The sequence below is a fragment of the Thamnophis elegans genome, chromosome 12, assembly GCF_009769535.1.
Source record: "Thamnophis elegans isolate rThaEle1 chromosome 12, rThaEle1.pri, whole genome shotgun sequence".
NCBI classification, from domain to species: domain Eukaryota; kingdom Metazoa; phylum Chordata; class Lepidosauria; order Squamata; family Colubridae; genus Thamnophis; species Thamnophis elegans.
In genome coordinates this window covers 7,902,722-7,974,387 of record NC_045552.1, presented here as the reverse complement: position 1 = coordinate 7,974,387, position 71,666 = coordinate 7,902,722, and the positions used below count along the sequence as shown (strand labels likewise).

Below are 71,666 nucleotides of genomic sequence, written 5' to 3'. Positions count from 1 at the left end.
TGGGGGGAGATTGCACAGTTCAGCAACCAAGCCCTGAGATGCTTGTACATCAGTAAATGCCTATGGAGATTCTCAGTCATCCAGGTAATGGCTGTCCCAAAGGTGCTTTTCAGAGGCAACTGGACTTTCTGGTTTTTCTTTGAAGGTTTTTTGCTCCAAGAAGCTTCTTTAGCTCTTGGAGAAGCTTCAGCTTCTTCATCCAAGATGCTTCTTGGATGGGAAGAGAAAAGTCTTCAAAGAAAACCAGAAAATTCGGTTGCCTCTTGAAAAAGCACCTTTGGGACTTCTACACCAGTGTTTCTCACCCTTGGCAACTAGAAGATGCATGGGCTTAACTCCCAGAATTCTGTCCACACATCCTCAAGTTGCCAAGGTTGAGAAATACCATTCTACATTGTCCAATCCAAGCTGATCACAGATTCCTACCACTCTGCTGTTTGTGAGGCCTGGTTGGTGCTTAGGAGTAGAGCAAAATGAGTTGCATGGACAAAGCCCATGTCTCCGAGCAGTTCTGAGTAGGATTGGAGGAAAATATCTGCCTAAATAATTGTTTTAATATTGATTTGTATACACTCTCTCTGTGAGGGAGATGGGTGGTTTTAAAATTGGATGGATGGGTGGATGGATGGATGGATGGATGGATGATACAGAGTAGAGTAGAGTAGAGTAGAGTAGAGTAGAGTAGAGTAGAGTAGAGTAGAGTAGAGTAGAGTAGAGTAGAGTAGAGTAGAATAGAATAGAATAGAATAGAATAGCAGAGTTGGAAGGGACCTTGGAGGTCTTCTAATCCAACTCCTGCTTAGGCAGGAAACCCTACACCCCTTCTGACAAATGGCTATCTGATATCTTCTTTAAAACTTCCAGTGTTGGAAGCATTCACAACTTCTGGAGGTAAATTGTTCCGCTGATTAATTGTTCTACCTGTCATGAAATTTCTCCTCAGTTCTAAGTTGCTTCTCTCCTTGATTAGTTTCCACCCATTGCTTCTTGTCCTGCCCTCAGGTGCTTTGGAGAATAGTTTGTCTCCCTCTTCTTTGTGGCAGCCCCTGAGATAGATAGATGATAGATAGAGTAGATGATAGATATATAGATGGATGGATGGATGGATGGATGGATGGATGGATGGATAGGCAGGCAGGCAGGCAGGCAGGCAGGCAGGCAGGCAGGCAGGCAGGCAGGCAGGCAGGCAGGCAGGCAGGCAGGCAGGCATCTCTGCATGGAAGGATTCTCCTTCAAAATTAAGCTGCCCCTTCCACCCATGGCACATTCTCCCACGCTCCCATGATAGATAGATAGATAGATAGATAGATAGATAGATAGATAGATAGATAGATAGATAGATAGAGAGAGAGATAGAGAGAGAGAGAGAGAGAGAGAGAGATGATAGACAGACAGACATCTCTGCATGGAAGGATTCTCCTTCAAAATTAAGCTGCCCCCCCCCCATGGCAGGTTCTCCCATGCTGTCATGATAGATAGATAGATAGATAGATAGATAGATTAGATAGATAGTAGATAGATATAGATAGAGAGATAGAGATAGAGATAGAGAGAGAGAGAGAGAGAGGAGAGAGAGAGATGATAGACAGACATATCTGCATGGAAGGATTCTCCTTCAAAATTAAGCTGCCCCCCCCCCCATGGCAGGTTCTCCCATGCTGTCATGATAGATAGATAGATAGATAGATAGATAGATGATAGATAGATAGATAGATAGATAGGTAGGTAGTAGGTAGTAGGCAGGCAGGCAGGCAGGCAGGCAGGCAGGCAGGCAGCAGGCAGGCAGGCAGGCAGGCAGGCAGGCAGGCAGGCAGGCAGGCAGGCAGGCAGGCAGGCAGGCAGCAGGCAGGCAGGCACATCTCTGCATGGAAGGATTCTCCTTCAAAATTAAGCTGCCCCCCCCCCATGGCAGGTTCTCCGATGCTGCCATGATAGATAGATAGATATGATAGATAGATGATAGATGATAGATGATAGATGATAGATGATAGATAGATAGATAGATAGATAGATAGATAGATAGATAGATAGATAGACAGACAGACAGACAGACAGACAGACAGACAGACAGACATCTCTGCATGGAAGGATTCTCCTTCAAAATTAAGCTCCCCCCCCCCCTGGCAGGTTCTCCCATGCTGCAGCTGAATGAAGGGTCAATGTAACACGAAATCTCTTAAAATCTCTTAACATTTGCCCATCCGGCTGCTTGTCTCTGAGGACAATCTCTAGTTTAGTCTTGTACGAGAAGCCCGTCAAATTTGCACTGGGGCTGCAGTTTCCCCTTGAGGCTAATTCTGGGGACTGCACCAAGGGCTAATAAATTTGCCGACGACGTGCTTTTGATTTTGTTTGGGCGAGGCAGGGATCCCGAGCGAGCCGTTCATCAGCTTTAATGCCTTCTGAATAAAGGATCAAATTAGGGTGGGGGGGAAAGCGGAGAAGGGAGCATGAGTAGAACTTAGTAGCCATCAGATCAAACTGTTTCCCCTTTTCCCCCAGGGGCAAAGATCCCTCCAGAGGAGCTACAGAATAAAATCATGGATACCCAAAGGATAGAACACAAGTGCTGGTCTCGTCTGATTCCCTTACGAGGAAGGAGGAGAAATTTGCAACCCAGAGATTGGGCTAGGAGATGACATATATCATCCCACAACACTCCTGACCCCGAGCTTCACGCAAGGACTCTTGCGTTTCCTGGGAGCCAGGGGGACAGAAGATACTGATCGGGGTCTCCACTTAGGATTGCAAGCCATGTTTTGTAACTCTGGGTTCGCTTTTTGGCATCTGCCACATTCGTCAGAAGCAGGTGTGGAGGTGAGTTGAGTGGGGAACTTTGAGAACCGAAATGAGACAGGAGTTTGTGCCATCTGCACATCTGAAAGAAAATGCTGCGTTGGCGCAGTGGTTGGAATGCAGTACTGCAGGATAATTCTGCTGACTCCCAGCAATTTGGTAGTTCAATTCTCACTGGTTCAAGGTTGACTCAGCCTTCCATCTTTCCCAAGGTCAGTAAAATGAAGGCCCAGATTGTTGGGGACAATAGGCTGACTCTGTAAACCGCTTAGAGGGGGCCGTAAAAACATTGTGAAGCAGTATATAAGTTTATGTGCTATTGCAATGTTTCATTTAGCAATTGCTTTGGCTTGGTCCCCAAAGTCAACGGCGAATTCTGTACTCGGAACATCTCCGGAGCTTCTCTGATGGGCCATGAAATGGGACCCATGCATGGAAGAAGCAGGATTTCTTTTCCTCCTTCCTGAGGACTTGTGCCTTAGGACAACTTGGGAAAACTTGGAGGTAACTTTTATCTACCTAAGTTATATCGCTGCCTGTAGTTTATATTTTTATATGCACATAAATTCTGCTTGGGTAGCTTGATGGATATTGTATCAAAAGATATAAGCTTCTTCAGATGATCATTACTGTATTTTTGAAGTATAAGATGCACCTTTTCCCCCCAAAAAAAGAAGGTGAAAATCTGGGTGCATCTTATACACTGAATACAGCATTTTTGGCCTACCGAAAACCCACCCCCTTTGCAAAAATGGACATGCAGAGGGTTTGGGAGACTTGCAAACTGCTCCTGAGGGCTGACGACGGCAAAAATGAGCAAAAAATGGGCCATTTTGCCCCCCCAAACCCCCCCAGGATCACGCTACAAGCCTCCCAAAGCTCTGCATGCTCTTTTCATTTTGCAAAAAAATGGCCCATTTTTGCAAAGAACGAACATTTTTTGCTCATTTTGGGAGGGAGGCAAGAGCATTATACAACCCTCCAAAGCCTTTGCATGTCTTCCCCCCTTTTTGCAAAATATGAGGCAGACAGAGGGTTTGGGAGGCCTGCAGAGTGCAAAAGCTTTTTTTTTAAAAAAAAATTACCTCTTCAAAATCATGGTGCGTCTTATACTCCGGTGCATCTTATAGTCCGAAAAGTACTGTATTTTTTTAAAGCTCCTGTATGCCTGATATCTGGGCTTCAACGCAAGGAATGAGCACTAGATGGCAACAAAGAGATGCTGAATAGAAAGCTGCCTTTGCTGTGCTCAGATCTTTATCCAGATCTTTACAGCCTGTGTTATAATTGGAGATTTGATAAGCAAGAGCGCTTATGGAGAGAGGCTTCCGCATTTTAAAATTGCCCTTTTCCTGGTGCTTTGAACTAGAGTTGCAAATGCAAGCTAATATGCTAAAGCCTCCGGGAAAGACTTCAGGGGATTAATTTGTTCGTGCCAAATCAACCTTAAAGGCCCAGGATTGTAGGCTAGCCCTGCAACATTAATTACAGAGGCACCATTTATGATGGATTCATCCCGTGCAAACATTCGGGGGCATTTCTGATGAATACTTTATGTAACTTAATAAAAGCTGAGCTCCGGAATTCCAAGCAAGTTTGAAAAGTTTCGTTCGCATTAAAAGACCAGCATGGAGGTTTAAAACGCTTTTGGCCTCCACGTTAATTTTACATTTTAAAAAAAAGAGGGGGAAGAAAATGAACACTCAGACAAAAGTCGTAGCCCGGGGCCCACTCGGTGCCTAGATCTTCAGGCACTCCACACGCTCCTATCAAATGCTTTCTAACACGCTCTTTGTATGAAACATTTATAGATTGGCAAACCCGCTTCAGGCACGCACAGAGGGGAGCAAAGTGGGAAGGGAATGGGGGGGGGGGGAATGTAGCTACTATAGTTGTGCGCTGAGGATTTCATCCACTTGTGTAGATCGCCATCTGCTGGAAGGTTTTCTGCTTTGAATTCTTAGAAGGGATTCCCAACTGTGCTTTTTCAACTGGGCTTTCTGGTTTTTCCTTGAATGCCCAGTTCCCTCTTGAAAAAGCATATTTGGGGATGATTGAACATCTCCATTGATGCTTAGATGGGATTAAAGTTTGTCAAACTTGCCCTATAGATCCCTCTATTTTAGCCCAACTGCCATATCTATATCAACTAGGTATCTATCTATCTATCTATCTATCTATCTATCTATCTATCTATCTACTATCTATCTATCTATCTATCTATCTATCTATCTATCTATCACATCTATCTATCTATCTATCTATCTATCTATCTATCTATCTATCTATCTATCTATCTATCTATCTATCATCTATCTCTACCTACCTACACCTCTCTCCTCTCTCTGTCTCTCTCTATCTCTATACCTACCTGTTCTGTCCCCCCTTCTCCGCTCGTTAACAGACGACAGGCAGACAAACGTAAAAGGAACTCACTTTATCAGTTCTCGGCTCAGACTGGCTGCGAGCCCAAAAATAAATATAAATAAAGTCTCTAACGAGATAACAGAATACCAAACAAAAACTCTTACAAAGCAATGCACTTCTCCAAGTGTCTCCTTGAATCAGGGTTACAGAAAGCAAATCACTTCTCCAAGTGTATCTCAAATAAACCACGACCAATGATCAATAAATGGCATGAATGAACGTTGACTCCTGCAACCAGGGCGTGGCACCATCCGTCCTTTTATCCCCAGAAGATGCCCCTAACAAGCCCCACCTGCATAGTTAATCTGCATCCCCAAAAGACTCACAGAAGACTGCTGCTGAGTCACAATACCTACCTACTTACCTCTATCTATCTATCTATCTATCTATCTATCTATCTATCTATCTATCTATTTATCTATCTCTACCTACCTACCTACCTCTATCTCTCTATCTCTCTATCTCTCTTTCTATCTATCTATCTATCTATCTATCTATCTATCTATCTATCTATCCCTATCTATCTATCTATCTATCTATCTATCTATCTCTATCTATCTATCTATCTATCTATCTATCTCTATCTATCTATCTATCTATCTATCTATCTATCTCTCTATCTATCATCTAACATCTATCAATGATTTGGGAATTCTGAAACTTATAAAGATCACCGTAAATCTTTTTTTTCAAGTATTGTTAGAACTTTGAACCATCGCTGAAGAACCATTGTTGTTCACTGCGAAGTCGTGTCCGGCCATCGCGACTCCATGGACAACATTCCTCCAGGCCTTCCTCTCCTCTACACACACACCCAGAGTCTATTTAAACTCACACCAACTGCTTCAGTGACTCCATCCAGCCACCTCATTCTCTGTCGTCCCCTTCTTCTTTTGCCCTCCATCTTTCCCAGGATGAGGCTCTTCTCTAGTGAGTCCTTCCTTCTCATAGGGGGCCAAAGTGTTTGAGTTTCTTCTTCGGGATCTGGTCCTTCTAAGAGCAGTCAGGATTGATCTCCTCTAGGATTGACTGGCTTGATCACCTTGCAGTCCAAGGGACTCGCAGGAGGACAACCTGTATGTTAAAACTTGGAATAAAAGTTAAATAGACAGATGAAGATGGGAGGAAATCACAGTTGTCATTGATGGGAGGAATTTACGTGGTAAAAATGAATATTCATACCTAAAATGATGGTGTGGGGGGAGTTTAAATTTCAACAATATCTTTTGTTTTAAAGCCCTTCATGGTATTGGACCTGGGTACTTGACAGACCGCCTGCTGCCAATTACCTCCCATAGACCCGTTAGATCACACAGGGTCAGCCTCCTCCAGGTTCCATCTACCAGCCAATGCCATCTGGCTATCACCTGGGGGAGGGCCTCTTCTGTAGCAGCTCCGGCCCTTTGGAATGAACTCCCGGCGGAGATTCGGACCCTCACCTCTCTCCAGGCCTTCCAGAAAGCCGTTAAAAACCTGGCTGTGCCGGCAGCCCTGGGTTATGAGTATTCCCCTCCCCTCTCGACTTGTATGGCTGTATGACTCTTGTGTATTTTAATTACGTGTATTGTGTTTGTATCCCCTTTTCCCCTTTTGAGTTGTTCGCCACCCTGAGTCCCTCCGGAGAAGGGCGGCATACAAATAAACTAAATCTTAAATCTTAATCTTTTTTGACAACTGGCAGTGGGTAGAAGGATACAAGATCAACTTCAGACCAACAATCAAGTAAGCAATATCTAATCAAGAAACTACCAAAAAGCCAGCAGTAAATAGCGCAGCCAAAGAATCTCTAAGACCGCCCCCACCTACACAGACAGAATATAACTGAATAGTAAACAGCACTCCTTACTAGAACTGATGATGTTACCTAGTTAGAGTAATGAAATGTCTGCAAGAAAACAAGCAAGCTCAGAGAGTACCAAGGACCTCTCATTTCAGCCCTCAGCTACAAATATTCTCCTTATTGGAACAGCAATAGCACTTAGCACTTAAACTTATATACCACTTCACAGTGCTTTATAGGCCTCTCTAAGCGGTTTACCAGAGTCAGCCTCTTTGCCCCCAACATTCTGGGTCTTCATTTTACCCACCTTGGAAGGATGGAAGGATGAGTCTACCTTGAGCCTGGTGAGATTCAATCTGCCAAATTGTAGGCAGCCAGCAATCAGCAGAATAGCCTGCAGTACTGCACTCTCACCACTGCGCCACCACAGCTCTAAAATGTTTTAGGAATTTAGAATGCATCTAAATTTGTGTGGCGGTGGGGTGGGGAGTTAAATATAGGGCATTACAAGACACAAAGAGAAGGATTGTATCTCCCTGATTTGAAATAGCATTTTGCAGCCTGCTGTTTAGTTTGGATGAAAGAAAGGGTGCTGCTAAGAAACAGAAGATTCTTGGCAATTGGAAGGACATGATCTGAGATTTGGGTGGCATGGATATTTCAGTACAATAAAGTTCAACTTAATGTGGATTTTAAAAAATCATCATGCTAGATGTGCCATATTGTGAATATGGAAGATTCAAATCCACATTGTGATTGTGAGAGACAGAGAGACAGAGAGAGACAGAGAGAGACAGAGACAGAGACAGAACAGGAAGTCTTTGATTTGTTCAGTGCCTGAAGTTACAACAGAACTGAAGAAAGTAACGGAACATATTGTTCCTATGTTCTTTTTAAGTCATGTGTTTGTTTCTGTGGTGCTTATGTGTTAAAATAAAAATTTATTACAGCCAAAAAAAAAAAGTTACTTACGACCATTTTTCACACTTACAACCATCGCAGCATCCCCGTGGTCACATGAGCAAAATTCAGATGCTTGGCCACTGGTTCATATTTATGACCGTTGCAGTGTCCCCCGGAGGGGTGTGTGTCACTTTTGAGACCTTCTGACAAGCACAATCAAAGTGGAAGCCAAATTCACTTAACAACTCTGTTACTAGCTTAACAACGGCGCTGATTCACTTAACAACTGTGGCAAGAAAGGTTGTAAAACGGGCCAAAAATGTCTCACTTTGCAATAGAAAATTTGACCCCTCCATTGTGGACGTAAGTTCAAGACTACTAGCAGTTACGAGGGGTGGAGATGACCAACTAGAATGCTCTCTGAATCTCTCCCCTCCTTCATTCTCCATCTCCACCCACTTCCATATTTTCTATTATTCCATGGCTTGAGTTAGATTTGCTCATCATGTTGGAGAGCTAAAAATGAAATGAAAAATAAACATATTACAGGCACGATGAGAAAGTTCTGGTTTACCGATTGCAATTTTCAGATGGCAGGCAGGAAGGAACAGGAGAGCTGCAGAGCCACCCGATCTATCATTAGCCTGCAAAAAATAAGTGTGCAGTGGAGATTACTTCCAGGTAAGAAGGCCTAAATTGCCCTGTTTTCGGTTAGGGCACATTTGATGCCAACAAACAAACGAACAATCCCTGAAACAAGCCCAGGTTTGTCTTCCCTGCTTACAAGGAGAAGGGAGTAGAGATGCCCGCATCTATTTCCTTAAAAGCTGGTGAAATTGAACACTCTCTGCAGCATTATTGATAATAACAGCAGGTTGCATAATCACCAGGGCTGCTTTTCAACCTCGCATGTTACATATGTTTCATCTGCAATCCGTTACTTAAAAACATGCGCCGAGGGAAGAAATATCTGGCAAAAAGGTTCACAAAGACATTGTGTGTGTGTAGAGGGAAATCATCTTTCTGGGACAGGAACGTCAAACTCAAGGCCCCGGGGGCCGGAACCTGTAATGCCAAAATTCTCGGCTGCGGTGACAGCTGATCCTGCAAAACAGGATCCTCGCGTAGTGCTTCGAAGAGTTTTAATGAGTCTAAAATGAAAATAGGCATTTACCCAAGAAAGAACCGCAAATCTTCCTGTCTACCGATGGGAAACCCCAAACTCAGGATCTGGTTTCCCCAGTTTGAACAAAAGATAGGAGCTAGGGTGAGTTTAGCTCAGCGTAAACAGCCATCGAGGAAAACGATGGCTCCGTGGCTAAGACGCTGAGCTGATCAATCAGAAGGTCAGCAGTTCAGCAATTTGAATCCCTAGTGCCGCCTAACGGAGTGAGCTCCCATTACTTGTCCCAGCTTCTGCCAACCTAGCAGTTCGAAAGCATGTAATAATGCAAGTAGAAAAATAGGGCCACCTTTGGTGGAAGGTAACAACGTTCCGTGCATCTTCAGCATTGAGTCATGCCAGCCACATGACCACAGAGAGGTCTTCGGACAGCGCTGGCTCTTCGGCTTTGAAACAGAGATGAGCATCATCCCTAGCTGAAAGGATTAGCACACATGTTGGAGGAAACTTTACCTTTACTTTTAAACAGCCACCAGATTTGCTTGATTTCACTCAATTGCACCAATTCTAAGAAAAACGCCTTTCCTTCCTTGCCTCAACCAGCTGATGTCACTGCCTCTGTTTGCCCCCACCCCCACCTGATTGTCCCAGTCGAAAGAAGCACCTTGCTGTGATACTTGGCCTTGTGCATCCGTTGTGCCATGTCATAAGCACATGGCCTAGAAGGTAGGCACAATTTGATGGATCAACAGGATTGGCCAACACCCTAGAAGATAGGCTCAAAAACCAGATGGATCTCGACAGACTTGAACACTGGGCCTTGTCTAACAAAATGAAATTCAATGTAGAGAAAAGTAAAGTCTTACACTTAGGGCAAGAAAAACCAAAAATATACCTATAGAGTCAATGAAACAGGCTTAATATCAGTAACTGTGAGAGGGATCTTGGGGTGTACAACCAGCTAAATATGAGACAGCAGTGTGCAATGGCAGCCAAAAAAGCCAATGCAATCCTAAGTTGTATTAACAGAGGGATGCAATCAAGATCAAGTGAGGTGCTAATACCACTCTATAAAGCCTTAGTAAGATCACACCTAGAATCCTGCATCTGGTTTTGGTCACCCCACTATAAGAAAGATGTTGAGACTCTAGAAAGAGCGCAGAGAAGAGCAACCAGGATGATTAGGGGACTGGAGGCTAAAACATATGAAAAAACGGTTGCATGAACCGGACATGACTCATCTAGTAATGAGAAGGACCAGGGGAGACATGATAGCAGTCTTCCAATATCTGAAGGGCTGCCACAGAGAGGAGGGGTCAAGCTATTTTCCAAAGCACTTGAAGGCCAGACAAGGAATAATGGATGGAAGCTGATCAAGGAGAGATTCAACCTGGAAATAAGGAGAAATTTTCTGACAGTGAGAACAATCAACCAATGGAACAGAAGTTGCCTTCAGAAGTTGTGGGAGCTTCATCACTGGAAGTTTTCAAAAAGAGTCTGGGCTGCCATCTGTCCAAAATGGTATAGGGTCTGCTTTTATGTGGGGTGGGGTGGGGCTAGATGATATACAAGATCCCTTCCATCTCTGCTAATCTGTATCTAACAGCGAGCGGCTGTTATTTTCAGGAAGAGGCGAGAACTTCTTCTTCAGACATTGGGAAATGTCTGGGGTGGGGGTGGTGTTTGCTCTGGGAGGTTTCACATTGAGTGTGGTTCATAGAAATTTGGGGCAAAGAAACGCATCATCATGAGACTTCTGCTGCCCAAGGAGGAAGTGGTGTGTAGAAGCATTTCTGCTATCCTTCTCTTCCCTGTTACCCATTACCGCAGTGCATTGAGTACTTCAGGGAAGTTTAACCCTGTATACCAGGGTTTCCCAACCTTGGTGATTTGGGCTGGGGAATTCTGGGAGTTGAAGTTCCACGGGTCTTGAAATGGTTCTTGTTTGGAAAACTCTTAGCTATAGATGCGTGAGCCTCGACTTTTAACAGAAACCATCTTCAGTTTGCCGTTTCTGCTACAAGGCTTGAAATTTTGGCCTTTGAACAACCTAGAACTACACCGCCTATGCTTGGACTTAACGATAGTACACAAAATTATCTGCTACAATGTCCTACCTGTCAATGACTACTTCAGCTTCAACCGCAATAATACACAGGCACACAATAGATACAAACTTAATGCAAACTTCTCCAAACTCGATTGCAGACAATAAGACTTCAGCAACAGAGCAGTCAACTCCTGGAATGCTCTACCTGACTCCGTTGTTACTTCCTCTAACCCCCATAGCTTTAACCTTAAACTGTCCACTGTGGACCTCACCCCATTCCTAAGAGGCCTGTAAAGGGGGCTTGCATAAGCTCACCAGTGTGCCTAAAGTCCTGTCCGACTGTCCCATTTATTCGTACCCATTTCCTGTGCTCTTATTTCTGTTTATTCTTATTCCTGTTATCTTGTACATGAATGACAAACTAAATAAATGAAATGAAACAAAATAAGTCACAGACCGGATCTAGTCTCCTGATGTTCAATAGGCATCATTGGTATGATTTCTTTATTTATTAAATTTGCTCCCCCCATTTTGCAGCTCAAAGTGCCTCTTACATATTTTTCCTTTAAGACTGGATTCATTCTTACCTATTATCCTTTAAGGTTGGATTCAATTTTTAAAAGGGGCTTCGGAGGGCACAGAAATGGGAACGTAGCTCTTTAAAGCAGCTGCTTCTCTTCCCGGGAACACCCGGGCTCTTTTAAAGAGGGTAGGAGGCCACTGACTCTCAAATGGGCCAAATCATGTGAAACCGTTAGATTGCAATCCTTTGATAAGAGAACGTCACTGTAGCCCGGAAAGAGGGGGAGTATTTCAAAACCAGAAACAAAAGGCAGATGGGTATCTGAGTGCCAAGCTACTCTGGTGGGGGGAAAGCATTTACCTTTCAATTTTGCATTGTTGGGTTGGGAGGGGTCTAAAGAACCCACAAAGACCCCATTCAGAGGTGGTATTCAGCCGGTTCGGAGCAGTTCACCAGAACCGGTAGCGGAAATCGTGGGTGTGCCTACTCACACACACACACACACCCTCGACTCTATGCTGTCTTCTTTAGGCACATTTTTGAGGCCGGGCATATGTGCAGAAGGCACACCTGTGAGCAAAGCACATGCATGGAAGGCTGGGCACATATGTGGAAGAGGCACGTGTGCCTGTGAAGCGGGGGCATGCATGCATGGCAAACCGGTGATAACAAGATGTGAAACCCACCACTGACCCCCCCCCCATTCATAAATATGGAATAGTTTTGTGCATTTGGTTTCCAAAAGTCTATATCGCAGCCCTTTACTTCTTGATATTAAAGTTGATTGATGGAATTCTAAGGGAGTTTTGCTTCCCTCGTCCTGCTGTGCTGTTCGGGGCTTAACAGCTGGATAGGCAGCTCCTATCTCCAAAGAGGATACAGAACAGAGTCAAGGCGCAATGTAAACAGGAACTGGCAAACTTCTGAGGACTGCTAATCAGAAGAGAGGAATTCCCTTAAAAACCTTCACGCTTCTTTTCCCTGAGAATTGGAAGGACAGATTTCAGCATAATCCGTTTGGATGTCTTCTGCAGCTGTATCTGGATTAGGATTTGGCACATTGAATCTAAGAGTCGCGTAATGGATTTCTTCAGGGTCTCCATCCACAGATTCGTGGGGGCTTCTTGATTTGGAGGCAACGCCGTTCACTTCCTGAGCAGCGAGGTCCAAAGTGCTGGGTTTCTGTTTGAAGAGAGGGGTTGAGTGAAAGGAGAATCTGCCACCATTAACACACAATTTAAGATTTGGGCTAATTCTACAGCCTACCACAAACCAGGCTGCAGTTGCTGTACTACTATTGTTATTTTAAGAATAAGCAGAAGCAAAATAAGAAGAATCAGCAGAAACAGACAACCCTCAGGAAACCAGTTTTGCAAAGTGCAAAATAAAAAATAAATAAAGATTGCTTAAGCTTGTTTGGAGATAAGATTTCATATTAAAAATAAATCGGTTTAAACTTGGATGGACTAAACGTTTCATTTCCCTCCTCCCAAAATTCAATTTTTGGGATTTATGATCCAGAACTTTAAAAAATAAAATGCCCTGCATATTGAGATTATAGCATTTTACTGAGGCACTTAAATGTAATCATACTTCTTCATAAATAGTTGTGATAGACTTCAAAAATAGTTCTCCAGATGTTTCTAAGCTACAGCTTACAGCCACTCTTACTAATGGCTGGAGAGGAGGGAGGAATGTTGGAGAGATCCTTTAGCAGTGTCTTAATCTTTTTAGGAAATAATAATACAGGAATATGGGAATCTATCACTATATTGGAGTCTACCACTATAGTTCATTCCGTAGTGTTTCTCAGCCCAACTTTAAGATGTGTGGACTTCAACTCCCAGAATTCCCCAAGCCAGCTTGCTTGGGGAAACACAGTAGGCATAAGCATTCTCCAAAGCATCTATACATTTGGAGGGAACAGTATAGCTTTGACTATCCCATCAGTGGTGGGATCCTACCGGTTTAACAACCAGTTCGGTGATTGAGCGCTTTGCCCCTGATCCGCAACTGGACTCTCTTTGTTTTTGCTTGAACAAGTCTCGCTTCTCACCCAAGGAGCTTCTTCAGTTTGGCGTGAACGTGGGAGAATTGCTGAAAGCGCTGTGTTGCAAAGCAGAGATAGGTGGTGTCATAACCCTCCCCTTACAAACGCCACCATCTCCTGTTTACAACACAATCCTTTCAGCAAATTCCGAAAAGGATCCACACCCATTTGCACTGTTCAGGTGACCCTAAAGGGCACAGATAAACTTCCAAGTTGCCTCAATGACTCTCAGAAGGAGTGCTGGGTGAAGCAAAAAGTTGAGATTGGAGTGTTTTTACCTTGTACTGTGCTAAGAAGAGTTGGAAGTCAGTGCCCTCCCTCTCTCTCTCTCCCTCTTCCTCTCCCTAGCAATAGCAGTTAGACTTATATACCGCTTCATAGGGCTTTCAGCCCTCTCTAAGCGGTTTACAGAGTCAGCATATCACCCCCAACAACAATCCGGGTCCTCATTTTACCCACCTCGGAAGGATGGAAGGCTGAGTCAACCTTGAGCCGGTGAGATTTGAACAGCCGAACTGCTGAACTGCAGTCAGCTGAAGTAGCCTGCAGTGCTGCACTCTAACCACTGCGCCACCTCGGCTCTCCTCGGCTCTCCCTCCCTCCCTCTCTCTCTCTCCTCTATCCCACACCCTTTCCCATGCTCCCCTTCCTCCTCAGAATTTCCTCTTTTTTTCTTCTCTTCTTTGCATGTTATATAATAAAACAAAACCTTAATAAAAAGGTAACGTTAAAAAAAAAAGAAAGAAAGAAAGAGTGCTAAGGACCAGAGGACTGCAAGGAGTATAGAGCCTTCCATTCCCCACCCCTTCAACCAGAACTGAAGAAGCTTCTTGGATGGAAGAGGAAATATCTTCGAGGATAAACAAAGGAAGTCCAGTTGCCTCTTGAAAAAGTACCTTTGGGACAACCAGATGACTGAGAATCTCCATAGACAACGGGGCCAATAATAAAGACCTTTTCCCTTCTGATGCCCCTTGCAACTCAGGGCTGGTCTCATCGTGCAAAATCAAGTTCATCTCAACCAAAAAGGTGAATTTTGAGATGGGTCAGGTCCAGAGGTGGGTTCCTACCGGTTCGCACCGGTTCGCTAGAACCGGTTCGTCAAATCTACCTAACCGGTTAGAAGAGGTTCCACCAGTGGACCCGAAAAGCAGGCCACCCTTACAGAAGAGGTTCCAAAAATTTTTGAAACCACCACTGGTCAGGTCCAAATGGAAGCCAAAAACCAAAGGCGATATGTTAACTCTGTGAGAAACACAATGTCCCCAACTTGTGGGAGAAATCACACTCATCTCAAGACTTCCTAATAGACGGTCAGAAAGAGGTGAGACTGTCGCTTTGGCTAAAGGGAAGTGCAGCTGAAGTCCACAGCTTGCTATGTGGTCTAGTGCATGGGTCTCCAACCTTGGCAACTTTAAGCCTGCTAGACTTCAACTCCCAGAATTCCCCAGCCAGCATTCTGGGAGTCGAAGTCCACCAGGCTTAAAGTTGCCAAGATTGGAGACCAATGGTCTAGTGGACCTCAAAGCTGAATCTACCATTTTTGGACAACTCCCGCCAAGTAATTGAGTTGCAGAGATGAGTGAAAGAAAAGAAACAGTGGGCTATTTAGTCCCACCTGTCCCCCATTGGACATGCTCTGTTTTGGTTGCACGATACCAAAATGTCCCTGTTTCGAATTGCAGTAGAAAAAGGAGACGTTACAAACCTTGACATTCGTTAAGGTATTTACTGCTTTTGAGTCTGTAATCGTTTTTCTCTTCCTCTGGTATCTGCAAAAACAAACAAATAATAAATAATCACATCTTTTACATGCTGAATGCCTGGGCTCGGTTAAAGTTCCTTATTATGAGAAATAAACATTGGCAAATATCCTTTTCCTCCACGTATAGTTATCACTAGCAAGAATGTTGATTCACAGGACTGGAATTATGAAGAGGATGTGTACGAAGGAAGCTCAACCATTACCCAAAGAGGGGAAGTGCTTGCTTTCCCAGAGAATCAGGATTTCTCCAGTAGATAATTATATTCCTATCCTAATTCTAGAAATGAGACACAATATTCTCATTGTCATATATGAAAACATAACAATAACAGAATAACAGAGGTGGAAGAGAGCTTGGAAGTCTTCTAATCCAACCCCCTGCTCAAGCAGGAAACCCTATATCATTTCAGACAAATTGCTGTCCAATCTCTTCTTGAAAATCTCCAGTGTTGGAGAACCCACAACTTCTGGAGGCAAGTTGTTCCACTGATTAATTGTTCTAATTGTTGGGAAATTTCTCCTTGGTTCCAGGTTGCTTTTCTCCTTGATTAGCTTCCATCCATTGCTTCTTGTCCTGCCTTCTGGTGCTTTGGAGAATAGGCTGATTTCATATTCTTTGTGGCAGCCCCTGAGATATTGGAATACTGCTATCAAACCACCCCTGGTCCTCCTTTTCATTAAACTTTTGTTGTGATTGTTAGTCACGAAGTCGTGTCCAATGCATCGCAACCACATGGACAACGTTCCACCAGGCCTTCCTGTCCTCTACCATCCCTCCATTTAAGCTGACACCTACTGCTTTGGTGACTCCATCCAACCACCTTGCTGAAGGAATGCATGCCATTGAGGACTTTATTGTTGTTTGTTGTTCATTGCAAAGTCGTGTCCGACCATCGCAACTCCATGGACAATGTTCCTCCAGGCCTTCCTGTCCTCTACCATCCTCTGCAGTCCATTTAAGCTCATGCTGACTGCTTCAGAGACTCCATCCAGCCACCTCATTCTCTGTCGTCCCCTTCTTCTTTTGCCCTCCATCTTTCCCAGCATGAGGCTCTTCTCCAGTGAGACCTTCCTTCTCATTAGGTGGCCAAAAGTATTTGAGTTTCTTCTTCGGGATCTGGCCTTCTAAAGAGCAGTCAGGATTGATCTCCTCTAGGATTGACTGGCTTGATCACCTTGCAGTCCAAGGGACTCTCAGGAGTCTTCTCCAGCATCATCATTAGTTCAAAGGCCTCAATTCCTTCGCACCCAGTCTTTCTTTCTTTCTTTCTTTCTTTCTTTCTTTCTTTCTTTCTTTCTTTCTTTCTTTCTTTTTATAAAGTTTTATTCGTGCTCAGTCTTTCTTATGGTTTTTCATTAAACTAGACATACCCAATTCCTGCAACTGTTCTTCATATGTTTTAGCTTCCAGTCTCCTACTCATTTTTTTAATAATAGACATGAAAAACTCAATGGCAAGAATGGAAACAACAACATTAATGTATTACATGGTTATAAAAAAAATAAAAATAAGAAAAAGTAGGCTAAAGGATAAGGAGACAGAATTTCCATCCCAGTCAGGAATTCAAAAGGGATTAAAATTGAGTTGAAAAGAGTGATGGTATTCACTGCATACCACTTTAGGTGTGTGCCAAGCAAATTCTGAGAATTAATAGAAAAAGAAGAAGAAAGTAGATGGGAAAAAATGGCAAAGCACCCACAGTCACTTTTCCTGAGATGGGTGAGCATATAAATTGGATAAATAAATAAGTTAATACCAAACCAAGGGATCCAAATTAAGGTTTAGTGTCTTGTGTGAAAACTCAGGCTGGGAGAAGAGTTTTGCTAGGCCTTCTCTCCCCTTTGAAAGTTCCTTAGTATAATTTGATCCGAACATAGCATATTTAATGTGTTCAGTTATAAATAAAAGCAACTTTGCCGGAGAAAATTAAATAATTGTTATTGTCAGAAAAGAAAGGTTGTGTGCTTTATGAACAGAGATTATTCAGTAATACTCCAGATAATAATCAACTAAGTATGTGGGGAACTAGATTTCTTGGTGTCTGAATGAAAGAAGAACAACCAGAGAAAGAAATATATTAGCGGCAATAAAACACTGACAATGGTACATAAACTCATAGGAACAAAATAAAAAATTTAAGATGCTTCTAAAACATAATAGGACATTTATATATGTCTTGTAAGTCAACTTTTGAGAGAGAGAGAGAAGGAGAGAGGGAGTTAATCTTTATAGTCAGTTCTTATTTTAATGGCATAGGGCGATGGCGAAGGAATTACCAATGCATAGAGTAATAATATCACACAAGATTGCTGAGGCTATAAAAGTTGGCAGGAGGTCTCAAACCGAGGCTCCCAGCTGTTGAGTTTCGTGCTACCAATATCTGGATGCCTCTGATCAAAGCACTGATGCTAAATGAACTAGATGAACCCATTCATTTGGAGGAAAAAAGTGTCTGGAAAGTTCCGGTAAATAATGTATGCCAATTTGCAAATGTTTCTGTAAAAGCAGAAATTTTCCTAAGGGAGCTGAAAAACAAAGAGTCAGTCAGTCAGTCAGTCAGTCTGTCTGTCTGTCTGTCTTTCTGCCTGCCTGCCTACCTGCGCATCCCTCCCTCCGTGTGTGTGTGTGTGTCTTGTCTCTCTGTCTGACTCTCTGTCCATCCATCCATCCAACATTGATTATGTTATCTAATTAGGGTAAAGAAATGTCTGCAAGAAAACAAGCAAGTTCAGAGAGCACTAAGGACTGCTTATCCATCCATCCATCCATCCATCCATCCATCCATCCATCCATCCATCCATATCTATCTATCTATCTATCTATCTATCTATCTATCTATCTATCTATCTATCTATCATCTACCTATCTATCTATCTCTACCTGTCTATCACATCTATCTATCTATCCATCCACCCACCCACCCATCTATCTATCTATCTATCTATCTATCTATCTATCTATCATCTATCTATCTATCTATCTATCTATCTATCTATCTATCTATCTCTACCTCTGTCTATCACATCTATCTATCTATCTATCTATCTATCTCTATCTATCTATCTATCTATCTATCTATCTATCTATCTATCTATCTATCTATCTATCTATATATCCCTCTGTCTATCACATCTATCTATCCATCCATCCATCCATCCATCCATCTAGCTATCCATCTATCTATCTATTTATCTATCTATCTATCTCTATCCATCCATCCATCCATCCATCCATCCATCTATCTATCTCTACCTCTGTCTATCACATCTATCTACCTATCTACCTATCTACCTATCTACCTATCTACCTATCTACCTATCTACCTACCTACCTACCTACCTACCTACCTACCTACCTACCTATCTATCTATCTATCTATCTATCTATCTATCTATCTATCTATCTATCTATCTATCTATCTATCATCTATCTATCTATCTATCTGTCCATCCCTCTGTCTATCACATCTATCTATCTATCTATCTATCTATCTATCTATCTATCTATCTTATCCATCTTATCCATCCATCTATCTATCTATCTATCTATCTATCTATCTATCTATCATCTATCTATCTATCTGTCCATCCCTCTGTCTATCACATCTATCTATCTATCTATCTATCTATCTATCTATCTATCTATCTATCTATCTATCTATCTATCTATCTATCTACCTACCTACCTACCTACCTACCTACCTACCTACCTATCATTCTATCATTTCTAACTCTGTCTATCACCTATATCTATCTATCTGTCTGTCTGCATGTTTATCTATCTATTGAATCAATTTTACAAAGTTTCTATGTTCCCCTGTCATGTCTGAATCCGTTCAGTTTAAAACCTCCAAATCAATAGTAAACTTGAAATGAAACTCACCAATAAACAGTGTAAACACAATAACTATTCACAAATGCTTAGGAGCAACCATAGCTTATAGGTTTTTTTTTATTTATTTACTCATTTATATCCCACCTTTATTCTTTTTACAAAAAGACGGTAAGCGTGCAAGAATATCCTGAAATTCAGAAGAGGACATTATCTTCCAAAATATATTTTCAACCTCATTGTTCATCACTCAGTCCAGAAACAAATTCCTACAATTACCTACCTTTTAGAAGCAAGGATGATTCCAGGGATTAGCACAACGAGACCGAGCACGATGAGGACACCAGTCACAATGAAAATCAGGGTTGTATTTTGCTCTTTGGACAGATAGAAGAATAGACAAGAGTTCAAGAGTTCATTGTTTTTCTAATCCAGTTTGGATTTAAATACAGAGACAGTGTGCTCTAGTGATTAAAGCATCGATCTAGAAACGAGGAGTTCTAGAAACGTCCTTAACCATGAAAACCACCTAGCTAAGCTTGGGATGGTCAACAGGAGGTGATGAGTTCTAATCCTGTCATCAGCATGAAAGGCAATTGACTTTGAGCCAATCACCAAGAGATAGTGAGTTCTAGTCCCCACCTAGGTATGAAAACCAGCTGGGTGATTTGGAGTCAATCAACAGGAGATAGAGAGTTCTAGTCCACACTTAGGTATGAAAGCCAACTGGGAGGCCTTGGGTCATTCACTCCCTCTTAGCCCAACCCTCCTCACAGGGTCGTTGTTGTTGTTGTGGAGAAAATAGGATGAAGAAAGAACATTAGATATGTTTGCCACCTTGAGTTGCTTATAAAAACAATAAAGGCATGCTATAAATGTATAAAATAAATGAAAGAAAAATAACCCTGCTCCAGAATTCCCAAAATGCCACCCCCTCTCTGCTACCTTGCATTCAGAAAGTATTCAGACCCCCTTCACTTTTGTCAATTTTGTTATGCTCCAGCCTGATGCTACAGTTGTTGAAATTCATTTCCCCCACCCACCTCATTCATCTACATTTAGTACTGCATAAAGACAAAGCAAAAACAGAATTTTCGAACGGTCTGTTAATTTCATTTTTAAAAGGAGGGGCAAACCCTGAAATATCACCTTGGCATAAGTATTCAGGCCAGTGGTGGGTTTCAAAAAATGTTCGAACCTACTCTGTGGGTGTGGCCACCTTTGTGGGAGTGGCTTGCCGCCCATGTGACCGGATGGGAGCGGCTTGCCACCCATGTGACTGGATATGAAGATGCCGACGACACTTGTCAGAACCACCTTAAATTACCTCACACACAGCCCTGGCATGCATAAGAATAGGATGTAAACTTGTTTTTTAAAAGGCATCTTTGGTTTGCGTTAAAACAACTTCAACACACGCAATGTTCTGATTGCACCACAAACGCAGTAGTCATCCCTACCTTTCACAGAGGCACTGAGTTTTATAAATAGGAGCATGATAGTGTAGAATAATCATATCCAAGGACCAGTGGTGGGTTTCAAAAAAGTTTGGAACCTCTTCTGTAGGTGTGGCCTGCTTTCCAGGTCCACTGGTGAAATCTCTTCTAACCGGTTCGATAGATTTGACGAAGCGGTTCTACCGAATAGGTGCGAACTGGTAGGAACCCACCTCTGATTCAGGCCCTTCTCTCAATAGTTTGCTGAAGCACCTTTGGCAGCAATTATATCGTGGAGTCTTTTGGGGTGTGACGCTTTGCACACCTGGATTGGGGGAATTTTCTGCTATTCTTCCTTGCAAAATGCAAATCATGTAAAGCGAAGGGAGTCTGAATACTTTCTGAATGCACTGCATAAGGGTTCATTCTAGGACTACCCCTAATTCCAGGTTTTTCATCCCTCTGAGTAAATTTTGTATGCCAAAGATTTGGCAGACAAAACCTTTCCCAGGCCACTTCTCAAATACAGCTCGTCTGCCTGGAATCCACACTGTGCATTGGACATTAATACAATTGAACAGATCCAGAGGTATTTCACGAGAAGAGTTCTCCATTCCTCTGCTCACAATAGAATCCCTTATGCCACCAGGCTCAAAATTTTGGGCTTGGGCAACATGGAACTATGCCACCTGCGATCTGACCTAAGCATAGTACACAAAATTGTCTGCTACAACATCCTACCTGTCAACAACTACTTCAGCTTCAGGCACAATAGATACAAACAGTGGTGGGTTTCAAATTTTCTTAGAACTTCTTCCCTAGGTGTGGCCTGCTTTGTGGGAGTGGCTTGCCGGTCATGTGACCAGGTGGGAGTGGCTTGCCGGCCATGTGACTGGGTGGGCATGGCCAACTTGTAAAATGTGGTGGAACTCACTTAACAACGCTCTTGCTTAGCAACCAAAATGTTGGCTCAGAAACTCTGGCATTTGAAGCACGCAAGTTTTAAAGCTGTCAAGTTACAAGACCCTTGCACCCCTAACCCTTTAGAAAAAAAACTTGACAGATTTCAAACTTGACAGATTTAAGACTTGTGGACTTCAACTCCCAGAATTCCTCCTCTCGCTCTTCATCTTGATGATGTACGGACGGGCGGGGGGAGGGAGCTGGAACCAGTTCTAAATGGCACTGTAGATTTGTGGAACCTCTTCTATAGAAGAGGTGAGAACTGGCAGGAACCCACCCCTGATACAAACCAGGGGTGGGTTTCTCGCCCCGTTCCAACTGGTTTGGTTGGAAGGGGGCCGGCAGCGTCCTCGTGCACGCGTGCAGCGCACGCATGCGTACTAACGTCTGTGCAATGCTCCAGCTGCTCCTGGAGGATCACGCAGGCGCTGTATGCATCCTGCGCATGCGTGGAAGCGCAGAACTCATCAAAACCGGGTAAGGAACACGGGCGGGCGGGGGGGCCCTTCGCCGTTCCCGGAAGTTACTTACTTCCGGGTTCGCCGACCAACCGGTTCACGGGGACCGCCGCGAACCGGTTGAAACCCACCCCTGATACAAATTCAAGGTAAACCGCTCCAAATTCGATTGCAGAAAATATGACTTCAGCAACAGAGTGGTCAACATCCCTACCTGACTCCATGGTTACATCCTCAAACAGCCTCAACCTTCAACTGTCTACCATGGACCTCACCCCATTCCTAAGAGGGGTGTGCATAAGCGCACCAGCGTGCCTTCCGTCCCTGTCCTACTGTCCCCATTTATTTGTACTCATTTCCCTTGTTCATGGCCATGTTTATACTTACAGTATACTTGCTACCTTGTACATGTTTGACAAATTAAATAAAAAAAATTCAAAATTGCCTCACATACCTTTTACGGAGAGTTCAAACGATGTTTTATGAACGCCTAGTTTATTGGTTGCCTGAAATGTGTACGTCCCAGAATCCTCCACCTTAAGATCATCAAGCTTCAGGACATTCGGGGGTTGTTGCTGGAAGTCTTTGCTTCCCTTAACCCAAGTCATGTTGGGCGAAGGATAGCCTATTACCTTGCAGCGTACCTCGATGGAATCCCCTTTTTGTACGTTGAGCTGAGAAAAGTTCGTGAAGTTCTGCTGACCTGCAAGATCCGAGAGAGACACTGAGAAGACAAGGCCTAGAAATCTCAACATTTACTCGGAGGGTTTTACCAACAGGCATCGATTTCAACAATAGGTAGAAGTGTCTTGGTTTGCAATTTGGAGGAGAAACTGATGCCATGTCATGACATTTGTTCATGACTTCCTCCTAAACATGAGTTCTGAACTACCAAATAATTAGAGTAGGAAAAGTAAGATTTGGGGCCAGTCCCTCTTTCACAGCCCAACTCACCTCACAAGGTTATTGTTGTTGTGGGGAAAATTGGAGGAAGAAGGAATATTATCTATGTCCACCATCTTGAGTTATTGTGGGTGGGTGGATAGATGGATAGATGATGGATAGATGGATAGATGGATAGATGGATAGATGGATAGATGGATAGATGGATAGATGGATAGATGGATAGATGGATAGATGGATAGATGGATAGATGGATAGATGGATAGATGGATAGATGGATAGATGGATAGATGGATAGATGGATAGATGGATAGATGGATAGTAGGTAGGGATAGAGATAGAGATAGATGGATGGATGGATGGATGGATGGATGGATGGATAGATAGATAGATGGATAGATGGATAGATGGATAGATGGATAGATGGATAGATGGATAGTAGGTAGGGATAGAGATAGAGATAGATGGATGGATGGATGGATGGATAGATGGATAGATGGATAGATGGATAGATGGATAGATGGATAGATGGATAGATGGATAGATGGATAGATGGATAGATGGATAGATGGATAGATGGATAGATGGATAGATGGATAGATGGATAGTAGGTAGGGATAGAGATAGAGATAGATGGATGGATGGATGGATGGATGGATGGATGGATGGATGGATGGATAGATAGATAGATAGATAGATAGATAGATAGATAGATAGATAGATGGATGGATGGATGGATGGATGGATGGATGGATGGATGGATGGATGGATGGAAGGTAGGTAGGTAGGTAGGTAGGTAGGTAGGTAGGGATAGAGATGGAGATGGAGATGGAGATGGAGATGGAGATGGAGATAGAGATAGAGATAGAGATAGAGATAGAGATAGAGATAGAGATAGAGATAGAGATAGAGATAGAGATAGATAGAGATAGGTGGGTGGGTGGGTGGGTAGGTAGGTAGGTAGGTAGGTGGGTGGGGGCTTTTTCTGTGGAAGATTACCCGTGTAATCTTACATGGGAAAAGACCCGAATACAACAAGACCACACATGAAAATCTACGAACACACACACACACACACAAATACGCACACACTCACACACACACACACACAAAACAATGCAAAAACATTTCAGTTATTTGAAATGGGCAACAGTTTAAATCCCTTCTTACTTTTATGGCAATTCTGAACAATACCAGGTTAGGACAATTGGCACCAGAATTTGCATTGTTAAGCTACATGATTTTTAAATGAATCACACCTGATTTTGTGCCCTTTTTAAAAATGACAAATCACTGCAGTTATTAAGTCAATCATCTTATCATTGCAAATGAGGATCCCCTGACCCTGGGGCACTATAATCATCAAAAATATGTGCCAGGTGGTCAGCAAAGATATTCTCTCCAGTATTCTCTTCTACCTCCTGCCTGAGCAGAAGAAGGCTGCTGGGAGAATCACGCAACTTACTTATATTGGAGCGAAAATGAAAACCCTTGCACCATTTCATCTGCGGTTTGACTGTAAGAGAAAAACAAATCCGTCAATTCAGAAATCCTTTCCAATAGAGATGTGGAGGCAATCAGATCCCAAATTACTTATGTTGATTTCTTGGAGCTGGTGTCCCAACCTCTTCTCTTCCACACTCCCCCTTTTGTAGTTATAGGATGCTAAGAATTGGCCGCCATTTTGACAGGATAGCTATAGCACTTCGACTTATTTATCGCTTCACAGTGCTTTTACAGCCCTCTCTAAGCGGTTTACAGAGTCAGCATATTGCCCCTGACAATCTGGGTCCTCATTTTACCCATCTTGGAAGGATGGAAGCTGAGCCAACCTTGAGCCTGGTGAGATTCGAACTGCCAAATTGTAGGCAGCCGGCAGTCAGCAGAAGTAGCCTGCAGCACTGCACTCTAACCACTGCGCCACCATGGATAATGTCCACATGGGTGTTTCTCAACCTTAGCAATTTTAAGGCATGTGAAGGCATGTTGACTGCGGAATTCTGGGAATTGAAGTCCGCACGTCTTAAAGTTGAGAAGGCTGGGAAACCCCACCCTAGAGAGTCTCTGATTGTCCCCGTCTCCCCACAAGCTAGTGAAGAAAACCACCTGTCAAAGGGAACCAAGCTGAGTGAAAGAGAGAACAATAGCAATAGCAATAGCAGTTAGACTTATATACCGCTTCATAGGGCTTTCAGCCCTCTCTAAGCGGTTTACAGAGTCAGCATATTGCCCCCAACAACAATCTGGGTCCTCATTTTACCCACCTCGGAAGGATGGAAGGCTGAGTCAACCCTGAGCCGGTGAGATTTGAACAGCCGAACTGCAGAACTGCAGTCAGCTGAAGTAGCCTGCAGTGCTGCATTTAACCACTGCGCCACCTCGGCAAACTGTGCCGCTTTGCTCTCTGATTCAAAGGACCAATGACTAAGCTCCATTCTTCAAACCAGAAGTGAATTGAAACTGCCTTGTGATTCAGGGCTTGAACCCCTGCAGACTTAGAAAAGATCACTCACACATGACTTTTAGTTGGACAGTATCCTGCCTGGGAACAGGTTTAGTCTCATTTATGTAATTGACCGTGCAGGTGATCTTCCGCTTGTGGTCTTCAGGAGAAGGTGAGAAATCCACCACTGAGGTGTAAACCTGGGTCTCATTCAAGTGCACATGAGGTTTGATGGGCTTGGGAAAGCCAACCCAGGTGATATTTGGAGGCATCCGACTACAGCCTCCTAAGGTTGCACAGGTGATATTTGTAGGCATTCCTGCTTTCATGGTATCCATTGTTATTTTTGGAGACTGAGTTTCTAAGAAGAGAAGAGAGGAATCAGAAGAAAGTTATTCCAGGACTACGTTCTTACCCATCCACTGATCTTGATCATCAGGCACCTTCCCAAATGAGTCTCGGGTGAGATAGACCCATTGAGATTGTTATCCTCTCTTGAAGTACAAGAGTTTATGCAACACAGAACTTCTATATTTCAAACTTTTATGAAGGTTCTCAGTGATCCAGGCCATAGGTGTATCGAAAGTGGTTTTTTATTTTGAAAAGGCAACTGGACTGGGGTCTCTACTTCCAGCATCTTCTCAGGCATCTGAAGATGCTTCTCGGATGAGAAGAGAAACATTTTCAAAGAAAAAAACCCAGGTCCAGTTGCCTTTTCTTTAAAAAAAAAAAAAAAGCATGTTTGGGACATGCACAAATCCATGTTTGTCAGCATCTCATGAATCTATCACACCTATGAAGGCCTCTTCCAACTTTGAGAACTTTGTTGTGTCCAACTATAAGGGCAAAGTTACAGATCCAGCAGCCGAGGAAATGCAAAACGAGGGCAGGAAACACATCACAAAACAACTCTTCCCTCAGGAGGACCTTCACCGCAGGACTGTTAATCAAAAGTAATTAAAAGCGCTTCTTCTCCTCTTTTGACAATTTCTACCATCAGGCCAAGACACAATTGCTTTTGACCATGGTTTATTAGAAAATCCACAATTGGCTTTTCATACATGGCAAATTTATACACAGTATAAATTACATAAAATGTGTTTACACCAGTGGTGGAATTCAATTTTTTTTTTTTACTACCTGTTCCGTGGACGTGGCTTTGTGGGTGGGCAGGGGAAAGATACTGCAAAATCTCCATTCCCTCCCCACCCTTCTAACCTGCTTTCCAGCTCTGTTCTCCTGATCAGGGCAACAAAAGAAGATCAGCTGGGAGGCTGGGAGGCAGGGAGGCAGGGGCAGAACCTGTCAGAACCGGCTGAATCCCATCTCTGGGTTACATATCCCACTAGCATAAATATTCTTAAAATGTAGAATATGTCATGTAAAAGGATATAAAAGCAATCATAGTCAAATGAAGGTTGAGGTGCAATAATAGTAATATATATAAATATATTTAATTTAAAAATATGCGATTTGATATGAACTGTAAGTGATGACTATGGGAGGGATGCATAGAAATTTTGTAACCAAGAAACACTTTCTATAATTTGTAATGGAAGACGGTTTTAATGTTTTTGGTTTTTGTTTTTTGTTTGGTCCCTTTTGTGCTTGTTCAAAAATAAAAAAACAAAATAATAATAATAAAAAAATAAAATAATAATAAAATAAATAAAAAATAAATAAAATAAAACAATAAAATAAAAAATAAAAAATAAAAATAAATTATAATAATAAAATATAAAATAATAAAATAATAAAATAATAAAATAATAAAATAATAAAATAATAAAATAATAAAATAATAAAATAATAAAATAATAAAATAATAAAATAATAAAATAATAAAATAATAAAATAATAAAATAATAAAATAATAAAATAATAAAATAATAAAATAATAATAATGAAACAATGAAACAATGAAACAATGAAACAATGAAACAATAAAACAATAAAACAATAAACAATAAAACAATAAAACAATAAAACAATAAAACAATAAAACAATAAAACAATAAAACAATAAAACAATAAAACAATAAAACAATAAAACAATAAAACAATAAAACAATAAAACAATAAAACAATAAAACAATAAAACAATAAAACAATAAAACAATAAAACAAATAATAAAACAATAAAACAATAAAACAATAAAACAATAAAACAATAAAACAATAAAACAATAAAACAATAAAACAATAAAACAATAAAACAATAAAACAATAAAACAATAAAATAATAAAATAATAAAATAATAAAATAATAAAATAATAAAATATAATAAAATAATAAATAAAATAAAATAATAAAATAATTAATAAAATAAAATATTGCTTGAAACCTTATCTCTGGGTTGATGTCTATGAGTGAAAGAGGGAGGAAGAAAGACAAAGGGAGGGGCTTGCATCTGGCAGTGGCTTTACTCCTGCATGCCACCGTTGTTATCTGCAGCGTCAACCCAACCCTATTTATTTGTGTATTAATCAAATTTAGATGGCCAGATAGTAACTCTGGACAGCATACAGCAATCCAAGAATTCAATCACCATATAAAAGAATTATTACTTCATCCCATCATATAACTATTTTAAAAGCATTATCAAAACAGAACTAAAACCAGAACGACAACAACAAAAAATAACAGAGGGAGGGGGGTGTTAGTAATAACATTTTACAATGGCTGGTGAAAACTGGAGCTTCCAACGAACATTTTTCCAGGTACTTACCTGTCACCTCCAGGGATATGGTACCTTTGTGAAAGCTATAATGTGCCCTAGGGTTTTTTTGCATTCTGAAATAGTATGACCCCGTGTCATCTTTTTGGGGGTTCCAGATGAGGAGAGAACAGTTTCCTGCTGTTAGATTCCCAATGATTTGGAAGGTATGACTGTCATCTTTTGGACAATCTGTTTTTTTTGTTTCTTTCTTCCAACATCCCCTCAATGTTTCCTTCAGGTCGGCATCACCTTCGTTATAAGTGAAAGTGCAGGGAACCGTGGCACAGAGCCCTTCCTCTACCAACACACGGGATACAGAAATATTAACGCTATACCCTTCTGCAGGCATCACACCTGCAAAGAATGGAAAACAAGAAGCTCAGCTACCCAGTTAACGGACCCCCTGTCCCACTTCCACCATAGGAGAGGAGAAGTAATTCAAGGCTGCGCTCAAAGAGTCGGCCTCTCCCCTTCCCATCAGCTCTTACCTTTCCAAAGCAACTGTGTTGAGATTAGCCCAAGGAAGAAGGCCTCAAGGGGACAAGCCATGTTCTCATCCCTGAAACTCCAGCCTCTTGGGAAGGTTGCAGTCAGCGGTAGGACCCTTAGAAGCCCAAGGAGCCAAACCTAGGTACAGAAACTGTGAGAATGAGTTTTTTCCTTGGGAGAATATTGAAGCCAGGTTGGTCTCAGATGATGGATACTCAAAAACAAAATCTATCCTTGCTTGTAACAACTAGTGACAATCTAGTTGCAACTAGTTGTAACAACTTGTTAACAAAAGAAGAGGGACTCAAGCTATTCTCCAGTGCTCCTGATGGCAGGACTAAAAGCAATGGGTGGAAACTAATCAAGGAGAGAAGCAACTTAGAACAAAGGAGGAATTTCCTGACAGTTAGAACAATTAATCAGTGGTACGACGAGCCTCCAGAAGTTGTGAATTCTCCAACACTGGAAGTTTTTAAGAAGAGATTGGATAACCATTTGTCTGAAGTGGTGTAGGGCTTCCTGTCTAGGCAGGGGGTTGGACTAGAAGACCTCCAAGGTCCCTTCCAACTCTATTCTAAGTGTTTCATCTCTACTCAGACAAATATCGGTAGTCTTCAACTTACAACTTTTGTTCGTGACCGTTCAAAGCTACAATGGCAATATAAAAAAGTGATTTACAACCCTTGCGCTTATGACTGTTGCAGTATCTGAGAGCCGAGGTGGCGCAGTGGTTAGGGTGCCGTACTGCAGGCCACTTCAGCTGACTGTTATCTGCAGTTCAGCGGTTCTAATCTCACCGGCTCAAGGTTGACTCAGCCTTCCATCCTTCCGAGGTGGGTGAAATGAGGACCCAGACTGTTGGGGGCGATATGCTGACTCTGTAAACCGCTTAGAGATGGCTGAAAGCCCTATGAAGCGGTATATAAGTCTAACTGCTATTGCTCTTGCTATCCCTACTGTCACTGCATGGTGGTACAGTGGTTAGAATGCAGTATTGCAGGCAAATTCCACTGCCAGCAGTTCGATCCTGACCAGCTCAAGATTGACTCAGCCTTCCATCTTTCTGAGGTCGGCGAAAAGAGGACCCGGATTTGTTGAGGACAATTATGCTGACTCTGTAAACTGCTTAGAGAAGGCTGTAAAGCACTGTGAAACAGCAGATAAGTCTAAGTGCTATTGCTGTCAACAGTCAGGCTTGTATTTATGATGGTTACAGTGTCCCAGGGTTATGTGATCCTCATGGGCAACTTTCCCAGCTGGCTTCTAAACAAACAAAATCAATGGGGGAAGCCAGTGCCTGGTTCATGACTGCCTGGTTCACTTAACAACTGCAATGATTCATAGGAAAATGGTTACTAAATCAAACACAGCTCAGTTAACAACAGCTCAGAAGTGGGTTCCTGCCAGTTCTAAACTCTTCTATAGAAGAGGTTCCACAAATCTACAGTGCCGTTTAGAACCGGTTCCAGCTCCTTCCCCCCCCCCCGCCCGTCCGCACATCATCAAGATAAAGAGCAAGAGGAGGAATTCTGGGAGTTGAAGTCCACAAGTCTTAAAGCTGTCAAGTTTGAACACTCCTGGGGGTTTTTTTCTAAAGGGTTAGGGGTGCAAGGGTCTTGTAACTTGACAGCTTTAAGACTTGCACACTTCAATGCCAGAGTTCCTGAGCCAACATTTTGGTTGCTAAGCAAGAACGTTGTTAAGTGAGTTTCACCACATTTTACAAGTTGGTCATGCCCACCCAGTCACATGACTGGCAAGCCACTCCCACCTGGTCACATGGCCGGGAAGCCATTCCCACAAAGCAGGCCATACCTACAGAAGAGGTTCTAAAAAAATTTGAAACCCACCACTGCAACAGCTGTACTTAGCAACAGAAAATCTGGTCCCAATCATGTCAAGGATGACTTGTAGTTTTCCTAGAGGTTGGAAGAAAATGACATTTAAGCCCATCGGCTTGAGCACAGATTAGGCTAAAAATCTTTGGAGTTTTTGTTCATGTATTTTTTTTTTCAAACAAAATAAATCAGAACAGATATCAACTACAATGCACAGAGACATTCTGGATCATTCTTGGATGGTAGAATATTCTTGAACAGGAATAGCTCTTAATATCTGGAATGGCCACCAAAATACCACCATAAGGAGGCTGAAGGTTCTTAGAGATCAGGTGATCTTGTTTTAGTATTGTCAGATATTTTGTAAGCATCCAAGTGTTTTTCTACGAAGTTTGTGAATTGGATCAGGAGTTTATTTCTTGGCATGATTATCACGCCAATGTTTTTATCTGGGCCACCTTCCCACCTTCAACCAATTCCTTCTGCCAATACAGGGGTTGATTTAAGGGTGCCAAATTAAACAGTCTTCTTGCGTAAGAACTTTTGGAGAAGTGGAACTAATATCATATGTAAAACCTTACTCTGCTTTTACTATCCAGACTGCAGATTCTATTTTTATGCAACCAAAACGTGTGCTCGCCACAAGAGGAGAGGAATATGACTTCAAGGGGATTTCCATAGTCATTTGAGACAGACTACTCACAAGGTGGGTGAAAGAAAGAAGGAATAGTCAACTGGACAGAATAGATTTCTGAACACCGACTGTCCAATATTAGACCTTTGCTCCCAAATCCCACCACTTTAAGGTAGATCTGAGACAGTTCCATTCTTCTGTCCCTCTTGCCCCCTTTATGTGATAGGAACTGTTCAGAGGTGGGTTCCTACAAGTTCGCACCTATTCGGTAGAAACGGTTCATCAAATCTACCGAACTGGTTAGAAGAGGTTCTACCAGTGGACCCGGAAAGCAGGCCACACCTACAGAAGAGGTTCCAAATTTTTTTAGAAACCCACCACTGGTCCTTGGATATGATTATTCTACACTATCATGCTCATATATATATAACTCAGTGCCTCTGTGAAAGGTAAGGATGACTACTGCGTTTGTGGTGCAATCAGAACATTGCGTGTGTTGAAGTTGTTTTAACGCAAACCACAGATGCCTTTTAAAAAACAAGTTTACATCCTATTCTTATGCATGCCAGGGCTGTGTGTGAGGTAATTTAAGGTGGTTCTGACAAGTGTCGTCGGCATCTTTATAGCTGGTCACATGGGTGGCAAGCCACTCCCACAAAGGAGGCCACACCCACAGTGTGGGTTCGAACAATTTTTGAAACCCACCGCTGGAACCGTTGCTAAAATATGGAATTGTGAGGCATTGTGGCTGCCTGGATGTCTTGCGCCTACATTTGTTGCACAGTGTCTAATTTTTGTCACTTGATTCAGAGAACAAGCCCAGCAGAAATCTTCAGTACACAAAGACTTATTTTGACTCCCATTCTTACTTCTTTGGAACTGGAGACAGAACTAAATGTATGATTTAGGAATGATAAAATGATAAAAGATTGACGGTAGGAGATGAGATCGCATCCACCACATTTACAAAAAGGTAAGGAGATCCTTGTTGGTTCACATCACAAGCTTCATGCTAGAGGAGTCTCATAGGGAAATTAGGAAGCTAACAGGTGACCCATGAGGTCATAATCCTAATTTATACGGACCAGGGGTGGGTTCTGGCTGTCATGACTGCTGGTTTGCTCGTGTGCACACTTTACAGGTGCCCACATTTTATGTGCGCTGTGCACACATGCACAGTGCAGTTAAAACTGTTCTGCGCATGCACAGAACTGAAAAACAAGATGGTACCGCTGACAGCGCCAACTGGGGAACTGATTCGGGGGGCGTGGCAGGCAACGTTCCCTCTAATTTTTTTTCAGTGTGAGCGGAAAAGTATAGTGTTTGAGCAGCACATTTTCATGCCGGAGCACCTGAATTTTTTTCATAAATGTCACCCAAGACAACGAAATTAGTGTTATTTGAAACTCAATTCTACCATGTAAATATCCATTAAGTAAAGAAATCTCCCTATACAGGTAGTCCTCAATCTACGACCATAATTGAGCCCAAAGTTTCTATTGCTAAGTGAGACATTTGTTAAGTAGGTTTTGCCCCATTTTACAATCTTTCTTGCTACAGTTAACTGAATCACTGAGGTTAAATCAGTAACCTTGTTGTTAAGTCAATCTGACTTTCCTACTGACTTTGCATGGCAGAAGGTTGCAAAAGGTGAGCCCAGGACCCTGCAACCCTCATAAATATGAGGCAGTTGCCAAAGATCCAAATTTTGATCATGTGGCAATGATCATAAGTGTGAAGAACAGCTGTAATTCACTTTTTTCAGTGCTGATGTAGTTTTAGTCATTAAGTGAACTGTTGTAAGTTGAGGACTACTTGTATTCAAGTTCAATGGATGACTCTCTATGGGAAAAGGATCAAAACTTCCCTCTATCCATACTATGAATTACTTTATATGCTTTATTCTTTCCCCCTTACTATCAATAGTCTGCAGTGATATTAGCAAGTTTTAAATAAATTACCAACTGATGTAGATTAGCAATTGGGGCACATAAAGAAACAAACAAAGAGGGGAGGGAAAGGAGGGGAGGAAGGAAGGAAGGAAGGGAGAGAGAGACAGAGAGAGAGGGAGACACAAAAAAGGAAAGAAGAGAAAGAGAAAAAGAAAAAGAAAGGGGAGAGGAGGGAGGGAGGATGAGAAAAAGAGGCAGAAAAAAGAAAGAGAGAGAAAGAGAAAGAGGAAAGGAAGAAAGAAGGAAGAAGGAAAGAAAAAAGAAAGAAAAAAGGAAGAAAGGAAAGAGGAGAGAAGAGAAGGAATAGAGGCCAAAAAAGCAAAGAAGGAAAAGTAGGGAAAAAACTTTCACTGGGAAACACTATTTTTCCATCAGCGCAAAACTTTCCTAAACAAGGTTAATTTTCCGGATTTTGACTTTCCGTTCCAGGCAGACCAAGAAGCCTTTATTTTCTTTTTCTTTTCGAGAAATAAAATCAAATAAAATCTGTGGAGCACCAGCTCGACTCCCCCTTCCTGCGAAAAAAACCTCGAGCCCCAATGCTCCACACACAGAGGCTGGATTCAGACAAGATGTGCACACCCGGCGTGGGTTTCCACTTGCTTGCATGGCGAGTGCCTCCCACACACCTGCATCTCGGAAGCGGAGCCAACTGCGGGGAGCCCAATCAGCCATGGGAGCTTAGCCGACAAACCGCGATGGAAGCATGCTCTGTACGTCCCGCGGAGAGTTGGCTGCTGCCGTTGCTGCTGCCACTGCTTCCTTCCTCAGTAACTTTGATCCAGGAGGGAACAATCAGCCACACACCGGTGGAGGGAGCCTAATCGTAACCCTAGGCCGCCACATTTTTGTTGGCCAAAGGCCCGCCAAGGTGGCGCAGTGGTTAAATGCAGCACTGCAGGCTACTGCTAGATCAGCAGTTCAGCGGTTCAAATCCCACCGGCTCAGGGTTGACTCAGCCTTCCATCCTTCCAAGGTGGGTAAAATGAGGACCCAGATTGTTGGGGGCAATATGCTGACTCTCTGTAAACCGCTTAGAGAGGGCTGAAAGCCCTATGAAGCGGTATATAAGTCTACTGCTATTGCTATTGCTATTGCTCCTCTGGGTGTGTCCAGGCACTATAGTATCCCGGCCCAGCTGACAGAAGCCTCCTAACCACCTGCAGACTAAAATCCATCATGCTAAAGATTACTGCACGGCAGTTGGAAACTGCTGTGCTGTGTTTTGTTTCCCCCTGCGTGGCCGCGCACCCGCGCAGCTTAGAGGGAACAGTGGTGGCAGGCCTGGGTCGTTGCCAGTTCCAGTAACCCAAGCTGCCAAACCACTACTGGTTTGGTCAAACCGGTCCGTACTGGTAGGAACCAACCGCTGATGCAGACCTTAATTTAGTCTGTTATATCAGTAGTAAAACAGTTATTTGGATTAGAAGTTTTCTCCTTAGTTTTGTCTATTTAAAACTGCTCTTTTGTGATGGCTGAAGGAATTATGGGCCTCTTCATTGCAGGCATGCTTCTCCCTATATTTCTTTACCTCTAGGGGAGTTGGGATTTGTGGTTCACCAATCTTGCAACACAGAATCCCTAAGTGTCAATGTATACTTAGGGAAGATCTGCATGCTTTATTCTCCTGGAATTGCCCACCCTTCAGCTTCACTTCTGTCTAATCCACATGCTAAATGGTATGAACGTTTTCCGTATCGTTCAGTTGCTTCTATTCAAAGAACTAGAAACGTAGAATTTCCCAACATTAATTACCATGTTGCAAGCTGCTCTCAGATGTTCTGGTGTCATGACCATCAAACTTCCTGAATACAGTTTCAAGGAGGAGGAGGAAGAGGAGGAGGAGGAGGACACCAGCACTGGTAGTCATTATTATAGTATAAACAAAGACCCATAAATCATGATGATTCCAATTTTTAAAAAATTGGAATGTAAAGTCTTCCTTTAAACTTCAAATGCATCCCAATCTTAGGCTTCCCATATTTCATATCTCTCTAGGGTTGTAATTCTAAATATAATCTATAGACCATACAATGGAGAATCTTTCACAGCAGGTCATGGTTGACTTGTACTCCAAGGAGTTATGGTTTGGCAACATCTAAGAGTAACCCTACCAACATACTAAGGTTCTGATAGTGCTATACTCAACATATCTATTCAGATTTTTTAAAAAATCAATGGCACGTGCCCAGGTGTGGGCTGCTATGGGTTTGCCCAGGTTTGGGAGATCCCATAGCTAACATTATGGCTGGTTTGGAGAACCTCCAAATTCCACCTCTGGCTGGCACCTCCCACCCTGCCCCTCCCAGGAGTCTCCACGCAGCCTGTTTTGGATGCGAGGTAAGTGTAGGGCCAGTGGTGGGTTTCAAAAAATTTTGGAACCTCTTCTGTAGGTGTGGCCTGCTTTCCAGGTCCACTGGTGGAACCTCTTCTAACTGGTTCGGTAGATTTGACGTACCAGTTCTACCGAATAGGTGCGAACTGATAGGAACCCACCTCTGTGTAGGGCCCACATGGAGGATTGGAGCATGGGGGGGGGAGGGAGAGGAACGGGCCTCCCAGAAGTTCTGGAAGGCCAGAAATAGGTCCGTTTTCAGCCTCTGGAAGGCCCCCGGAGCCTGGGGAAAGCAGTTTTTTGCCTCCTAGAGGCTGGAGGAAAGCCTCTGGAGCCTGGGGAAGGTGAAAATTCCCCGCCCTGCACCACCCCTGCTGTAGTGCAGGAGGCCGACTAGGCCACGCCCACCATGGCCACGCCCCACCCAGCAACCGGGCAGGGAACCCATTGCTGAAGTTTTTGAAGCCCATCCCTGCACATGCCAGGCCAATGAATGTAGAGGCATGAACTCTGAATTTACTTACTATAAGAGAAATCTCACTGGTACTTAAGTGTCTTAAGAGGTTAGAAATTGTGTGTCTGCTTACCGGAGGAATTTCCAGTATATATGCCCAGATTTCGCAAGTGGCTTGAAGATTTCTTTAAAGTGATAGCCTCATCCTCTTCGTTGCAAATTTCTTAGTTAGATGTTATCATTATATTATATATGAGCTTTCTAAATATATAATTTAAGATATACCAATCTTGTAAGTGTACATGTTGGTTGTGGATGGAAAATAAAACAGGATTTTTTAAAAAAAATTTAAAAAAGCCCCTAGGGATCTGCTCCGGATTAAAATATATTTCAGGCTAAGCAATATATATATATATATATATATATATATATATATATATATATATATATATATATATATATATATATATATATATATATATATATAATATATATATATATATATATATATATACACACTGTATATACTCGAGTATAAGCCTAGTTTTTCAGCCCACTTTTTGGGCTGAAAAAAGCCGCCTCGGCTTATACTCGAGTCAGTGAAAAATTTGCCCGAAATGGAGGAGAAAAAGGGGCGGGGCCATGCCGCTGGGTGACACTCGTGAATGGCCCAGTGCCCCTGTGAGTTTCCCCTCCCTCTGTGTCAGTTTGCCGCGCAGCGCGCACCGCACCATCCCCCCTCCTCACGTTCTAATGTAATGCAGGGCTGTCTTACGATTCCCCTTCCTCCCCCTCCTGCCGCTCTGCAACGATGTCCCACCTCCTCCTTGTTATGGCAAGCAGCCACATAGCGATGTCCCACCTCCTCTGGTACAGTGATCCAATGATAGGAATCACTGTGCCGTGTGTCATAGGAGGCGGGACATCGCTCCCGCGGCTGCACGGGACATCATCATCACAGCGGGACATCAGCATCATGAGGTGAGTGAAGTATTTCATTGAATACACCGCTAGTTTACTGTTTTTCTTTGAAATAAATATTCAAAAACATTATTGGTATCTATTTTTATTTTTGAAATTTACCGGTAGCTGCTGCATTTCCCATCCTAGGCTTATACTCGAGTCAATAACTTTTCCAGTTTTTTGAGGTAAAATTAGGTGCCTCGGCTTATATTCGGGTCGGCCTATACTCGAGTATATACGGTATATATATATATATATATTTGGTGGGAAAGAGTGGACGAAGGCCTTCTTTTTTCTAAAGAAAGGTTTTCCACTTCCAGATTTGAGAATTTCCAGATTTGAGAAATCTGGGACTTGTAAGCAATGAGAGAATAAAAAGTTCTGAAAGATTCAGGGAAATATTACCAGGCAGACCTTCCTGGTCAAAACAGAAACAAAAGTGGAAATTTTTAGGCAGGATTTTTATCACTTTTACTTTCTGCAGGGAGCCCAGGAATTATCACTTTAGGAAGTTCTTAAATAAATGATTCAAAGCAGACCTCAGAGGTGTGAAAAGACCCTCGTTTCAACTGGAGAAGAAACAGCATTTCCCCCCCAAAAAATGCCCATTGATTCTTGACCCTTCGAGATGCTCACTTGATTGAATTATCCTTTCTGAAATGATTCCTGTGTAAAAGCAGGTGTGGGTGTAAACAACAGGTAATCCTCAACGTACTACGTATTGAGCCCAACATTTCTGTTGTTATGTGAGACATTTGTTAAGTGAGTTTTGCCCCATTTTCTTCCCTCAGTTGTTAAGTGAATCACTGCAGCTAATAAGTTAGTGAGATGGTTTTTAAGTGAATCTGGCTCCCCCATTGACTTTGCTTGTCAGAAAGTCGCAAAAAAAAGATCACATGACCCCGGGACACTGCAACGGTCATAAGTAAGAATCAGTTGCCAAGCATCTGAATTTTGATCATGTAATGATGGGGATGCTGCAACAGTTGTAAGTGTGGGAAATGGTCATAAGTCACTTTTTCAATGCCGTCTGTAACTTCAAACAATCACTAAATGAACTGTTTTAAGTTGAAGACTACCTGTATATGTCTGTATGTGTTCTGACCTCAGGTTCCCCAGCAGCACGAAACCGAGTCCTTGTCCCGATAAACCCATTTTATTTAATTTATAGTGAATTCCTCTCCAGCAAAGTCTTTCCCCTCCCACAGTCTTTCAAGATGGTTCACAATTACCGACCTTTCTGAGGCTTGGAGCGCGGCCAGGCCGATATCTTTCAGATGCCGCAATACTTGGCAAGAATGCAGGAATGAACTAAGTGTCTCCTGCAAACTCCACTCCCCTTCCGCTCCTCTTTTATTCCCTATGGGAGGGGCCATCCTCCCAAGTCGATCCCTGTTCCTTAGCTGTTCCCTTCATCTGGCAACTCTGTGCATGCGCGCACTGAGAACAGGCTTCAGCTGTTCGTCTGCCTCACTGATATCTGACTCTGAAGGCAGCTGATAAATGGCATATGGCTCTGTCCCCCTCTCTGCCTCTGACACAGAGCCCTCATCAGAGCCTTCCCCAGACTCCAGGACTGGCCCATGTCCCTCCCCAACCTTCTCACTGTCCGAATCTGCGGCCAGCTCTACCTGGATTATTAACTTCTTGCTCTAGAAATGATTCTTGTTGTTTCTTGTCTACATCCATCAAGGAAATATGCCTAATATTCAGTGGCAGCCCAGTTATTTTGGATGACAAAGCAGAAAATCCTTCAGAGTAAGAACGGAAGAAAGACAAATTAAAAAGCTTTCGTTCGTTGCTTTTCCCTGTCTCTAAAACTTTGTATTCCCGCACAATGCTTAGACCAGCTCTACGAAAGCTTCTGGTGTCGAAAACCACCTTTTAAAATATTTTCTTCACTGAGAAGGCAACCCCCCCCCCAAAAAAAAAAAGGAACAACAACCCAGCAGAATGAAAAATTGTACCACTTAACCCAGAAATTTCAGAATAAGGCATATTCAATTCTCTTACTGTGCTCGGACAGCTAAGCTGCAAAGTAAATTATGCCAATAAAGCTCAAATTAGACCCTTTAAAGCTCTTTTTTTGATCTCAGTCAGAGTCATTGGAAGTCCACGAGGGTCTTAAAACTCCCACTGAGGGAAAAGAAAAGTCGTCTCTCACCCCTTGGTGCAGAAGAGCTGCTGTTCTCCAGGACTTCGGAGAGCTTCTGTGTTCCGGCGGTTTATTCTGTGGTATTGTCAGAACAGGGCAGGGAAAGGCCTTTGGACGGAAATCTCTTCCCTTGTGGAAAGCAGAAGTGGTTACAGTTCTCACCGGTCAATTGCAACATCCTTGTTCAACAAATTCAAAAAGGGATGGGTCTCAATTGGGTGGCTTAAGAGAGCAACCGTGTTTGTAGGTAATAAAAACACACCCTCAGCACAGGTCAGAATAGAATAGAATAGAATAGAATGGAATGGAATGGAATGGAATGGAATGGAATGGAATGGAATGGAGTGGAGCGGAGCGGAGCGGAGCGGAGCAGAACAGAACAGAACAGAATAACAGAGTTGGAAGGGACCTTGGAGTACTTCTAGTCCAACCGCGCTGCTGTGGCAAAAAGAATCCGAACTTTTCTTCCCCCCCCCCATTCACAGGGGAGCAGCTGCTCCCTTTATGGTCCCACCCAGCCCCCTCCCTCCCAGGGACTATCTCAAAGGGACCAGCTGCAGCAGCTCCACTGTGAATGGAGGGGAAAATGTTGGGATTGGGTGGGCGAGTCGAGCAGCCGGAAGGTCTAGTTTAATAGAAAGAAGGACTAGGGGAGACATGATAGCAATGTTCCAATATCTCAGGGGTTGCCCCATAGAAGAGGGAGTCAAGCCATTCTCCAAGGCACCTGAGGGTAGAACCAGAAGCTACGGGTGGAAACGAATCAAGGAGAGAAGCAACCTAAAACTAAGGGAGAATTTCCTGACAGTTAGAACAATTCATCAGTGGAACAGAAGTTGCCTCCAGAAGTTGTGAATGCCCAAACACTGGAAGTCTTTAAGAAGATGTTGGATAGCCATTTGTCTGAAACGGTTTAGGGTTTCCTGCCTAGGCAGGGGGTTGGACTAGAAGACTCCAAGGTCCCTTCCAACTCTGCTATTTTATTGTAACAGTCGGAAGAGGTGAGTGGCAACCGGGTGACAGAGTGGGCAAACAGGCGAGCATGGGCAGGGCCAACCAGGGATGATTTCTACTGGTTTAGGGAAGCAATTCAAATCATCCCTACCAGTTCGCCCAAGCCAGTGCGATCCGGTCTAACTTCACCCCTGGTCTAGTTAGCTACAGTAATTCATCAATAGCCCATGATTTTATAGGAACGGGAATCTCTTACAGGTTATCCTCAACTTACCACCACAATTGAGCCCAAAATTTACGTTGCCGAGTGAGACATTTGCCAAGTGAGTTTTTCCCCATTTTACTACCTTTCTTGCCACAGTTGTTACGTCAATCACTGCAGCTGTTAAGTTAGTAACACGGTTGTTAAGTGAATCTGGCTTCCCCATTGACTTTGCTTGTCAGAAGTTTCCAAAAGGGGATTTACAGGATCCCGGGACATTGCAACCGTCATAAATATGAATCGGTTGCAAGTGTCTGAATATTGATCACCTGATCATGGGGATGCAGCAACTGTCACATGTGTGAAAAATGGTCATAAATCACTTTTTTCAGTGCCGTTGTAAGTTCAAACTGTCACTAAATGAACTCTTGTGAGTCAAGGATGACTTGCATAGCATCACAAATCAGCTGCCATCATGCAAAATGTATTTATTTAGTCAAACATGTACGAGATAGCAGGTATCAGTCTAAACATGGACATCAACATGGACAGGAAATGAGTATGAATAAATGGGGACAGTAGGACAGGGACAGTAGGCACCTGAGCCTTGGACCAGTGGGGAGGAGACAAGGGAGTGTGTTCCTGACGTCAGCAGTGAGTTGTTCCTGGATGCCCGGCACCAAAGAGCTAATAGGCATCAGGAACAGTTGCGCAAGTACAGGAGGTGATTGTGTTCAGCTGGTGGTTATTAGGCTCCTCTCCAGACTATAAAAAGACTGCTTGTGTACACGCTCCTCTTACAGAAGTCAACGCAGGAACTAATGTTGGAGAATAGAATTGTGAGCTTGGTAGGCTGGATTGCTGCCAAGGCTTATCTGTGCCGGTTTGCTGTCAAGGACCTGTCTGTCTGTTCATTAAATGCCGTAACTTATCTTTGGCTCGGGGTGTGTGTTGGTGTGGAACGAGGAGGGGGGTCAGAACAGATCACTATGTTACTGAAGTCGTATTTTCTGCAATCGAGTTTGGAGTGGTTTACCTTGAGTTTGTATCTATTGTTTGCCAGTTTATTATTGCGGTTGAAGCTGAAGTAGTCATTGACAGGTAGGACGTTGTAGCAGACAATTTTGTGTACTACACTTAGTTCAGACCTTAGTTGGCGTAGTTCTAGGTTGTACAAGCCCAAAATTTCAAGCCTGGTGGCATAAGATATTTTATTGTGAGCAGAGGAGTGGAGGACTCTTCTCGTGAAATACCTCTGGACTCGCTCAATTGTATTAATGTCTGAAGTACAGTGTGGATTCCAGGCAGATGAGCTGTATTCAAGAATTGGTCTGGCAAAAGTTTTGTATGCCCTAGTTGGCAGTACAATGTTAGCGGAGAAGAAGCTTCACAAAATTAGGTTAAGAACTCTTAATGCCTTTTTGGCAATGCTGTTACAGTGAGCTCTGGAGCTTAGGTCATTTCAGATGTTGGTTGTCACTTCATCATCATACCTACATGCATGCACAAGGCCATCAACTAAATTTGGACTGAGACACCTTAAGTCTTTGATGAGTTCTCCTTCAACAGAAACCTCACCTGGTGAATGGTTTATGCTCAAGGAGGCGTAAGGAAGCAACCCCAAATCCCAGTATCTGAAGCAAAACATCTGAATTATGCCTTTCCTCTAAAATCCCGAAGCACCTTACCTTAGTTGTCACCTGGAAATAGGGAAAACCCAGTGTGAAATAAGGTAAACCAGCTTCTTAACTCAGTTTTTATTCCCCTGGAATAATGGCTGGATTTGTTCCAGCATGGGAATGTAAAGGATTATCCTCTTGAAAACATTTTTCATCATCACCAGTCTTACCTAAAGAAGAACCTTCTGCCAATTAGTAGTTTTAAAAAGTTTCCTGCTAGGGCTGAGAATAATCTGGCTGTATATGCTTGATCATCGCTTTTTAAGTCATACTCGTGTTTTGAAGCCACAGGTTGAGAGAAGATGATTGTCATTGAAACTCCAAAGGTAATTTTGGAGTGGAACCAAAGCTCTGAGTTCCGGTTATCACTTTCACTCTACACTCAATGTTGACTCAGCCTTCTTAGGGGACTGGAGGCTAAAGCATATAAAGAACGGTTGCTGGAATTGGGTATGTCTAGTTTAATGAAAAGAAGGACTAGAGGTGACATGATAGCAGTCTTCCAATATCTAAGAGGTTACCACAAAGAAGAGACAGTCAATTTATTTTCCAAAGAACCTGAAGGCAGGATGAGAAGCAACGGATGGAAACTAATCAAGGAGAGAAGCAACCTAGAACTAAAGAGAAACTTCCTGACAGTTAGAACAATGAATCAGTGGAACAACTTGCCTCCAGAAGTTGTGGATGCCCAACACTGGAAGTTTTTAAGAAGAGGTTGGACAATCATTTGTCTGAAATGATAGGGCTATAGCATTTTCTGCGGCGAGTTGGTCATGACAAATTGGTCACGGTGAGTTGACCCATTCCAAAGCCAAAGGAGGAGGCCGGTCTACTGAACCTTTGGTCAACAGCACAGTGGTGCAGCAGCCACACATTTGTCTAATTTCAATCCTACAGGAGTCTTGGGTCCTGGATTTTGGACCCGTTCTGCAAGTTAAGCCATTTGAGATACCAGTGGTTCAGAGGTGGTATTCAAATAGTTCTGGTTTTGGAGAACGGGGAGTGGAGGTTTTGAGTAGTTTGGAAAACAGGCAAATAGGCTGGCCATGCCCCTGCTGCCTCCCATCCTCCCAGCTGATCTTCTTGTGTTGCACTGAATAGAGAGACCAAGCTGGAAAGCAGGTTAGGGGGATGGGGAGGGAATGGGGATTTTGCAGTAACCTTCCCCTGCATGCCCACAAAGCCATGCCCACAGAACCAGTAGTAAAAAAAAATGAATCCCACCACTGCAATGGTTCTGAAATTGTTGTTCTGCGATGCAGCATTTCACTCAATGGAAATATATAGACAAAGAGAGACAAATGTTTTAGTAGTATGTATGTATATATGTACAATATGTATGTATGTACATGTGTGTGAATTATTACAGTTTTGATCTAGTAACCCTATTCTCATTACATGTGGTGTTTCTTAGGAATGATCGATTAATTACGTATCATGAACTCAGTGTCAGATCTTAAGCAACCACGTAAATACGGTTTACGGTTTATTAGGATTTGTATGCCGCCCACTCTCGAGAGACTTACAGATAAAAACGGGGAGGGGGAACATATAAAAATGAAAAAGAACAGACATTAAAATTGCACAACATTCATATAGCTTAGAATGGGGCTGGATAAATCAACAGCCCCAGGCCTGCTGGAACAACCAGGTCTTAATCGCTTTGCAGAAGGCCGGAAGAGTAGTAAGAGTCCAGATCTCCACGGGGAGATCGTTTCATAGGGCCGGAGCAGCTACAGAGATGGCCCTCCCCTGGGGAGTCGCCAGCCGACATTGACCGGCAGATGGAATCCGGAGGAGGTCTAATCTGTGTGATCGTATAGGTCTCTGGGAGGTAAATAAACTTCCTCCAGGATGATCTGTCCCTAACGTGGTCCATAGGTTGCCCCATGGCCACTTATAACAGAATCCATCCCCCTTGCTGCTGGTTATCCTCTTCTTCTCTTTCCTTCCTCCTTTCCCAGTGTTGCAGCTGGGTCTCCTCATAATGGGCATGAAGTAGACAATCTGAGCCTGATTAATTATGGCTTGAATGACGAGCTGATTTGTTGGATGATTTATTTCTTGGCTATCCATGGTTTCTTCAGGAGTCACCGCAGAGGTGGCATTCTACCAGTTCGCCTGAACCGGTAGCGGAAATTGTAGGTGGCTCCGCCCACCTCCCTGGGTCTACGGCATCCCATTTAGGCCATTTTCTTTTCACCAAAAGTGCATGTACGGAGGTGGGCACGAGTGAATGCATGCATTTGCAAATCGGTAAGGAAGTTAAGTGAATGCCAACCCTGAGTCACCACCGAAGTTCAAAAAACATCAATCCCCTTTCTCTCCCCATTTCTTCAAATGCTAACCCTCACTTCTGAGGCTTTTGTTTTTTTTGGATCGATGAATATTCCACATTGTTTTCGCCTAAATCTGAAATGCCTTTACTTTTCGGCTTGAAATCTAGGGCTGCATACTGCAGTTCAGGTGGCTCTGCTGTCCTTGGGGCTGGAACAGTGGGTCCCTGGGGTGCTTTAGGCTTCCTTTTTCCAGCAGGGTTTGGCTTATCAGCATGGGGTAATCTTGGACCCTGAAAGAAAGGAACAACGTTTTGGGAAAGAGGGAAGATTCTGTTTCTATTTCCTGGTCGGAGAGATCTCTGTATGAATTTTCCGTTTCCTGCATCGCTGTGCTGTGAGAGGGGTTTTGTTTGCACCGCTTTTAATTGCTGATTTTTTTTTAAGTGGGAAGATTGAGTTCTTCCCGCCAAGACCTCTTGCCATCTCAAGCCTTTCAATAAAAGCTCCTTTTGGAACAACTTCAGTTTCAAGAAGTCCTGCTTTCTTGCGAGGATATGGAGAGGCAAGATCTCACAGGCAGAGCCGGGGACAAATTCCTTTGGTACCTATCACAGTTGGCCAATAATTCTATTCTATTCTATCCTCTATATTCTACATTCGGTTCGATTCTATTTCTTATATTCTATATTCTATTCTCTATATTCTCTATTCTATTCTATTTTTTACATTCTCCTATTCTATTCTATTCTATTCTATTCTATTCTACTCTACTCTACCCTACCCTACCCTACCCTACTCTACTCTACTCTACTCTCTTCCATCCCATCCCATCCCATCCCATTCCATTTTTAGTTTGAACTTTCTCCTTCCTTCCTTCCTTCCTTCCTTCCTTCCTTCCTTCCTTCCTTCCTTCCTCCTTTCCTCCCTCCCTCCCTCCTTCCTTTCTTCTCCAGATCAGGAGACAAAGAATAGCAAAGATACATAGGAAGCCTACCATCGGGAAAACGTTGCTGTAGATATGGCTGGAATTCTTGGGTTTCTCCTGTGGTTCTCGTCCAGAAGAGGTTCCTTCGACATGGCTAGCTTCGAGCAATGCTTTCCTCTGCTTAAAAACCCTGGCAGGAATTCAGTAAGACAACATTTTGGTTATTATACATCCGTGGAGTCATAGAATGGATGGGACCTAGGAAATAATTTAATTCAGTGTTCTCCAAAGTGATCAATTTTGACCCCAAAAGGTTAATTGGACTCTCTAAGGGGTAATCAACAATACTTTAACTAATGGTACTGTAGGACTAGCCAACAGGTTATTGCTATTATCTTTGTGCATTTATTACATTATTTTCATATAATAAATGTTTGGGGGCTAATAAACAATTAGAAACTTCATCAAGGGGTGGATGAACTTAAAGAGTTTAAGGACCCCGATCTAGCCCAACTTCTATTACTAGAGTAATCCACTGCTACAGCAATAGTTATTACAGAGTAAGAATCCATCAGCCTTTCTATTTTTTCCTCCTAAAGCTGATTTCTTAATCCCTAACTTTTTGCTTGGGCCAATCCCCTAATAGGTTAACATCCATCATTTTTCTGTCCCTTTCTCTTATTAATGATGCATTTCCTTCCCACAACAGTGCAACACTCCATTTATTTGAAAGCATAATTACATTGGATTGCGGGCTTGTGTCTTTGTACACACTAAATACTAAGGATTCAGATCATGTCACCATAGTGGGGTAGATCATACTTTGGCTCATCCCAAATATAACAATGACAGATGGGTAGCTTAGGCTAAACATCTGGAGTCAAGCAGAATGTTTTTCTGCACTACTATAGATACTCTACTTGGGAGTAACTTAGTGATTGTAATCAAATAAGCAATTTGTTTTCAAACAAATCCCTGCACCTTTACCCTGTAATCCTCTAACCTTAGAGAAACCACTACTTACTTTAGGATGGATCCAAATAAAATAGACCTATTAAAATTAGTGGCAGATGTCATTTATTCTACTGGATTTATTCCATGCTTGAAAAATTGTGGCTTTTTAAAATGTAATGTGGCTCATTAAAGCAGCTGTGTGACAAAGCCTGAAAAAGTGGCTGCTTTAAAGAGATGCTGTATCAATTCTGCCACATGTACTGAGGCATCTCATCTAAATCATTTTTAAGCATACAATAAACACATGTATATTGTCACACATTCTCTATCTTTTCCCTACTTTTATTTCCCTTTCATCTTTGCAGTGAAATATCCCATAAAGAATGATAATTATAATTAGTACGTTGGCCCAATTCTTCACTCGTGTTGTTCACAGAGCAATTAACGAATTGTTCAACATTGCAGCTCTACTGAGATCTACCAGATCTGGAGCATAATGATTGTCAACATTTAATGGTCCTTCCAAATGTCACCATCTATGTGTTGAAAACCTAGAATGTGGAAGGTAGGACCTGGGCAGCCAATAGGCTGGCTATAATGAACTTAGGGACACGGTGACTCAGTGGCTAAGACATTGAGTTTGTCAATCAGAAAAGTCAGCAGTTCGAATCCCTGGTGCCACGTAAAAGATTTGCCAGCTTCTGCCAACCTAGCACTTCGAAATCACGTAAAAATGCAAGTAGAAAAATAGGAACCACCTTTGGTGGGAAGGTGACAGTATTCCTTGCACCTTTGATGATTAGTCATGCCAGCCACATGACCACAGAGATGTCTTGGGACAGCGCTGGCTCTTCGGCTTTGAAATGGAGATGAGCACTGCCCCCTAGAGTCAGAAACGACTAACACATATGTGCAAGGGGAACCTTTGCCTGATGATGAACTTACAGTGAGATTTATAGATTGATACTAGTTATTGTTCAGAGTTTAATTTTATCAATCCTATCAAAACATTATGACTTGGAGAGAAACTCACCTGATCAGGAATAGGCACAACATGAAGATTCCAGCTCCCAGAAAAATTCCACATATCCCAGCAATGAACAAAGTCTTATTAGATCTTCCTGCAACAATAAACCAAGACCTCTGTGGAAAATCAACCCTGGGGAATTAGGAAGCCTAGTTCTTCTGATAATCATTTGGTAAGAGATTTTAGGAAATTAGGAAGTCTAGCTCCAAAGACTACACAGCTTAGAGACAGAGGAAATCTCTGTTCCCAAGACTATGGAGAATCAAGGAGATGGCCTTGAAGGAAACAGATAAGAATCATTATAGATAGTCCTTGTTTTACAACCATCCATTCGGGGACCTTTCCAAGTGCAACGGCCCTGAAGGAAGTGACTTAGAAGTGGTCCTCACACTTACAACCACCATGGCTTTCCCACAATCACAGAATCCAAATGTGGGTACTTGGCAACCAGCATGAATTTTAGGGCAACTGCAACATTCCAATGCTATGTGATCGTCATATGTGATCTTTCCAGCTGGCTTCTGACAAGTAAAATCAATGGGGGGGGGGGGGAGGGAGCCAGTTTTGCTTAACGACTGTGTGATTCACTTAACAGCCACAGTGATTTGCTTCACAACTGTTGCAAAGAAAGGGTGTGACTTACTTATGCATAGCAATGGAAATTCTGGGCCCAATAGTTAGTTGTAAGTTCAAGGACGTTTGTAACTGAAACTTGAAAGCTTGAAACTACCTCTCCCCTCCTTACATTTATTGTCTCCCAAACAACAGGGTGATTCTATTCTGAGATGTTTTCTCCTCTTCGCCCTTCCTTAGGACTCATATTTCATTTATCAGACCATTGTTTAGCAATAACAATAGCAATTAGAGTTATATTCCTCTCCATAGTGTTTTATAGCTCTCTCTGAGCAATTTATTAGGCTAAGACACGGAGCTTGTCGATCAGAAAGGTCAGCAGTTCAGCAGTTCGAATCCCTAGCACCTCATAACAGAGTGAACTCCCGTTACTTGTCCCAGCTTCTGCCAACCTAGCAGTTCGAAAGCATGTAAAATTGCAAGTAGAAAAATAGGAACCACCTTTGGTGGGAAGGTAACAGCGTTCCGTGCGCCTTCAGCATTTAGTCATCCCAACCACATGACCACGGAGACATCTTCAGAGAGTGCTGGCTCTTCGGCTTTGAAATGGAGATGAGCACCGGTCCCTAGAGTAGGGAACGACTAGTACATATGTGCGAGGGAAACCTTTACCTTTACCTTTACCTCAGGTAGATTACCTGAGCAATCTACAATGTCAGCATTGTCCCCAATAATCTGGGTCCTCATTTTACCGACCTCAGAAGGAAAGAAGACTGAGTCAATCTTGAGCCCATCAGGATCAAACTCCGGGCTATTGGCAGAGTTAGCCTGCAATACTTCACTTTAACGACTGCACCACCAGGGCTCTTATTGTCTAGGCTGTGGGTTTTTCCTTCTACCTTTCAAGGTAATTCCCAGATACCTTTACATGCACCTGGTGGAGTTCCTTACCTATGGAAGATTCTGAAGTTGGGTCTCTCTTGGCCTTCAACAGGAATTGCATTCTTTGGATTCCATAAGAATTGCTCCCCATGCAGATAATATTATGATCTCTATCTAAGCTGCCAGTCCAGTTTAAGGTACTGGTGGCCTCATTCTTCTGGACTGAAGGTTGGACTGTCCAGTTTCCTCTTCTCTTGCTCTCCTCGGTTATCCTCTCCCCATCCACCTCCCACTCGATCTGGGGGAGTGGCTTAGCATCCCAGGTACAAGTACATAGGAAATCATTGTCATGGTAAGAACATGTTGTATTTTTCTGGGGGCTTCTGCTGAGCCTTGGGGCATCTGGAAAAGAGCAAAAGAGGCATATAATTCAAACGTTAAGATTTTGTAGCAGATTTGCAAGGCTTCTCTGCATGAAAAGGAAAATGGTAGGACTGTCAGGGACACAAAAGTGTCACTGATAAGAGTCTCACTGTCCTATAATAGGACTCCAACCCGCATGGGACCTCCCTCGTTATGAACGTCCTTCTTGGCTTGTGGTAGCAAGGAATCACTCTTCAATTCTCTCTCTCTCTTCAGCCCAACTGAGCCTTGACTGGTTTTCTGCCAAGTGTTAGAGCTGGCAGCATATTCGGACAGTGAGAAGTCTGCGGAGGAACATGGGTCAGTCCTGGAGTCTGGGGAAGGCTCTGATGAGGGCTCTGTGTCAGAGGCAGAGAGGGGGCCAGAGCCGTCTGACATCAGCTGCCTTCAGAGTTAGACATCAGTGAGGCAGAAGAACAGCTGGAGCCTGTTCCCAGTGTGCACATGCAAAGAGTTGCCAGAGGAAGAGAACAGCTAAAGAAAAGGGGTTGACTTGGGAGTAAGGCCACAGATGGACGATGAATGGCCCCTCCCAGAGGAAATAAGAGAGGGGCAAAAGGGGAGTAGAGTTTGCAGGAGACAATTAGTTCACTTAATTGGTTCATGACTCTCTGAGACTCCTTGCCAAGTTTTGTAGATATCAGCCTGGCAGCTCTCCAAGCCAGATAAGGTCTGTGATGTAAATCCTCCCTTGAAAGACTTTGCTGGATGGGAATGAGCAGAATTCACAGTTAATTAAGAAAAGGGGCTTTTGTTGGGACAAGGAGTTAGCTTCATGCTCTTGGGAAACCTGGGTCAGAATACCAAGGATGAAGAAGGTCATATAGCTCAAGCAGTCAACAGCTTAAATATCTTCCTTCTAGAGGATGATGATTTACTCACATGTCACAGAGAGCCGGAAGAACCCCTGAACTGTGCCGAGCATGTTTGTAGCAGTGCACACATAGACACCCTCATCTTCAACAGTCAGGTTGGTCAGTCGCAATTGGTTATCTAGAGGCTTCTGCAAGTGGCCGTCTCTTTTCTCCCAACTAGTTGTGGCTGGAGGGTTGCTATCTGCTTGGCAGAACAGCTCCAATGAGTCACCTTCTTGGGCTGTCAACTCAGAGCCACTGGGCAGCTCCTTGAAGCAACCTGAAACCAGAGTTAAAGAGTCCATCATTTCCATGGGAGAGTCTTGGTCAAGCCAGCCAGAGGCATCCTTCAGAAAAGAGAGGAACCCTGCACATAATTGCATGTTAAACTGGGGTGAAATTTAGCAGGTTCTGACAGTAACCGGTAGTGGAAATTATGAGTGGTTCAGAGAACCAGCAAATACCACCTATGGTTGCTGGCCCCCAAGTGGGGTAGGAATGGAGATTTTGCAATATCCTTCCCCTGCCATGCCCACCAAGTCACGCCCACAGAACCGGTAGAAAAAAAATAAATTTAAATTTCACCACTGATCCTAAAGTACCTTGAGAGAGTATGGAGCCTCTCCTGTGAGTTTGGGAGGTGTTGAAAACCAGCATCCTTGGACGATCTGTGGGGGGAAAAAACAACCATGTCAAACTTCCCAAGAGAAAAGCTTTTGTGGAGAAGAAGGGTAAGATCTCTGGCTTGCAAGGCCTCTTAAAGGTTGCTTCGGAGCTCCGTAGATGACAAGTGTGATGAAACAAGGGGGGGGGGGGTCTCACTTTCTCTCACCAAAGGGTGAAGAGCCAAACGTTCATGGCTTTTCTAAACACACTCCAGAATGAGGAGTCGGAAGTTTGAAATAAAAGACTCAAACTCTGTGAATTCTGTAGTCTTCTACATAGGGATCTAGGCAAGGATGGGCTGCTGGGGGTTCACACGGGTTCGGGTGATCCTCTAGCTAGGATTCTGCCCAGTTCGGCGAACCACCAAATGCCACCCTGCTTGTCCACGCCTGGCCTGCCCCTCCCATCCTGCCCGTCCCAGGAGTTTCCACACAGCCCATTTGTAATGCTAGGTATGTGCAAGGGCTGCACGGAAGCTTGGGGCAGGGGGGAAATGGGCCTACCAGAGGTTCTAGAGGTCCAGAAATGGGCCTGTTTCCAGCCTCCAGAGAGTCTCTGGAGCCCAGGGGGAAGCAGTTTTCGCCCTCCCAGAGGCTCGAGGAAAGCCTGGGGAAGGTGAAAACGCCCCCTCCTTCCAACGCGATGCAGGAGGCTGACTAGGCCACTCCCATCATGACCACGCCCACCCATCAATAGGGCAACAAACTCATTGTTGCAATTTTTGAAGCCCACTCCTGGCTCTAGGACAATTGGCCATGGCCAGTAGTCCCATTCTATCAGCCCAGCACCCCGACAATAAAGTACCCATTTCTGGACTACTGACTATATTTCCTGCATCCTTCATTGTACACATTTTCCGAAGGGCACATCATGTATTCCTTTCATGACGTTATTAGCCTCGTTGTTCGCAGGAGGAAAGTTAGGAAAGAGAAGGAAGTGGAATCATTTCTAATCTAAACTTCCTTTTGGCATTCTGAGAATCTTCATTATCAGATGTGGGTGTGGTGGTGTAAAAAAAGTGGCAATGATAGAAGAAACAAGCGGCTATCAGATTTCGTATTCTTACAGTAATTCTACAGATGCAGCTGCACAACCCCTAACATTTCAATACAATTTTGTTGTTGAGGAAGAAATTCTTATCTGCTTTTAGTGGGGGCAAACAGTTTGTCCTGAGGCAGCCTTTTCTAATCTTGTATCTCCCCGCAATGCTTTGAGTTATAATTTCCATCCTCCCCAACCTTCACGATAGGGTAGAATAGATTGGTACCCTGTTTCAGTGGTGGGTTCCTTATCCCATTCCAACCGGTTCGGTTGGAACTGGGCCGGCGGCGTCCTCATGCATGCGCGCAGTTAATGCATGCGTCTTAGCGCCTGTGCGATGCTCCAGCTGCTCGCGGAGAATCGCGCAGGCACTGTATGTGCCATGCACCTGCGTGGAAGCGCAGAAGCCTTCAAAGACCAGTAAGGAGCGCGGACAGGCGGGTTACTTACTTCCGGGTTTGCCAACCAACCGGTTCGCGTGGACCGCCGCGAACCGGTTGAAACCCACCCCTGCCCTGTTTCCCTGAAAATAGAAACTCTCTAGATAATAAGCCTAATTGGGCTTTTGAGCGCATGCACTAAAATAAGCCCTCCCCAAAAATATTGGAACACAGCAGCAGCCGTGAGGTAACCATGCTCACCGCCTCCTGTACCTCAAAAATAAATAGACCTCCGTGAAAATAAGGCCAAGTGCTTATTTTGGGGTCAAAAGAAAATAAGACCCTGTCTTATTTTTGGGGAAGCACAGTATCAGGGGTGGGTTTGCTCAGGGATGCGCCGTGCGCCTGCTCAGTACTTTTAAAAATGCTTCTGCACATGCACAGAAGCAGAAGAAAGATGATGGCACCGTAGGTGCCGCCGAGAGAACCGGTTCGGGGGCGTGGCAGGCCAATTTACTACCTACTTGCCCGAACCGATCCGAACTGGTAGGAACCCACCTCTGCATGGTTTAGCTGTCTCTCCAAAGTGAAGCAGGCCAAAAGCTGAACGAAAAGGGTTTGAAGCAGCAGAGCAGAGAAATGTATTATGCTAATGGGTCCAGCTTTCCTCCCTCAACTTTTATTTTAGGAAATGTGACACCACACCCATATTCCTTTCCTCGGCTGATACAATCATAACTTCCCCTAAAAAGTGCGTAGCCTGTTCTTTTGTGGTCAAAAGGAGGTGCAACTGAAATGCTTTTAAGAAAGGAAAATTGTAGTTTGAGCACCAATACTTATGGCAACTTCTCTTAGAAGGCTCCATTCCTTGTTAACTCTTGTATGACTGTAAGACAGCAGCTGTGGCTGACAAAGGATTAAGAGATATGATACCATTAATTTTTACAGGGATGTGGTGGCTCACTGGCTAAGACTTTGATCTGTGCAAAATCTTGTAACTAAAAAACTAATTTAAAGCAAAAGACCGTCTGATATTTCACCTAGATCAGGGGTGTCAAACTCAAGGCCCGCGAGCTGGATCCAACCTATGGGGTGTTTAGATCTGGTCCGTGGGAGCCACCCTGGAAACAGCAAGGGACCGGCCCATGGTGCCTCTGCCTGAGAAATGGAGAAATGCAGCCCTCTTGAGCTCCATTTTTGCTGGCAGAGGGTTGCAGGAGGCCGTCGCAGCCAGAAACGAAGCTCGGGAGCCAGTTTTCGCTGGTAGAGCACTCGGGCCACCCCAGACATCTCGACACAAATGATGTTGGGCTGGCCATGGCCACTCTGCCCATGCCCAAACCAGCCTCGCAAGGTCAAACACAATCCTGATGCAGCCCTCCAAAAAACTGAGTTTGACACCCCAACCTAGATAAACAATAGGGACTCTCATCCACACACATTTGCAGAGACCTCCATTAACGGAAGATTCACCTGGGGTAAGAATGCATTGACCATGGTCTTCTGCACCAAATGAAGTGGGAATGTTTCCTGGATCACTGTTATAGTGGATTGAGTGTTTTCAGCTAAATAACCCAACAACAATGAAATCTTACACTGGACGATCACTTCAACCGTTGTCTTGAGAGATCCATACAGATTGTTTGCCAAGCACTGATATTTCCCAGCATCCTTTGGTCCAATTTCACGCAGCTGAAGCCTCTGCTGTGTGGGACTATCAATTTGCTGGTTCTCCTTCATCCAGGATAGAGTGGGAGGTGGTGTACCATCAGCAGTACAAATCAGAGTGACAGTGTTTCCTTCCTTGGTTATCACAGGGTTGAGTGGTGAAGATGGGGAGCCTGCAAGGATTTACAAGCATCAGTTAGGGAACTACCCAAAACTGCAAACTGGAAGCCTCCTCCCCAGATTTGACATAATTTCAGAAAAACAAGGTAGTTGAAGATTTGGTTGTTTGGTTTCATTTGTGAAATATATAATGCAAACAACCTTGACCTTGTAAAAAAAAATGGGGGGGATGCTGCTTATGGAAGGATCAGATAAAAGGGGGAAAGGTTTCCAGCTTGCAAGAACATTTGACAACCAAGCAGAGAATCCGCCCTCTGTATTGTGCTTGAAGGGGTCTGCAAAAACATCCATGGTTTGAAATCTCACCAGAGCCTCTGTTGTTCACTCTGATAGTAACTTTCTGGATTGGTTCTGAAACACAGGAAGAGGAAAAGTTAAAGTTCCAAGAAGGTATATAAGGTCAGCAAGCTCATAGAAGACGGGGTCAGCTGTCCCAACTTGTCCCGTTAGAAAAGAAAGACTCTCGACTCCCTCCGTAGTGAAAGTATATTTAACTAAAGGCAAGCGGTTACAGCGTAGCAAAGCCGAATCTGATTTTTCACACCCAAAGCATCGGGTTAGCTCTTCCCTTCTCTGCACCTTCCCCCTTGGTTTATTTCCTCATGTCCAACTGCTTTCAAAGAAATTGTTTTGGTAGCCGTCCCTGGCTTGGCAGGCTGGAAGGTGTTGCATTCTATGATGTGACACCTTGGACCAGCCAACAATTCTTACAGGATGGCAGAGGATGGCATAGTTTCAATTCCCCCTTATCCCAACCCCTTGCCTCCCTGCAGCCCAGCTCTCCCCACTTGCCTCCCTGCAGCCCAGCTCTCCCCTCCCCCCACAGTTGTAATGGCAGACTGGCATCTGACAAAACATAGCTGGCAGGGCAGTATGGCGATCTTGACAGAGAGAGGAACGAGATGAGGCTTCAATCACACAGCCACAGTGGCTATCTTGGTTTTTTTCACTCATACCTCTGAATAGCTGTTCTCCTAGATATGAGGCAGGGGTGAAATCCAGCAGGTTCTGGAGAACTGGTAGTGGAAATTTTGAGTAGTTCGGAGAATCAGCAAATACCAAATATTCTGGCTGGCCCCAGAGTGGGCTGGGAATGGAGATTTTTGCAGTATCCTTCCCCTGCCAAGCCCACCAAGCCATGCCCACCAAACTACACCATGCTCACCAAGCCATACCCACACCCAACCGGTAGTAAAAAAAAAATTTGAATTTCACCACTGATTAGGGATGTCAAATTCAAGGCCCGCGGACCACGTCCGGTCCATAGAGTGTTTAGAAAACAGGGGAAGACCAGCCTGCAGTGGCTCTTCCAGTGACAATAGAGTTCAAGAGGTTTGCAGGCAGCCCTCCCGAGGTCCGTTTTCACTGAGAGGGTTGCAGGAGGCCGTTGCAGCTGGAAATGGAGCTTGGTTGCCCTTTTGTGCTGGCAGAGCTCTTGGGCCACCACAAGGACCCCCAACACAAGTGACGTTGAGCTGGCCACGCCCACCCTGTCTACACCTCCTTCCCCAAAGATCAAAGACAACCCTGATGTGGCTCTCAATGAAATCAAGTTTGACACCTCGGTCCTAGATCTTTTCTGATCTCCTCACTATATAAAAGAGACCAAAACAGCTCATCCAACAACAGAAAACTACCTACCTATCACTTTAACATTAAGTGTTTTCTCAATGAAAGAATATTTTAAGTTATATTGCCCCTCAATTCTCAAGAAGTATTCCCCTTCATCTTCCATGCGAGCATCTGTGATGAAAAGTGAGCAATTTCCTTCATTTGGATTTCCTAATAAATGGAAGCGGTTCTTAGCCGAAAGTTCGACACTCTCATATTGCTTGTTGGTAGCGACAGGCCTGCAGGCTCTATCAACCGATGGAAAACAGAATGAAGATTGATGCTTAATCCAATAAGCAAATATCTTCTCAGACCGCCACAGGTCTGCCTGGTTATACGTGAACTGGCATGGAATATGAACAGCAAGACCACGCTGTACGGTGACAGAAGGTTCCACGGTGATTGTATACGTCCATTCCCTTTGACTTCTGATTCCTGATCCAAGAAAAACAAGACAAAAAATAATATGGATACAGATAAAACCTAAACGAAAACACTGGAAAACCCCCTAAGGTTTCTTGCAGGACCAGCTCATAAAATGGAGAACATCACAAGTTGTCAACCCACCCAAAAGATGAGGCCATATCTCCACTGCACACCCTCTCCACCATAACAGTGGTCTCCAGAGACTGAAAGGGAAGATGTCGTTCAGCAGTTTAGAGTTCTGTAAGTTGTGGCATTATCTGGCTATATTGGTAAACAACAACACTGTTGTTAACCCCCACCCCCATTCCTGAGGCACTAGTGGGTTTCAAAAATTATTCAAACCTACTCTATGGGTGTGGCCTCCTTTGTGGGAGTGGCTTGCCACCCATGTGACCAGATGGGAGTGGCTTGCCGACCATATGACCGGATATGAAGATGCCGACGACACTTGTCAGAACCACCTTAAATTACCTCACACACAGCACTGGCATGCATAAGAATAGGATGTAAACTTGTTTTTTAAAAGGCATCTTTGGTTTGCGTTAAAACAACTTCAACACATGAAATGTTCTGATTGCACCACAAACGCAGTAGTCATCCTTACCTTCCACAGAGGCACTGAGCTTTATAAATATGAGCATGATAGTGTAGAATAATCATATCCAAGGACCAGTGGTGGGTTTCAAAAAAATTTGGAACCTCTTCTGTAGGTGTGGCCTGCTTTCCGGGTCCACTGGTGGAACCTCTTCTAACCGGTTCGGTAGATTTGACGAACCGGTTCTACCGAATAGGTGCGAACTGGTAGGAACCCACCTCGGGGCCCGAGGTCAAACACAATCCTAATGCATCCCTCAATGAAATTGAGTTTGACACCCCTCTTTTATATCTATGCCAGGGTTACACAGTTGACGTTCTGTCTAGACTATTGCTAGTTTCTCATTCTACCTTATGGCCCTAGTATTCTCTGCAGGTCTCTCATCCAAGTCCTAATCTTTCTTAGCTTCTCAAAACAAGCGACTGATCAACTTAGGCATTTCTAAATAAACCAAATTTGGTAGAAACATCACAAGTCTCCAGTACGAGAAGAGAGTGGAGACCACAGCTCCAAAGGAAACTGAAATCAGAGTAGAGCAACCTTATCCCTCAACTGGACAATAATATTTAATCCCATTTTTTTTCTTATTTTACTACATTGCACCTACCTTTGCAGAGAATGGCCAAGATTGCTGCCAAAGAAAGAAAGAGTTTCTTTCTCTTACAAGGAAGAAGACTTATCCAACCAGCGGTCTGATTTTCTGGCATCTTGTTTTATCTTGATATTTATTTGGAAAGATGAGCTCTATAATAGGAAGAGAAGCAGTGTGATCTGGTGTGCTTACAAGAAGCCAAAAAAAAAATGTTTGCAACTGTCACAGAGATTCCTTTGAAGAATAAGGGCATCCAACGTGTTGGGGTGGAAGGTAGAACTTGTTCGATTACCTTAAGCAGACCACCTCCTAACCAGAATGGATTAGCCATGCAGGGCTACCTTAACAGAATCCACCTGAAATATTTTGGCAGTAATTTTGGATAAGTTAAGACAGGCATGTCAAGCTTGATTTCATTGAGGGCCACATCAGGGTTGTGTTTGAGCTTGGGGGCCAGGGTGGGCATAGCCGGAGGGGGGGGGGATAGCCAGCTTTATGTCACTCGGGTCAGGGGCATCTGTGGTGGCCCAAGTGCTCTGCAAGCGAAAACAGGCTCCTGTTTGGATGGATGGATGGATGGATGGATGGATGGATGGATGGATATGGGGCTGGGGATGGGGATGGGGATGGGGATGGATGGAGATGGAGATGGAGATGAAAATGGAGATGCAGATGGAGATGCAAATGCAGATGCGGATGGATGGATGGATGGATGGATGGATGGATAGATGGATGGATGGATGGATGGAGATGGAGATGCAGATGGAGATGGAGATGAAAATGCAGATGCGGATGGATGGATGGATGGATGGATGGATGGATGGATGGATGGATGGATGGATATGGAGATGGAGATGGAGATGCAGATGGAGATGCAGATGCAGATGAAAATGCAGATGGATGGATGGATGGATGGAGATGGAGATGGAGATGGAGATGGAGATGGAGATGGAGATGGATGGATGGATGGATGGATGGATGGATGGATGGATGGATGGATGGAGATGGAGATGAAAATGGAGATGGAGAGAGAGTGGGGGGATGGATGGATGGAAAGAGATAGAGATAGAGAGAGAGAGAGATGGAGAGAGAGTGGGGGGATGGATGGATGGATAGAGAGAGAGAGAGAGAGACAGAGAGAGAGAGAGACAGAGAGAGAGACAGAGAGAGAGATAGGGTAGGTATATAAGTATGATAGATATATAGATGATATAGATCAGGGGTGTCATACTCAAGGCCTGGGGATTGGATCCAGTCCATGGGGTGCTTAGTCCTGGCCTGCAGGGCTGCCCTACAAACAGCAAAGGAGCATCCCATGGTGCCTCTGCTGGCAAAAATGGAGCTCCGCAGGGCAGTGTGTGACCCTCCCAGGCTCCATTTTCACTGGCAGAGAGCAGCAGGAGGCCATTGTGGCTGAAAACGGAGCCTGGGAGGGTTGCACATGGCTCTTCCGACCTCCGTTTTCTCTGGCAGAGCCACTGTGGGCCAGTCCTTTGCTAGCCCCGCGGAGCAGATCTAAGCGCCCCCCCAGGCCGGATCTGCCCCCCCCTTCCCCCGGCCTTGAGTTGGACACCCATGAGTTAAGGAGTGACTTTCTGTTTGATTCCCATCTGAGCAACCCCAATAGTTACAATTATTAACTTTGACCGTAATTCTTATTCAACATTTTAGTCTTTTGACAACATCTAAGCCTGTTCGGCATGATATTTTGGCTGGTCTAGAGAAGAGGTGATATGTTCTTTTTTCAAAAAAAATTAATAAAAGACGTTACTGTAACTTAGTCAGTTGGGAAAGGGGAAAGTATTTTTATGGGAACGGAAATGACTGTTAATTAGTTTGAAGTGTAAGTTTAGGGTCAGGGGGAAAAAGTTCTCAGGAAAAGTAAAATAGACAATGCAGAGTCTGTTTGGTTCCCACTTCCTCTTAGCCAGATTCTGAATCTCTTCAAAACAACGGCCTCAAAAAGGAAGCAAAGAGTTGGCTTAATTCAGTCGGTTTACTTCATCAAAACAAACTCTCAAGTTACTTCCTTCAATTAGTTATCGTATATAGTGCTGCACTGAAAATATATCTGGCTGTTTTTTCAACACTCTCTTCCAATTTTACCAAGGGGAAAAAAAAAGATCTACTTTCCATGTTTTCCATGTTCTGTTTGCTCAAAGGAATACATTTGGGAGAACCTCTGCTAGGTGAGGTGCACCATCTTCCACTGACATTGACGTGTGGGGTAGCAGAAAGGTATGTGCGTATCCTGTTTGTCATTGTGCAATCTTTTTTCCAGCGAATGTGTGATGGTACACACCTAGAACTGGAGAGAGGTTCACATTCTTTGTAACTGATTTTCCTGTGTAGTAAGTTAGGAGAAAGTACTTGTTCACACAGTAGCAGAAGTGGTATTCAGCAGGTTCTGACCACTTTGGAGAACTGGTAGCGGTAATTTTGACCAGTTCGGAGAACCGGCAAATACCACCTCCGACTGGCCCCACGCCCATCTATTCTCTGCCTCTCGAGTCCCAGCTGATCGGGAGGGAATGGGGATTTTGCAGTAACCTTCCCCTGCCAATCCCACCAAGCCACACCCACAGAACCGGTAGTAAAAAAAAGTTGAATCCCACCACTGCACAATAGCCATGAGGAATATAGACTAAGAACCTGAGAAATCTTGATTATTAAAAAGGAAAACAATCCAATTCCTGTGACATCTGTAACTTTATCCTAGCCTCTTCCAATAGCCTCTTCCAATAAACTCTGAAATAATCTTTCTTTGAAGGCCAGGCAGACTTCAAGAACTTCAGATCTGATGTCTCTTGACCTTCCCACTAAATCTAAGACAGAGATGTAGGATCTGAAGCTTCATGATGATCTACTGTGCATCAGAGAATTCCCAAAGTTGTTAAGGAAGAACAGAAACTGTGAACTTCTGATAATGCACAGGTACAGTATAGGTGGTACCTTGCTCAATAGTAGTAACTGTGAGAAGGATCTTGGAATCCTAGTGGACAACCATTTAAATAGGAGCCAGCCGTGTGCAGCAGCTGCCAAAAAAGCCAACACAGTTCTAGGCTGCATAAACAGAGGGATAGAATCAAGATCACGTGAAATGTTAATACAACTTTATAAGGCTTTGGTAAGGCCACACTTGGAATATGGCATTCAGTTTTGGTCTCCACGATGTAGAAAAGATGTGGAGACTCTAGAAAGAGTGTAGAGAAGAGCAACCAATGATGAGGGGACTGGAGGCTAAAACTTATGAGGAACGGTTGCAGGAACTGGGTATGTCTTGTTTAATGAAAAGAAGGACTCGGGGAGACATGATAGCAGTCTTCCAATATCTCAGGGGCTGCCACAAAGAATAGACGGTCAAGCTATTCTCCAAGGCACCTGAAGGCGGGACAAGAAGCAATGGGTGGAAACTAATCAAGGAGAGAAGCAACTTAGAACTAAGGAGAAATTTCCTGACAGTCAGAACCATTAATCAATGGAACAACTTGCCTCCAGAGGTTGTGAATGCCCCAACACTGGAAGTTTTTAAGAAGAAGTTGGATAACCATTTGTCTGAAGTGGTGTATCGTCTCCTACCTAAGCAGAGGGTTGGACTAGAAGACCTCCAAGGTCCCTTCCAACTCTGTTATTCCGTTCTAAGTAATTATAGAAAAATCTAGGAAGCCGTTAAGAAAGATGGGTATCAAAAGCAAGTCCTACTGGTATATCTAGTGGGGTTATAGTAATTATATTTCTGTGCATCTTTATCCATCTTGTGCTTCGTAGTAGTCGCTTGGACATATTCCCTTTTGGGTGCAAGGCCTAGTTACCCTCTGTCCTCTCATGTTAACAATGGATTGTGTTGATGATTGGTTGATTTCCTCTTAATATAGGGGAACTAACTTTGACGTGACGTAAAGGAAGAAGAAATTCCCATGGATTTCTTGTGCCCTTATCTCAGTTACAAGGTGACAGAGACCAGTGTGAATGTTGTTCCATTTTTGTAGCTAGGTTTCAGCTTCCCTGCACTTTGGTTCCATCCCCAAGGAAGAAGTTAACAAAGAACCATTTTCAGATTAGGAAGCCAAAATAAGCCAGAAAACATCTGGAGTGATGGCACTGATAATAGAATGCAGCAACATTTGCATGCTCTTTAACCTTGAAAGAGTAAACCAGAAACTAGAAAAATAACTCATTGGAAAACAAAACAAAACATTGAAAGCATCCTTAGAACAGTGTAGAAGAATCAAAGACTTTTTGCATGGTGAAGGAAAACATTATCACAAACATATGACAAGAAATATGAAGAACAGTTGCAGGAACTGGATATGTCTACTGGGAGTTTAATGAAAAGAAGGACCAGGGGGAGACATGATAGCAGTCTTCCAATATCTGAGGGGTTGCCACAAAGAAGAGGGAGTCAAACTATTCTCCAAGGCACCTGAGGGCAGAACAAGAAGCAATATGGGGGGGGGGACTAATCAAGGAGAGAAGCAACTTAGAAATAAGGAGAAATTTCCTGACAGTCAGAACAATTAACCAGTGGAACTGCTTGCCTCCAGAAGTTATGGCAGCTCCGTCACTGGAGGTGTTTAAGAAGATGTTGGATAACCATTTGTCTGAAGTGATGTAGCGTTTCCTACCTAAGCAGGGGGTTGGACTAGAAGACCTCCAAGGTCCCTTTCAACTCTGTTATTCTATTCTATTCCATTAGAGCAGTGTTTCTCAACCTTAGCAACTTTAAGACCTGAGGACTACAACTTCCAAAATTCCCCAGCCAGCATGAATTCTGGAAGTTGAAATCCACAGGTCTTAAAAGTTGCCAAGGTTGAGAAACACTGCATTAGAGGACTGAGAAGACAATTGCCACAACCGTAGTATTTTTATGTATGACCCTGTGGTTCAGCAATCCTGACTTCTCATTAAGGCTCAAATTCAGTTCTGGTTTACAAAAGAAAGCATCTAAAATCCAGTTTGGAGAGAGAGAGTTTGGTGTAGTGGCTTAACGTATCAGGCCAGAAACTGGGAGGCTGCCAATTCCGGACCTGCCTTAACCTGAAAGGCAAGTGACTTTCTCTCCGTTCTGGGAAAAAGGGAAGGGCAAACCGCTTCTGAAAAACCTTGTCAAGAAAACTACAGGGACTAGTTCAAGCAATCATCGGGACAACAATGATTCAAAAGCTTCCACATGTGTGCGTGCAGACACGCACACACAAACACACACAAACACAATTTTTTAAATCTAAGACTAGTGTCAGAATTTATTTTCTGGAATGATTTGAGTCAAGAGTTATCCAGTGGATCAGCATTCGAATGAAAGTACACCATGACATCCCTCAGAAAAGTTATTTAAATTCAACACAAGACCATACCTTGCTTTCTCGTTCCAGGTTTCTTCCCTTCCTTCGCCGATGAGATTTTTTCTCTCCGTTATTATGGCTAAATAATCTACTTTCTCTTCCCACCACGACCGGTGCTTACTGATTCTGCTGTGAGACACAGACTGTCGGGGTGAATCACGGGGAGACTTTTTCAGAAATTAAGAGATAGTATCGGGAAGAAAAAGCAGAAGTGTATGAGCATGTGTGCAAGGGGATGCATACGATATTTTCCTCAATTACAACATGCCTTCCGGGTCATTTGGGACAGAATTTCAGTTGCATCTTTTGTTTTTTATTTTTTATTTTAGATTTAGATTTAGATTTAGAAGGTTTATTTATATGCCGCCCTTTTCCCTGGGGGGGACTCAGGGTGGCTCACAATCCAAAAAGGAAAGGGGGGAAAACAGACTTTTTACATATAAGACAATACATAATTAAAACACAACATTCATACCATTCGGGCGGGTTACAATCTTATCCCCAGGCCTGACGGGATAGCCAGATTCTGAGGGCTGTGCGGAAGGTCTGGAGGGTGGTGAGGGTACGAATCTCCACGGGGAGATCGTTCCATATGGTCGGAGCCACCACCGAGAAGGCTCTCCTCCGCGTGGTTGCCAGTCGGCACTGACCAGCAGATGGAACTCGGAGGAGGCCTAATCGATGAGATCTAATAGGTCGTGTGGAGGTAATTGGCAGTAGGCGGTCTCTCAAGTACCCAGATCCACTACCATGGAGGGCTTTATAGGTGACAAGTAGCACCTTGAAGCGTATCCGGAGATCGACAGGTAGCCAGTGCAGCTCGCAGAGGATAGGTGTTATGTGGGTGAAGCGAGGTGCACGCACAATCGCTCGCGCGGCTGCATTCTGGACTAGCTGAAGTCACCGAATACTCCTCAAGGGCAGCCCCATGTAGAGCACATTGCAGTACTCCAGCCTAGAGGTCACAAGGGCACGAGTGACTGTTGTGAGAGCCTCCCGGTTCAGGTAGGGGCGCAGCTGGTGCACCAGGCGAACCTGGGCAAATGCCCCCCTGGTCACAGCTGACAAATGGTGTTCAAAAGTCAGCTGTGGGTCCAGGAGGACTCCCAAGTTGCGGACCCTGTCTGAGGGGTGTAATGTTTGACCCCCCCAGCCTGAGCGATGGAATACTTGCCAAATTGGTGGGAGGGAAACACAACAGCCACTCGGTCTTATCTGGGTTGAGCACGAGTTTGTTAGCCCTCATCCAGTCCCTAACAGCTTCAAGTCCCTGGTTCATCATGTCCACCGCTTCATTGAGTTGGCACGGGGCGGACAGATACAACTGGGTATCGTCCGCATACTGGTGGTATTTTATCCCCTGCCGCCGAATGATCTCGCCCAGCGGTTTCATGTAGATGTTGAAAAGTAGGGGGGACAAGACCGAACCCTGCAGCACCCCATATGTTAGGGGCCTAGGGGTCGATCTCTGCCCTCCAACTAACACCGACTGCGACCTGTCCGAGAGGAAAGAGGAGAACCACTGCAAAACAGTGCCTCCCACCCCCACCTCTCGCAGTCGTCGCAGAAGGATACCATGGTCGATGGTATCGAAAGCCACTGAGAGGTCAAGGAGAACCAGGATGGAGGGATAGCCTCCGTCCCTGGCTCTCCAGAGGTCATCGGTCAATGCGACCAAAGCGATTTCTGTGCTGTAGCCAGGCCTGAAGCCGGACTGGAATGGGTCAAGATAGCTAGCTTCCTCCAAGGACCGCTGGAGCTGAAAGGCCACCACCTTCTCAACAACCTTCCCCACAAAGGGGAGGTTGGAGACTGGACGATAATTGTTAAGAACGGCTGGATCCAAAGATGGTTTCTTCAGGAGGGGTCTCACCACCGCCGCTTTAAGTGCGGGGGGGAAAGACCCCCTCCCGAAGGGAGGCGGTAACAACCGCCTGGATCCAGCCCCGTGTCACCTCCTTGCTGTTAACAACCAGCCAGGAGGGGCACAGGTCCAGTACACATGTGGAGGCACTCACAGCTCTCATGGCCTTATCCACGTCCCCAGGGGCAACATCCTGAAACTCAACCCAGCGATGGTCTACTAGATTATCCCCCTGTGCCTCGGCTGGATCTGTAGAATCGTAGTCCAACTCCGACCGAAACCAAGCATTTTATTTTATTTACTGCCTTATGGTAATCACCCACAATATTCCTTCCTCCTCCCAGAGGAGATGAGAGGAAGAGGAGGGAAGGAAGATAGAAGTGAGGAGAGGAAGATGATAGGGAGAAGGAGAAAGGGTAGGAAGGGGAAGGGGAAGAGAGGAGTAGGGGAGAGGGAAGGGAAGAAGGAAGGGAAAGGAGAGAGGAAGGAAGGAAGTAGAGAAGGAAGGGAGGGAGAAAAGAAAGGGAAAAGAAGATGGTGTCAAAACTGACGAGGGGTGGTAAACAAAGCAACCCAAACAGTATGTTATAACCCTGTAAATGGAATGACAAATGTATAAGAATGACAAATTGGAAAAAGAATAATAACTATGTGAATGTATACCTATAATTGTATATAGAGAACAAAAAATCTTTTTAAAAATATTCCTTCCTCCTCTCATTTTCCCCACAAGAATAACTCTGTGAGGATTGGGCTGAGAGACAATGATTGGCCCAAGCTCACCCAGCAAAGAAAAATGAAACAACGCTAAAATTAGCCAGCTTAGCATGTCATACAAACCAGCCCTGAGAGTCTTGGGTGGAAACGAATCAAGGAGAGAAGTAACCTAGAACTAAGGAAAAGTTTCCTGACAGAACAATTAAGCCATGGAACGACTTGCCCCCAGAAGTTGTGGGTGCTCCTCCAACACTGGAGGTTCTTAAGAAGATCGGACAACCTTTTGTCTGAAATGGTATAGGGTTTCCTGCTTAAGCAGTGGGTTGAATTAGAAGACCTCCAAGGTCCCTTCCAACTCTGTTATTCTGTTAACTTTCTCGACTTGTTACAGGTACTCCGTTTCCCCAAAAATAAGACTTCCCCGGATAATAAGGCCAGTTGGGTTTCTGAGTCCATGCGCTAAAAATAAGCCCTCCCAAAAATATTGCAACAGAGCAGCAGTCATGAGGTGACCATGCTCACCGCCTCCTGAACCTCAAAAATAATAAGACCACCCCAAAAATAAGATCAAGTGCTTATTTCGAGGGTCAAAAGAAAATAAGACCCTGTCTTATTTTCGGGAAAACACCAGTGGTGGGATTCAGCCAGTTCGCACCTATTCAGGAGAACCGGTTGATAACTTTCTAAGTAGTTCAGAGAACCGGTTGTTGGAAGAAATTCCATTTTGGTTTTTCCCACTTTACAGGACTAATCCTGCAAGGAAGGCAGGAAGGAAGCATTCTGGTGTTGTTTCTAGCCTAATCTTTATTGCCCTGCTTACATAAACTGCCTCTCTGGTTAACCCTTATTACATTACTTCGCTAAGGCGAAGCGCCCATCGACCTGAGTGACCTTGAGTTGGCCACGCCCACCCAGTCACATGACCCCCAGAGCTCCACCTACCCAGATGGTCATTAGGGCAGAGAACTAGTTGTTAAATTATTTGAATCCCACCACTGGGAAACACGGTAGGAACATTGAATCTAAATATGGGGACAAATTTCTCACAGGGTTAATTTTGATAACGGCAAGAGTTCCATGGAAATCATACACTGCCAGAAGATTTGTACGCATTCTCCATGGAGCTACCTGAGCTCACGAGAGAGTCTACTCCAAGTTGCACCAATTATCCACGTACACTCAATTTGGTTGAATGAGCATTTTCTGCCCACTGGGCTTCAAAGAACTGTGACACAAAGGGAGACAATGCCTTGCCCTGCGGTGTGTTCCTTCTACAGGGGAATTGCCTAGCTGTTCAATATGCATGCAGGGGGTTTCCAGAGAGGAGACGCATACAGTAGCTCTATTTTGAGAGATTTTGCAGTTCCTCCCAAATTACCAGACAGATTATAAAATGGTTGACTAAATACAGATTTTTTCCTTCTTGTAACATGGGTAAGAAATTACTGGCATGAGTTGGGGCGAGGGGTTCTCCCCCAGGAGAATAAGACAGAGGAAAGTGGAAATTGTGCTACAGAAGACTGAATTCTTAGTTCTTCAAAATGTTTAAGAAGAAGGAACCTCCTACCGTAGGGTGAGCTAAGTGCAATCATGCTGAAAACCACAAGCAGTCTGTGCATGGGGCTACTCGTGGCTATTCGAATGAATGCTCTCCGTCCATGTTGTGGAGGGAGACAAGGTTTGTCAGGTGGGGCACAAAGCCTTTGAGGTCGGCTGATGGTTTGTTCCTCAGGTACATACAAGTGTATCTATATAGCTCTCCGTATCTACATACATACACTTGTGTATGAGTAATGATTGCTACTATGAGCTACTTTGTTGTTTGTATGTACAATTAGTTGTGTACAGTGAGGGCTTAGACACCAGAAACAAATTCCTTCTGTATCCAATCACCTTCGCTAAGAAAGAATTCTATCTGTCCATCCATCCATCCATCCATCCATTCTATCTATTCTATCTCATATCATTTATCTATTCTATCATCTATATCATCTATATCATCTATCTATCTATCTATCTATCTATCCATCCATCCATCCATCCATCCATCCATCCATCCATTCTATCTATTCTATCTCGTATCATTTATCCATTCTATCATCTATATCATCTATCTATTTATCTATCCATCCATCCATCCATCCATCCATCCATCCATCCATTCTATCTATTCTATCTCATATCATTTATCTATTCTATCATCTATACCATCTAACTATTATATCATCTATATCATCTATCTATCTATCTATCTATCTATCTATCTATCTATCTATCTATCTATCTATCTATCAATCATCTATCTATCCATCCATCCATCCATTCTATTCTCTCGTCATTTATCTATTCTATCATCTATACCATCTATCTATTATATCATCTATATCATCTATCTATCTATCTATCTATCTATCTATCTATCTATCTATCTATCAATCATCTATCTATCCATCCATCCATCCATTCTATTCTCTCGTCATTTATCTATTCTATCATCTATATCATCTATCTATCTATCTATCTATCTATCTATCTATCTATCTATCTATCCATCCATCCATCCATCCATCCATTCTATCTCATATCATTTATCTATTCTATCATCATCTATCTATTATATCATCTATATCATCTATCTATCTATCTATCATCTATCTATCCATCCATCCATCCATCCATCCATCCATCCATTCTATTCTCTCGTCATTTATTTATTCTATCATCTATCTATCTATCTATCTATCTATCTATCTATCTATCTATCTATCTATCTATCTATCTATCTATCTATCTATCATCTATCTATCCATCCCTCCCTCCCTCCCTCCCTCCCTCCCTCCATCCATCCATCCATTCTACCTATTCTATCTCGTATCATTTATCTATTCTATCTCTGTATTATCTATCTGTCTGTCTGTCTGTCTGTCTGTCCGTCCGTCCGTCCGTCCGTCCGTCCATCCATCCATTCTATTCTCTCATATCATTTCTATCAATTCTATCATCTATATCATCTATCGATCGATCGATCTCTCTATCGATCTATCGATTTATCAATCATTTATATCTATGATGATGAACCTATGGCACACGTGCCACAGGTAGCACGTGGAGCCATTTGTTAGGGCATGTGAGGCATTGCCCCATCAACTCCAGCATGCATGCGTGCAATGGCCAGCTGACTTCAACCTTCTTTTAAGGCCGTTTTTCACAAAATGCAAAAAAACAGTCCTAGGGGGAAAACAGAAGTTCAGGAACAGACTTCCGGTTTGGCCGTAAGGCCGTTTTTCGCCCTCCAGAGCCTTCAGGGGAGTGGGGAGGGAATGGGGATTTTGCAGTATCCTTCCTCTGGAGTGGGGAGGGAATGGGGATTTTACAGTATCCTTCCCCTGGAGTGGGGGGGAATGGAGATCTTGCAGTATCCTTCCCTTAGAGTGGGGAGGGAATGGAGATTTTGCAGTATCCTTTCCCTGGAGTGGGGAGGGAATGGGGATTTTGCACTATCCTTCCCCTGGAGTGGGGGAGGGAATGTGAATTTTGCAGTATCCTTCCCCTGGAGCTGGGAAGGAATGAGGATTTTGCAGTATCCTTCCCCTGGAGTGGGGTGGGAATGTGAATTTTGCAGTATCCTTCCCCTGGAGTAGCGTGGGAATGTGAATTTTGCAGCATCCTTCCCCTGGAGCTGGGAAGGAATGAGGATTTTGCAGTATCCTTCCCCTGGAGTTGGGAAGGAATGGGGATTTTGCAGTATCTTTCCCCTGCCATGCCCACCAAGCCACATCTACAGAACCCTTAGTAAAACAATTTGAATTTCACCACTGCCATGAGGCATTTCAACAATGGTGCTTCAGTTTTGCCCTTGATAAAGAGCAAAGTTCTTCTCTGTTTGCAAAGAAGGAAGAAGAATCCAGCAGTACCACAACATTTGCATTCTCTGCATACATATTCTGCCTCTTGAGAGTCTATGTGGCACATATGGGAAAATCCATTTTTTTATTCCCCCAGCTGCTGTTTTGCAAGTCATCCATTGGAAATTGTGAGTGTGTTGGTGAAGTAATTTCTGATATTGCAGGTAAACCTCGACTTACAACCGTTCCTTTGGCAACCGTCTGGAGTTACAACAGCACTGAGAAGAGTAACTTACAAACTGGTTCTCACTTTCACAACTGCTACTGCATTCCCAGAGTCACATGATCAAAATTCAGGCACTTGGCAACTGACAAGGTTTTACAACAGTTGAAGAGTTGTTGGGGTTGTGTGAGCACCATTTGTGACCTTCCCAGCCAGTGGTGGGTTTCAAAAATTGTTCAAACCTACTCTGTGGGTGTGGCCTCCTTTGTGGGAGTGGCTTGCCACCCATATGACCGGATGGGAGTGGCTTGCCGCTCATGTGACTGGATATGGAGATGCTGACGACACTTGTCAGAACCACCTTAAATTACCTCACACACAGCACTGGCATGCATAAGAATAGGATGTAAACTTGTTTTTTAAAAGGCATCTTTGGTTTGCGTTAAAACAACTTCAACACACCCAATGTTCTGATTGCACCACAAACGCAGTAGTCATCCTTACCTTTCACAGAGGCACTGAGTTTTATAAATAGGAGCATGATAGTGTAGAATAATCATATCCAAGGACCAGTGGTGGGTTTCAAAAATTTTTGGAACCTCTTCTGTAGGTGTGGCCTGCTTTCCGGGTCCACTGGTGGAACCTCTTCTAACCGGTTCGGTAGATTTGACGAACCGGTTCTACCGAATAGGTGCGAACTGGTGGGAACCCACCTCTGTTCCCAGCCAACCTTTGACAAGCAAAGCCAGTGGGTGAAGCTGGATTCATTTAACATCACTCAACTGTGGCAAAAAAGGTCACAAATTCATTTTTAACAACTGCCTTGCTTAGCAACAGAGATTCCAATCCATATTATGATCATAAGTGGAGGGCTATCCGTATTATGAGTCGAGGTGGCGCAGTGGTTAAATGCAGCACTGCAGGCTACTTCAGCTGACTATAGTTCAGCAGTTCGGCTGTTCAAATCCCACTAGGCTCAAGGTTGACTCAGCCTTCCATCCTTCCGAGGTGGGTAAAATGAGGACCCGGATTGTTGTTGGGGGCGATATGCTGACTCTGTAAACCGCTTAGAGAGGGCTGAAAGCCCTATGAAGCGGTATATAAGTCTAACTATTGCTATTATCTGGCAGTTATAAGCTGCAAGGACAATAACATGATTAAAAGCAGGTTAGAATTCTACAAACACATACAATAAAAATTGTAATCGAAGCCCTTCCTCATTTTTTGGGGGAGGGGGGGTGTATCTGTCAATGCAGAAAAAGGAATCCTAAAAAAACTGGATTTTGTTGAAACTTGCATTGTACATTGTAACAGCTTTACGGAGAGTTATAAATAAGAAAAACAACAACTGGTTGGAAGAGATAATTACACAACGAATAGAATTAAAACTGGAATTATTTTTATTAGGAATAATTACAGAGTATTATGAGAAAAAAACCCAAATACCTAATAACACATGTAATAACGGCAGCAAGAATCATGTACACACAGAAATGGAAAAACAAAAATACACTAACAGCAGAAAATGTGATTTAAAAAAAGTATTAGAATGCGCCGAAATGGACAGACTTACAAAGGAAATAAAAAACAGAGAAGAATTCGAGTACTCTTCAGTATGGAATTTATGGTACAAATGGCTAGAGGAAAGATGCAAAGAATAGGAAAACAATAAAGGGAGAGATAAAGATTAAGAGATCAGAAAATAATCATAAAACTTCAGAATCAACAAGAGGGGGAAAATGTAAGATAGATTGTATATAAAATAGTACGGAATAAGAAGTATAAGAGAAATATATGTACATAGAAGGATATATAGGATGTATAGAAACAAGTACATAGAAAGAGTAATGTGAATAGAAGAAATATAAGTATAAATAATAATAGGAGTAGATGAAAAATGTATAAAAATGTATATGTATATGTATATATGTACGGATAAAAGGAGTATAATGGATATTTAACGATGTAGAAATGTTGCATAGATGATATTTATGTTTTAAAAAAATAATGGAAAAAACTGTTCAATAAAAAATTAATAAAAAAGAAAAAGGAAAAAAAACCGAGATTAAATGTTCTGATTTATTAATATATCAACCGCACACCACAGGGACACAATCATCTGATGTGTCGTTTCCTTTAGAGAGAGTAGAAATCAAGAACAGGGAAGCTCACAGTTTTGAAGGAGGAATGGGCTAAAATGCCTATGGATTGCAACTTCTAAATCTCATGTCACAATCCAGTCTAATTATGCTTGAGACATGATTTTGTTTTCACCCGTTCAGGGAGATGGAAGAAAGGAACCACCATTTATGAACTTTCTGAACATCAGAACTATGAAGACCCACGAGGATAAAGTTTACTCCTCAGTTATTCTTGTTAGGTATAATTACAGACTGTACAGTTATAGAGACTAATTTGATTCTGAACTTAACAACGGCAGCAAGATTGTTGGTGGCACAGTATTGGAAGAAGGAAGAATTGCCTACTATTCAAGAATGGACGTTAAAAGTATCAAACTTAGCAGAGATGGCTAAAATATCAGCATATCTCAAGGGCCATTCAGATGAGAAATACAAGCTGGAATGGAGAAGATGGATTGATTATATTCAAAATAAATATGGGACTAAGAAACCTCAGTTAGCTTATGAATGAATGAACAAGGAATGTTACAACTTTTGTAAAGTTAGCTTTACAAAAGGGGAGTTAAAGTGCAAGCGAAGGGACGATACTAAAGTTAGTTAGTATATTTTAGTGTATGATTGCTAAATGTTT

At 43.4% G+C, this 71,666-nt stretch overlaps 2 protein-coding genes across 2 annotated transcripts; both read right to left on the bottom strand.

Annotated features, from left to right (window-relative positions):
- Positions 1 to 12,502: 12,502 nt before the first annotated feature.
- Positions 12,503 to 62,419, bottom strand: LOC116515577 (sialic acid-binding Ig-like lectin 11). Its single transcript, XM_032227698.1, has 19 exons — positions 62,258 to 62,419; positions 56,919 to 57,055; positions 55,321 to 55,725; positions 53,986 to 54,030; positions 53,427 to 53,672; positions 49,773 to 50,024; positions 48,537 to 48,869; positions 47,019 to 47,106; positions 45,101 to 45,221; positions 41,837 to 41,848; positions 39,002 to 39,067; positions 28,661 to 28,799; positions 28,182 to 28,526; positions 25,523 to 25,813; positions 24,475 to 24,525; positions 22,561 to 22,809; positions 19,533 to 19,626; positions 15,361 to 15,424; positions 12,503 to 12,784 (listed from the first exon to the last, which is right to left on the bottom strand). Exons 2-19 carry the CDS (start codon positions 57,016 to 57,018, stop codon positions 12,569 to 12,571), a joined length of 3,117 nt encoding a protein of 1,038 aa, XP_032083589.1. The 5' UTR covers positions 57,019 to 57,055; positions 62,258 to 62,419; the 3' UTR covers positions 12,503 to 12,568.
- On the bottom strand, positions 43,629 to 54,406 carry LOC116516062 (sialic acid-binding Ig-like lectin 10). The gene is made up of 7 exons (XM_032228434.1): positions 53,427 to 54,406; positions 50,347 to 50,412; positions 49,773 to 50,024; positions 48,537 to 48,869; positions 47,019 to 47,106; positions 45,101 to 45,221; positions 43,629 to 44,396 (listed from the first exon to the last, which is right to left on the bottom strand). Exons 1-7 carry the CDS (start codon positions 53,569 to 53,571, stop codon positions 44,178 to 44,180), a joined length of 1,224 nt encoding a protein of 407 aa, XP_032084325.1. The 5' UTR covers positions 53,572 to 54,406; the 3' UTR covers positions 43,629 to 44,177.
- Positions 62,420 to 71,666: the final 9,247 nt, after the last annotated feature.

What these genes read in the sequence shown, in the direction of transcription:
- LOC116515577 (XM_032227698.1), bottom strand. Translation starts at nt 57,018, where the DNA reads ATGCCAGAAAATCAGACCGCTGGTTGGATAAGTCTTCTTCCTTGTAAG. An exon ending in AACTTCAGAATCTTCCATAG is followed by an intron (nt 47,107 to 48,536) that starts GTAAGGAACTCC and finishes TTATTGTTGCAG; the next exon opens with GAAGATCTAATAAGACTTTG. An exon ending in TGTCCAACTAAAAGTCATGT is followed by an intron (nt 24,526 to 25,522) that starts GTGAGTGATCTT and finishes TTTCTCTTACAG; the next exon opens with TCAAACCGCAGATGAAATGG.
- LOC116516062 (XM_032228434.1), bottom strand. Translation starts at nt 53,571, where the DNA reads ATGAAGGAGAACCAGCAAATTGATAGTCCCACACAGCAGAGGCTTCAG. An exon ending in CTTCCGGCTCTCTGTGACAT is followed by an intron (nt 48,870 to 49,772) that starts GTGAGTAAATCA and finishes GCTCTTTTCCAG; the next exon opens with ATGCCCCAAGGCTCAGCAGA. An exon ending in TTGTGCCTATTCCTGATCAG is followed by an intron (nt 45,222 to 47,018) that starts GTGAGTTTCTCT and finishes AATTCCTGCCAG; the next exon opens with GGTTTTTAAGCAGAGGAAAG.